The sequence below is a fragment of the Rhineura floridana genome, chromosome 11 (genome assembly GCF_030035675.1).
Source record: "Rhineura floridana isolate rRhiFlo1 chromosome 11, rRhiFlo1.hap2, whole genome shotgun sequence".
Lineage (NCBI taxonomy): Eukaryota > Metazoa > Chordata > Lepidosauria > Squamata > Rhineuridae > Rhineura > Rhineura floridana.
The window spans coordinates 39,884,058-39,937,299 of NC_084490.1; the positions used below are offsets into that span (position 1 = coordinate 39,884,058).

Genomic DNA, 53,242 nt, shown 5'->3' on the forward strand with positions numbered 1-53,242 from the left:
CCAACTTTGTTTTTAAGCTTTAGAAACAGCCACTGGAGGCTCCGATTACAATAGGAAGAGGGGAACAGGGATGAATGGGACAAAAACTCTTTCCCCCTGCATTTTTCCAGATCTAAAAATCCCCCCTCCCCAAAATCTGCAATGACTCCCATGGCAGGGAAAAAAACATACAGGCACATCTCCCGCCTCATACTACAAGTTTAATGGCACCTTGGGATGAGAAGCATGAAATACCCCCTTCCCAAGCACAGTTACTCCAATCAAAATGGGAGCCCCCAGCCTCCACACCCACTCCAGTTCAAAGTTTAAAAAGCCAGGAAGTCCAATTACAGGACTCTAGCATCACATAGCAAACTACTTTGTCCTTGTGGCTCCTTCAGTTTCAAACAGGTACAAACCAATGCATACAATGTGCATTTGTATAATATGCACCAGTGGTGGTGGTGAGCATAGTGTATGAACCCAGCCCTGTGGTTTGAAGTTATCAGATACATTTGCCAATTTAATAGAAAGAGATTCTGGGGATGTAGGAGAGACAGAAGGAAAAGGCAGGAGCGGATAGACAGAGATGGATATACAAGGAGACAGATATAGGCTAGGGAGGGGGAGGCTGTGGCCTTCTAGACATTGCTGGACTCCCAACTCCCTTCAGTCCCGGTCAGCATTGCGAATGGTCAGAGACGGTGGGAGTTGTAGTCCAGCAACATCTGAAGGGTCACAGGTTCCCCACCCCTACTATAGACAATCACATCCCTATTGATATCCCTTCCCCCCCCCCAAGTAAAGAGAACACAAGAACGTGAACAAGGCAAGTAAGGTGATAACTTTTAAGGGACCACTTTGGATGGCATTGGTGCCCACTGTGTTGATACATCTTGAAGGCTTACACATCCATAGGGTAATCCTGAAGGTGCCTGCTCAGAAGCCAGCCCCATTGAGTTCAATAAGACTTGTGCCAGGTAAGTGTATGTGGAGATATAAGATTGCAACCACATATTGTTATACTAAGGCTGCAATCCAATACACGCTCACTTGGGAGTAAGCCCCGTTGCACCCAATGAAGCTTACTTCTGAGTAGACATGTACTGGATTGCAGCCTAAGCTGCTCTAGTGAGAGATCTCGTGGCCTTCATTGCATGCAAGTAGATTGTAATTGTTTCTGAATTGTGTAGAAAAATAAGGCCTTCATTTTATTTATATCCCACCTTTCTTCCAAGGTAATGTACATGATTCTCCCCCTGTGAGGTAGGTTAGGCTGAGAGGCAGTGGCTGGCCCAAGATCACCCAGTGAGCTTTCATGGCTGAGTAGATATTCAAACCTAGTCTTCCAGGTCCTAGTCAAAAACTCTAACCATTATGCCACACTGGCTCTCTTCCCATGCCATTAAAAAAAAAATACACACCTGAATTTTATTCTTCCCACATCATTTGTGCTAGCCCCAGTCTTGCACCAGTTAGTCGCACTGGCCATTTTCCCACCACTGTCCCTAATCAAGGGAGCCATGCGCGAAGTATCGAAAGGGCCAAGCTCAAAAAGGAGGGAAAAGAGGAGGTGAGAAATGGCAGAGACTAGCCTGCGGCACAGGGCCAAAAGAGATGCAACATGGAAGAGCCAGGATGAGATCTCCCTTTAAAAAACAAAACAAAACTTTAACATAGTGGCTTCTTATTTGGACTGAAGCAGCCATGCTGGAGAATGGGATACTGAGTCCTTCCTCTTGACACCACCAGCTTACACACTATTTTCCTGAAGTAAGTTACCCTCCAGAACCTGGTATTACCCTCACTAAGGGGAATTTATATGTGATGGGTACCTGTATCACACCTATATGATTCCCCTTCATGAGAATAATAGATTTGGAGGGGCTCAGTTTAGACCAGGAAAATGGAATGAGGTCGGGGTGGGGAAGCAGCTGCTTTATTAAAGTAAAACCAAAAAAGATACTCAGGAAATTTAATCCTGGACTGCGCGGATCACATCTGTTTTGGCCCACAGGGACGTGCCTTCACATGCTGGTGAAAAAGCATGCTGTTATGGCCAAGAGACTCTCTTCAGTGCAGAAGTAAAAGAAATATCCCCACACCACTCCCAAGATTCATGTATAACTTGCTAGCTAATGGTGAACAGCCATTTCTTTAATGGTCACTAATAGCCTATCATGCTAAATGCCTAGTGTGGAGAGTGCCTTAACTCAGGGATGGGAACCCTGTGCTGTCCCAGATGTTGCTGGACTCCAGCTCCCATCAGCCTCAGACTCTGGGACCAATGGTCAGAGATAATGGGATCTGTAGCCTATCAGCCTTTAGAAGGCTGTAGGTTCCCATCCCTGCCTTAAACCATATCTACCTATATTGAGGATGGGGAAAGGAAAGACTTAGCAGCTTAATGGGGGGGGGAACAGCATGAGAATTTTTGAGATCAATGGCAATTTAGGCAGTGATGCTGCTTGAGGAGCAGCACAGCCTGCCTGCACGCTTCTCATTTGCTCCCCCACCTGTATACCACAAAAACCCTTCAAGCATTCAGTACTCCTTCCTTGCAAGGAAACTGAGTTTGAACTTCCTAGCCATTGAGGAAGTGGGGTGCTCAACACAATACTTGCTTGGGGTTGTGCGATACTTTACAGAAATTCACCATGTTGAAGAAAAAGGTTTCCAAAATAGTCATTTCTTTTAGTACAGAGCAAGCAGCATTAGAAATATCTGGCACGCCTAATCCAACCAGAAGAAATTTGGCCAATTTTTACTCCAACATGGTTTGTTTCTCCAACATCTACACAACACTTTTTTAAAAAAGTATCTATTTAGTAGCTCCAAATCTGTCTCTTAAAGGTATACATTTTAAAGCTTCCAATGTCTGCATAGTCTAGTAAATTCTTAGATCTCATACAGTAGGAAGAAAACTGGTGGGGGGAAGGAGAGGGGGACCCTACCAGACAAAATGTGTCTATTTGCCTGTACTATTATTATTTTTTAGCTGCTGCAATCTGTACTGCTGTTTTATTTAACTGACCTATGTTTTTAAACAATTTTGTACCACTGACATCTAAATTGTCTAGCTTCATTTTGAGTTTTATTCTGTTTTTACGATATGCAAGTCACCTTATATGTATGCCCATAAAGCCTAAAAATAAATCAGCCAATTACTCAAACATTACATTAATATTCCATCCATCCGCCAATGAGCTCAGGGTAGCATACATGGCTACCCCCCCATTTTACCCTCACAACAACCCTGTCAAGTAAGTTAGTTTAAGGGTTTGTGATTGGCCCAAAGTCACCCACTGAACTTCATGGCAGACAGGAGATTTGAATCTGAGTCTCCCTAGTCCTAGTCATAGTACACATAATGAAAATGCAATTGTATTAATTAAACATATATCGTTAGAGCACATTGAACTATCCCCACTTATCTATCTGGCGGGAGGAGGGAGAAGACAGGCTATCCTCTTAAGCAGGGATGGAGACCTGCAGCCCTCCGGATATGGTTGGGCTATAATTCCCATCATCCCTGACCTGTGGCCATGCTGGCTGGGGCTGATGGGAGTTGGAGGAGTCCAACAACATGTGGGGGGGGGATTTCTGCTTCTTCGGAGCTTTTCAGGATACTTTTGACCATTGAAGCTCTTCCAAGTGAAAATCTCTTTTTTTCTTTCCTCCCCCCCCCCCCGCGGCCTTGCTCTGGTGCCTTTAAATGTAGCCTGATACACAGTAATTTAGAAAGTGACACTTTCCCTAGTATATAGTGGAGGGAAAAACATCACCTGCTAAGTATCAGTATATCAGGCACAGGAACTGGGCCAGTGAAATAGGTGGCAACATTAGCCATCATCTGTCTCACGCCAAAGTAGACAAGATAATGGGCACCCATCATCATAACTCCTAACACAGGAGGAGGATCTAATAGAGCCTTTCACAGCCTCAACATCTGGGGGTTCAAGGGCTGGGAAAGGCTGATCTAGTAGGTTAAGAATGTAATCCTATGCACACTATTTCCTAGGTGTAAGCCCGAATGGACATTACTTCCGGGGAAAACGTGCATAGGATCGTCCTGCAAAACTGCAATCCTAAACCACATTTACTAGGGATTTAAAGTTCTCCTGAGCACAGTAGATCTGACTTCTGAGAAGACCCACAAAGCAGAAATGACTGAAACCAAGGATGACCCCCGTGAGATTACTCCTGTAGCGGGAACAAGAAGAAAACAACAAGCCCGCCCCCATCAGACCCCCAGACTCCCTGCCCCATTCTTTCCCCGCAACCCTCTTTCAGCTCTTACCCTTTCTGCCTCCAGCCTTTTGCTGAATCTCACCCGCATGAGAGCAGCCTTCGAGGCTCGTCCCTTTAAAGTCCAGCCCCCCTTCCTCCCCCCCGTTGGGCTTCTCTGCCCTCTACCCCACCCCACCCCAGCCGATGGGGTGGGGCGGGAAGCTGTGTCCTGCAAGGCTTCCTGTTGGGGGGGAAGTGAGCTCAGAAGCCCACTGATGAAAAGCTCCCGCTTCAGCTTGTAAACAGGAAACAGCAGCTGGGGAGGGGGAGGATTTGGGGCAGGGGGTCAAGGGCAGGGCAGGTTAAACAGTGTCCTCACAAGAATGTGAGGAGATACTACTGAGGCACGGGAACACAGGGGGTCCTCTTTCTCTTACATATCTCTGCCTGTCAATGCCCAAGCTCCACAAACCCATTGGGTGCTATTCAACTAAGTCCTACTCAGAGTAAACCCATTGAAACCAATGAACCTAAGTTAGTCATGTCCATTATCTTCAGTGGGTCTACTCTATGTAGGACTACCATGGGATACAAACCCACACAAGTGGACTGAAACCTTTTCCCCTTCCCCCCATTTGTGTGTGTGTGTGTGTTAAAAAAATACTTTCTGATACTAATTGGTAATTTGTGTGTATGCTAATTTATTCAAAGTGCACATACATAATACAAGTGACAGGCAGGCAGACATTAAGCTGTATTATGTTAAACAATTAAATTAAATGTAAGACAGCCAGAGTGGTTTCAACCCTGACACATTCAGACAAATGGTACAGAGTACTACAGATACATGTATACATATACATAAGGTATATGTATATGCAAAGGTATTCATAAAATTGTGTGGAAAGGCGGCATACAAATAAATGATGATGGTGGTGGTGGTGGTGCTGTTGCCCTGAGGCTGCAAGGGCTATATATCCAGGGGTATAGTAATCCAGGGTCCCAGGGAGTCTTAGACCCACTACGTTTTTGGGAGCAGGGTCCCAGCAGGGTCACTATTTCTTCCTTGTCCTTTCCTGCTAGTATGGCAACAAAGAAGGGAAACTCAGTAAAGGAAGTTCCTTAACTTACAGCATCTTAGTACATTTACCCACATATGTGCACAGAAAATATGTGTGAAAGGCAACACATGATTTGCACTGATTGTTGCAATGCATCACTAAGGGAAAGTATTCCAAACAAAGCAAGAGACTGAAAGCACATTTTATTTTATAATCTTAGACGACTGTATAATCTTAAAGGAAGAGTGGCTGTGATGGGATGTGTCATGACTACCATGAAGGGACCCTCACTTCTAAATTTGCCACTACACTACTGCATATAGTGGTGGAGCATGTGCTTTGCATGCAGAAGGTTGTGGGTTCAATCTCTGACATCTCCAGGTAGGGTTGGGAAATATTCCTGATTGAGGTATAAACAACACTGATCTAGGTGGACCAGTGGTTTGACTCTGAATGTGGTGGCTTCCCATGTTCCTGTCCATCCTTGCTAATAGTGATGGGAAGGGGTTCCTCAGTAGGAGGGCATCTCCTTCCATGCAGAGAGTCCCAGGTTCAATCCTTGGTACCTCCCAATAGGGCTGAGAGTGTCCCATCTGAAACCCTGGAGAGGCACTGCCAGTCAGTGCAGGTAATATTGGGCTGGATCAGGCATAGGGAGCTTTTGGTCCTCCTGATGTTGCTGAAGTACAACTCCCATCAGCCCCAGCAAGCTTGGCCAATGGGCAGGGGTGATGGGAGTTGTAGTTCAGCAACATCTAGAGGGCCAAAGGTTCCCCATGCCTGGAATAGATGGACCAGTGGCTAGACTTGGTATTTCCTATATTCCTATGACTTTCTCCTTTCCCACCAGAAATGCCTGGATATTGATGCAGATGGTTAGGACAGGGTTATGCAGTTAGCTTTCACATGTGCAAGAAGTCCCTCTTCGGTCATGCATCGGCCCACAATTATATGGAGTATGATGTCTTTGTGAAATGGACTGTACACAGATACAACTGGAAATAATCTCCATGGCCACGGGAGCACTTTTTCCTACAACTCTGATAATGGAAATTAGTATGACTACATCTGTATATGGCCAAATTTATAGGGCTGGTTCACACATGTATGTTCATCGCTTGATTGCTATACACTCAGCTAATGTATGCTCAGTGACTGGTAGCTGAATGGGTGAGCTGATTCCAATGAGAAGAGTTGAGGTGTGATGAAAGTTATCCTGCAGTATTATATTTATAATTGCCCATTCACACACACGTCATCATAGAATTATGGTCCTTTAAAGCTCATCTAGTCCAAGCCCCTGCTCAACACAGGATCTGCAATGCAGGATGCAAGTAGTGCAACTACAGAATCTCTGATGGACAGTTGTTCAGCCTCTGCTTTTGATGGATTGTTGTCCAGCCTCTGTAACTCCAGCAAAGAAGGGCCAACCATGGGCTATCAGTTCCCTGCAGAGCAGCAGTTACCATTAGGACATTTCTCCTAATGCTTATCTGAAATCTGCTTCCTTGTAATTTCCTCCAATTGGTTCAAGTCCTGCCCTATTGAACATGCATGTGTGAGCCACAGCACACAGCTTTCCATGCAGACATGAAGCGCAGGTGGTCAAAAAAAGGGCTGCAGCTGCTGACGTGTAAAGACCCAAGTTCAATTCTTCCATCCAGATTCTATTGCCTAAGCAATGTAACTGTGTATGTGACTCATACAAGCCCACTCATATATGTCTTTGTCTGTCTGACGGAACATAGAGGGGGAATGGAACCTGGGCCAAAATGAATTTACAAGTTTTCGATGGGCTCCCTCCGTTAGGTCCCGATGGGGTTGGCACATGTTCTCCCACAGTCCTTTGTCCCAGTTGCCAAGGAGGCTGCACACATTCCTTCTCTCTCTCTCTCTCTTTAACTTCATATCCTTAGGAACATTTTCTGCAGAGATCATTCCACTAGCTCTCAAGGAAAGAAACATATTCCTGAAAAATCTATTACTGAGCTTCTGAAGGGGCTGGCAGAGTTTTGCTCTCACAGTCACGAGATTTTAAGAGGCTGAATCAGACCAAAAGCTAATCTGATCCAGCATTTTGTTTCCCACTGTGGCCAACGAGATGCCTTTTGGAAAGCTCACAAGCAGCAACCTGCTTGGGTTACCCAACAACTGGTATTTGAAGGCAACTGGACATAGTACAGAGCCATTGTGGCTAGCAGCCATTAATAGCTTTATCCTCTATGAGTTTGTCTAATCCCCTTTTAAAGCCATCCAACTTGGCGGCCATCATCACCCCTTGTGGTGATGCATTGCATAGTTCAATATGCTGTGTGAAGAAGGACTTCCTTTTGTCTGTCCCGAATCACCCACCGTTCAGCTTCATTGGATGGCCCCAGATTCTAGTGCAACATGAGAGGGATAAAAACTTCTCTCTATCCATTTTCTCCATACTATGCACAATTTTATACACCTCTGTCATTCCCCCCCCCCAACCTTACTTGCCTTTTTTCCCTAGACTAGGGCACCCCAATCCTTTACTCCATTTCTCAAGAGTACACATGGGGGCATGTTTCTCCCACAATCCTTTGTGGCAACTCCCAAGTTGGTACCCTTCAGGAATTGGCGCCCAATCCCCACCTCACCCTGCATCTTGGCACATACTCAAAACACATACATAAAGTGGTCCCACACCCTTGGCCAACTGCCTCCAACCACTTCCTGCTTGCAGGTGCTCCAATCTCAGAAGGGTGTGGTGTTTTGTGGTTCTCACATCTTGCTGTTGGGAGGAGGGGGGGTCTGTGAATAAACAGGAACTAAGAATAGGCCCAACCATGAAAAGAAAGACTTAGCAAACAGAACCAAATCACCTTCCGAAGAATATTGGCGCCCAACATTATTCTGAGCACAGTGTGAGAGCCCAGTATTTGGAAGGGATATTGCCACTATCACCACCAATTTCCTCAGTGCCAATTTTTGAAGGAATGCCAACATTCCCTGACAGTGGTTGTGCCTTTTAGCAAACTTGTACCAAATTGAACTTCAGCTGGTACAGTTTTCCCTCAGCATGGATGAGCAGTAGTGGGAACAGCTTCACCTCTTGAATATCTGTTGTGGAACTGCTGGAGGATAATAGATTACAGTCTTACGGAACAAAAAAGAATAGAGACTGTATGGGAGGGATGCACTCCTCCTTTATATAACTGCCACCCTTACAAGCTCTTATTGTTTTGTATGGGGAGACACAATAAATATTTAAAGACTGTCTCCAGCTCTTAACCATTACACCCATCATGTGTGACTTATTGAGGCAATGAGTTTGCACAACTTTACAGTTGATCTCTCTCTTTGGTTATTCAAATGTATTTAAGTTCATGGCTATCACATATGTTTATATTAGGGTTGCCAGGTCCTTGGCCTGAGACTGATCCTGTATCGTTAGGAGAAGAGAAAGTCAGCCAAGTGCAGGTGTTCTTGCAACTCTGTAATGGGAAAAACCACAAGGTGGAATTCTCCCTTCGCCCTGCCCAACTTTTAAAGATGCTGTATCTTTAAAAGTTGGGCAGGGGGAAGGGAGAATTCCACCTTGTGGTTTTTCCCATTACAGAGTTGCAAGAACACCTGCACTTGGCTGACTTTCTCTTCTCCTAAAGATACAGGATCAGTCTCAGGCCGAGGACCTGGCAACCCTAGTTTATATGGATGTGTGTAACCTCCTATTAGGAATGTGCTAATATTTGTACAGTTAATGAGACTGAGGCCACATCCACACCAGGCTGACTGTTAAACCACTCTGACCACTGAAACTCTGTCAAGGGAATAGAAGTCTCCTAACAACTCTCAGCAGCCTGCACAAACTACACTTCCTAGGATTCTTTGGGGGAAGCCATGCCTGTTTAAAGTGGAATAATAGTGGAATAAATGACTAGGTGGATGTGGCCTGAGTAAAGAAGTTGTGCTGTATCTGAAGAACCTGCAGAACAGGACTTAACCGGAGTCCTGTCATCTCAACAATGGAATGTAGCATTCTGTTATTTTATCTCTATTTTTGTATACAGTGTGGATTTCATTGAAACAAACATTCAATTACAAGTTTAATTGAAATCAGTACTGCCTTATTGAATCAGTTACATTACATTTAGTATTGGTTTTTGTTATCCACCCTTCCTTTCTTTTGGTTTTCTCATTTCCTCATTTTTATTATGTATAGCATTTGTCTCACTGGGAAACTACAAATAAATAATTTTTGTTAAATTTGCTGAAATGAATTCACATAAACAAGCCTGGACAAATTAGGTGATAACTTTAGGGGTGACTTGTTAAGGCTGAAACATTTTGTTGGCTGATCAGTTAATCTATTAAGGAGATTTTGGGGCAACTAAAAGGGTGCCCCAATTAATTGGGCAGATTTCACATTTTTTTACTATCCTTTTTAATACAGCTAGCAAGTACCATTTTCAAAGAGGCATTTCTTACCAGGTGTGTGAGAGATGGTGAAATGCTCTTCTAACCTAATGGCTGTCGCAATACAAATATTGGTCATTAAAAAAGCTAAGAAAGTATGTTTTTATAAAGAGCATTTTTCTCACATGACTATTTAATCAATGAAGTTAACTAGTCATCAATTAAAACTCACACAATTAATTGACAAATATCTCTTTAATCAAGGAACAGCTCTAGTAATTATGTGACATCCCACCATGGACTCAGGGGATCTTAGACCCTTTACTTTTTTGGAAGCAGGGTCCCTATGTCTCCAGCATCCTACAAGCCATTCAGCATGAAAGGGGAGCATGTTAGCCACTGAGATGAGTCTTCTAATATGCTTCCTTGTCCTTTCCTGCTGATTGGAGCCAATCGGAGTGAAAGGAGGTGAATCAGCCACTGAGAAGTCTCTTCTCAATAACTAACACTCTCCCTTTTCATGCTAACTGGGTCCTAGGGATGTCTGTTGTTGTGGGAGAAGGTGTTAAGAATCTCATTCTCAATCCAGCAGCAAAAAAGGGGGTTCCTGTGTCTAACATTAAGGGATCCTGCACTTCTGAATTTGCCACTGACAATTTCCCCCCTTTTGCAATATGGTCAAGGTGAAGACTCTGAATGCCCAATACCTACAATCTTTGTATACCAGCTGTTGTTCCAAGCAATTTATGTCTTAACTCCTGACATCCTGTTTAGCATTAAAACTTCTAATGTAAAAAAATTGAAGCTTGTAGCAGCAATCAGGGCTTGCGCCAGGGCTAGGCACCTGCAAGGGGCCAACACCAATCACCAGAACCTCCTGTCCTGCTGTTCCTCCTCCTTGTTGTCATTGCCTTCCTTCCTGCCCTCTCCAAGCATGCAGTGACAAAAGAGTGAGATGGATCATCATCGTCCACTTTGCCTTGCGCTTTCCATCTGGGGGGTTGCATGGACTAGATCCATAGGGAGAGGGCAGTGGGGATGGAAGCAAGGAGGAGGTAGGGGCCCACTGCAGGCATCTTGCCCAAGCCCTCCCTCCCCCCGGCCAAACTTGGAGCTGGCACTGGCAATAATGGAGTGCTATGGATTTCTTGTCTTATCCTGACGTTCTTGTTTAGTAAATGTAGACTTTCCACACTGAACCAGCTGGGCAGTTGTGTTACTGTAGAGTAGGGATTGTCACCTTTGTGAAACTAAAAACAGCATCCCAGTAATATCTGTGTTCTGCCCCCTCCTGAAAGTCCACATTCTGCAGCCAGAATACAAAATAAAGTGCTTGTATTTGCCTTGCATAATTTAATTGTCTTTGTTTTGCCTAAATTATTCTAGCTTCTCTACGATGTTGCCAACATTAGTCATATTGAAATTACTGGACATGACTAATTTGAAGTCCCTTCATTTCAATAGGTATACTCTAAGTATAATTTAGTTGGCTACAATCCTATGTATTACAAATCTGGAGCAGATTCTACAATTGCACAGCCATCTGAGAGATGCACAGAATTGTCTTAAACCTATCAAAGTCTTCATGTGGTCTAGAGCCATTAGACACGCAGCCCTTGCTGCTATTTCACACCTCAAACCACAGGCCCGGTTGCTTTTTCTTCCCAAGGAAAAGCCACCACCACCCAAAAAAGTGGAAGGAGGATGCTTGCTGAGCAAAGCACATGGAACCAAGGGGAAAAAAAACCCTTGAAATGGCTGTACATAAAAACTCACTGATGCACAATGAGGCATCAGAAAGAGAGCAAGAGCGAGCTTTAATAATGGCATGTCATAGACAGGGTTGTAAAGGTTCACATACAATATCCAAAGCTATAATTAAATTGTATCAATCTTAGAAGCTCAAATATTGCATTTTGTTTTATTTCATCACAGCTCTGTTTCTTTCATATGCTTTGCTATCATACGTCTGTTTCTTTCAACGGCTCCATTGTACATCATGAACACCTTTATATCAGGGATGGGGAATTTTTAGCCCTCCAGATGTTGTTGGACTACCACCCCTGTTATCCCTGACCATTGGCTATGTTGGCTGGGGTGGATGGGAGTCGGAATCCTATATCTGCAGGGCCAAATGTTCCCCACCCCTGCTTCATATATTCAGGGTGCCTCTGGACTATCACTATTTCATGGGAAGGATTCAAGTAAATACTTGGAAATTTAGGTTTGCACAATTAAAGTGGATTAAAGCACTCTGTCTCCGTAGTGCAACAAATCCACTTAAAAAAACAGAACATACATGTTGCAATTAGCAAAATGAAGAGGAAATGTACTGGAAAGTGTGGGATGAACGAATGATTAATGGAAAGACGACACAAAAACACTCTGTAAGCAAATCAGGATGAATGCTCATTGTTGTATAACTGCTTTGGAAGCAAATCAGAACAAGTGCTCAATAAGGACTGGGCCTAGTCTAACCTCAGTGTAAACTCTGAGCAACCAAATCAGGACAAATGTTTAAGGAACTGGTTGTCTGGATGAACCCACAGTTGTTTCTATGGTTCTTTATTTTTGGCTTCTCCCAGCTCTATAGCCTTCTGTCTGGCCCCAGCAACCACAATTTCCCCATCCCTGTAGTCCTTGGGTAGACTACTGCTTCTTCTGGTCCTTTTATCTTTAGGCCTGCCACCTTCTTCTCCTGGGCTCTCTCTGTCACTGTGTCATGTTGGCCATGACTGGGATAGCAGAGCTGAATTGCACACTCATGCACAGTATTATTTACACAGGTCCTTTATTAACACACGTAAAAACAGCTTGAGCCTACAAGTGGTGTGTGTATGTATGTATGGTCAGAGGGCCATTTTGTGCAGGTCAGAGGTCCCTAGCCCTCTAGGATTCATGTGAAACCCAGCTAAATGAAATCCATGTGCAGGGAGGGAGAGGCAGTGGGTAACAGATAGGGTGAGGCAGAGTGAACAAAGAGATATGAGGAGTGGTTGAAAGGGCAATCTTGTAAGGGGATCAGCCACCAAACACTACACACCCAGGAAGTAACACTAGCAACGCTCCCCAAACTGTAGGAGGGCCCCAGGAGCCTTGTACAAACATCATCTATCCCACGATACTCTAGGAGGGAAAAAGACAAGGGCTAATCTTCTCCACAATCCTTTGCACCAATGTTCAAATAGTAGCGATGGCATTTCTCCCCCATAATCCTTTGCAACAGCTTGAAAGGGGACTGGAGCCCAGTTTTCCTCACTTAATCCTTTGTTGGTATTTTCTGTGATAATCACTTTCACGGGATTTCAATGAGGTTGCCACACCTGCCCCCCCACCTCCCAGTAATTGCTTTAGATTTCAAGCTTCCCCCCCTTTTTGCCTTTTCTTCAGCTCCCCAAGGGCCAGTGGTTCTTTGTTTTCTCCCATAATGCTTTGTGCTAAATCCCTAAGGAAGTTGGTTTGCTTCCTCTTCCCCCATACTTCCAACAGTTCTCTTGCCCTCCCCTCCTGTTCTTTGTGCTCTCTTTAGAACAAGATGGGTGGGGTGGGGGGAGGGGAGGGGGAAGAAAGGAAATGAGAAAGTCACAGGACAGAATGCAGATTGGGAAAGAGACAGATGAGCGAAGGACTGTCCCCACTCCCCCCAATGGCGGTGCATGCACACAGAGGGAAAGAAAAAGGTTGGCATCAAACACAGACATGGTTGCCTAATATAGATACACAAAGTTGAGGAAGGAAGGCAAGCTCTCCCTCTCTAATGTTCCCTCCCCCAGACATTCCCAGTGTGGAGGAAAAGCCTTTTCCTCTCCACTCCTTTCCCCTTTCCTTTCCACCTCTCCTCTTCTTTCCTCACTGTAACCTTGGCCAATACTGGGCAAGGTCAGGGTCCCCACCAGGGACTTGTACAGGAACCGACACTCCTGGAGAGATTAATCCTAGAAAGAGAGAAGAGAAAAACTGTTAGCAAGGAGAAGGAATTCCTCTGCCCCTAAATGCTATAGATCATTGGAGAAAAATAAAACTCTCCCACGTTAGAGAACTGAATTATAAAACTATAGAAGAACCTTCAGTTGGTAAAACTAGCACATACTATTAGGGTAAGGGGGGCAGGCAGTTGGATACATATGTTGTTCAAAGAGAGACTCCTTTTATCAGGTATTTATCATGAACTGGGGCAATAAGATATAGGAGAATGCTGAGCCACAAATATTGTTGGGAATATTATAAATATGTTTTGTATTCTTATTTATCTGTTTCTCAATCTCCCCTCCCTTTTCCTCTTGTGTATTTTATACTTATTTATTTCCTCTTGTGAATGTCCTCCTGAGAATGTATTTAAGTGTATTTATTTATTTATTGAAAATAAGTAAACAAATAATCAGCAAAAGGAGGGGGAGACATTGCATGATTCACATATCAAAAACAAAACAAAACCACAAAACCCAAAAATGTTATAGACTTCAAACTCTGCAAATATATATATATAAATTTAGTAAACAAATTGTGCCAAACAAATGATTCAAGTAAAATTGAACAACTCAGTTTCACTGGCGTATTCCAGCCTCTGAATGTTAAGGTCCTTGGATCTGAGAAGATCTCCTAGCTTGTCCCAGCACACTACCCTGATTGCAGAGAAGGCTATGCAACAGTTAATGCTCTGTCAGAGGTTAGGGAAGATGCAAGGCTCCACTGAGGAGGTTTTTTGGCCCTGAGAAAACATTGTGAACTAATCCAAAACTCTTCAGTTTCCACAACTGCCTTGTTAATGACAATGTGAGAGGAAGGGCAGGTCCATATGCTATCTGCTGCTATCTAAATCAAGGTCAGGAAGGAGCTGAAACGTCCCCTCCCAACATCTCATACTTCCACAGAAAAGCCTGCCCTTGCTTTGAGAATCTACCTAGGGTTGCCAGGTGTCTAGGTTTCGGGGGTCCTCTACAGGTCTTTGGGTAAGTCACCTTAATCTCTGGACTCTCAGCTTTAATTTTTTTAAAAAATTAAGTTTCTAGGAGGTCTGGTTCATGAGATATACATCAAAACGTCAGCTGCCACCCCCGACTTCTGTGACATCATCTCATAGCAGGCTGCTCTAACCCTGCCAACAATGAGTTAAAAACTGATTAAAAACACAATAGCTTCTACATGCCTGGATAGGCTTGCCTAAACAAAAATTATTTTAGCAGGTGCTGAAAAGAGTACAATGAAGAGTAATGTCAATAGGCAGGGAGTTCCAAAGCGTAGGTGGTGCCACACTAAAGGACTGATTTCTTACAAGAGCAGAACAAGTACTATGTGGAACCCATAACATGGAAAGCACACCTTGAACTTGGCCTGGTAGCAAATCGGCAACCAGTGCAGATTTCAGAGCACAGGTCATTCATTCATTCATTAGCGATCACTCGTGGCCGAATAAGATTGTCTTTCAAGATAAGGTCTTTAACAGTGGGTCCGTAAGTGTCTGTGGAGTCCAATTCTGGATCCACACAGCCTCCCACAGTGAGGACATAGGTTTCCAGATGGAAGATGGTCACGATGAGGATTTGTTTGACTTGCCTTCCGCTTAGCTTGTTCGTCCCGTTCGCCCTGTATTCGTGCTTCTTCAAAGTCCACAGCACCTTTGATAATAGCCGACCTCCATTTGGGACGTTCATGGGCCAAGACTTCCTAGTTGTCGATGTTCATGTTTCATTTTTTTAGATTTGCTTTAAGAACATCTTTAAACCTCTTTTGCTGTCCACCAATATTCCGTTTTCAATCCTTAAGTTGGGAGTAAAGTAGCTGCTCTGGAAGACGGTGATTAGGCATTCGAACAACATGGCTGGTCCAGCGAAGTTGATGTTGAAGGATAATTGTTTCAACACTGGTAGTCTTTGCTTCTTCCAAAACGCTAACATTAGTCCATCTGTCTTCCTAAGTAATTTGCAGAATTTTCCGGAGGCAGTGTTGGTGGAATCTTTCAAGAAGTTGGGGGTGGCATTTATAAATGGTCCATGTTTCACAGGCATACGGTAAGGTCGGTAGTACAATGGCTTTGTAAATAAGCATTTTGGTCTCCCTGCAAATATCCCGATCCTCGAACACTCTACGCTTCATTCGGGAGAATGTGGCACTCGCAGAGCTCAGACAATGTTGAATTTCAGCATCGATGTCAGCTTTTACAGAGAGATGGCTGCTGAGACAGGGGAAGTGATCAATGTTCTTCAACATCACACCATTAAGCTGAATTTATGGTGCTACAGAGGGACTAGTTCACACCTGTTGATGAAGCACTTTGGTTTTTTTAATATTAAGTGAGAGCCCAAGCTTTCCATATGCTTCTGCAAAGACATTTAGGATAGTTTGAAGATCTTTCTCTGAATGTGCAGAGACTACATTATCATCAGCATATTGAAGTTTTACGACAGAAGTTGACATTACCTTACTTTTTGCTTTCAGCCTACTGAGATTAAAAAGCTTTCCATGTGTTCGATATATGATTTCCACACCAGTGGGAAGTTTCCCCTCAATAAGGTGTAGAATCATAGCAATAAAGATAGCAAATAAGGTGGGAGCAATGACGCATCCCTGTTTTATGCCTGATCCAACTCTGAATGGATCACTCTGAAAGCCATTGTTGTGCAAAATTGTTGCTGTCATGTTGTCATGAAGGAGTCGCAAGATATTCACAAATTTATCAGGGCATCCAGTTTTCAGAAGGATGGTCCAGAAAGTGGTTCGATTCACAGTGTCAAAGGCTTTAGTCAGATCAATAAACACCATATATAAAGGTCTATTCTGCTCCTGGCATTTTTCTTGAAGATGTCGTGCAGTGAAGATCATGTCCACTGTCTCCCTGGAAGGGCGGAAACCATTTTGAGATTTGGGGAGGACATCCTCTGAGATCGGTAGGAGGTGATTTGCGAGGATCCTTGCAAGGATTTTACCAGCGGTAGCAAGAAGAAAGATATCTCGATAGTTCCTGCAATCTGTTCTATCACCCTTCTTAAAAAGGGTGATAATTATGGCGTCCCTAAAGTCTTCCAGGATCTCCTCCCTCATCCAGATTTTTTCGATGAGTTTATGAAGTTGTGTAAATTCAGGCCCACCTTCTTTAAAGACTTCAGCAGGAATCCCATCAGGTCTACTAGCTTTGTTATTCTTCATTTGATTGATGGTTTTACTGACTTCATCCAAATTAGGGAATACTGCAAGATCGTCTCTAATTTGTTGTTGTGGAATTTGCGAGAAGACTTCATCAGCCACGATAGAGTTACAATTAAGGAGGTTGTGGTAATGCTCTTTCCAGCGCAGTGCAATAGACTCTTTATCCTTAAGAAGTTTGCTACCATCCATTGAACATAAGGGATTTGTACCGTAATTTGTTGGTCCACAGATGGCCTTTGTGGCATTAAAAAAGACCCATGCATCATGAGCATCTGCAAAGTGTTGGATTTCTTGAGCTTTCTTTATCCACCAGGTGTTCTTAAGTTCTCTAGTTCTTCTTTGGACCTCAGCCTTTGCACTGGCATAGATTTTTTTCTTAGCAGCACAGTTAATGTCTTTCTGCCATATCTGGAAGGCTTTCCTTTTCTTGTCAATGATGTGTTCAATCTCACTATCATTCTCATCAAACCAGTCCTGATGTTTCTTAGTTTGGTATCCAATAGTTTGTTCACATGCTGCAATAATGGATGTCTTCAGTTTAATCCAGTGTTCCTCGACATTTTCAGGGAGTTCCGTTGGTAGATGTTTCTTGAGAGTTGTTTGAAAGCAGGCTCGCTTAATAGGATCTTGAAGGGCATGGATGTTCATTTTACGCCTTGGTTTTCTTCCTTGGAGCCTACGTTGAAGAACAATATTAATGGCCATAGTAGATCGAATTAATTGGTGATCTGTCCAGCAGTCATTAGCACTTGTCAGGGCCCTAGTGAGGAGTACATCATGACGAACTCTGGCATGGACAATTACGTAATCCAGGAGATGCCAGTGTTTTGACCGAGGGTGCTTCCATGATGTTTTAAATTTATTTTTCTGACGAAAGAGTGTGTTTGTAATAATAAGATTGCTCTGCACATTTAGTCAGAAGTAGAATGCCATTCAGGTTGCTACTGCCAACTCCTTCTTTCCCAATGGTTTCTGGCCATAAATCAAAATCACGCCCAACTCTTGCATTGAAATCGCCCAGGAGGATAATTTTATCCTTAGGTATCTCTGATAAGATTGTGTCCAGCTGGTTAAAAAAAATTTCCGTGATGTCTTCATCAGCATCTAATGTTGGTGCATAAGCACTTACAATAGTTGCCTGCTGGTTTTTGGCAAGTTTTAACCGGAGAGTTGAGAGTCGTTCATTAATGCCAGTAGGAACTTCTGACAAGAGCTTCATAAGATTATTGTTAATAGCAAAGCTTACTCCATGTATTCATTGTTCTTGTTTAGGCAGTCCTTTCCAGAAGAAGGTGTAACCTCCTTTTTCTTCCTTCAGTTGTCCTCCTGCTCTTCGAGTTTCTTGCTGCTATGTCAATATTAAAACGTCTCAGCTCCCTTGCGATGATGGCAGTCCTGCGTTCAGGGCGTTCACTATCTGTATTGTCCAGCAATGTCCGTATATTCCACATTCGCAAGTTCATTTGTCTTTTGCTACTGCTAAGTGGTGACCCCACTGGATGCAGTAATCAGTCAGGGAGAGAGATGAGGGCACCTTTTCTAGCCCCCTTCCCATACGGGGTGAGCAGAGTGGATCCTGAATAGGACTGCTCAATCGTGGATATTGGCTTTGGTCCAATGGCATGGATACCACGACGATTGGAAGACTTTTATCTGCTGCAGCCTTCATCCACCTTCACAGCCGTTGTAACATACACATTGTTATCCTCTGCCTGTTCTGCCATTGAGGACTTTCTTGGATCGTTCTTTGTCTGGTTCCTCTCCCTTGACCTTACCGCCATGGGTGACCCTGCTGGGAGTACATGACTCCCGACAGAATCTCTCACAGGGTTCATTGGAACACGCAAGCCCACTTACCACTCATGTCAGCAATCATGCTGCAGCATTCTGCACCTACTGCAGCCCCTAGGTCAGGTTGTGCTGCATGGGGATTTATGTGACCTTGGCTGACTGGCTGCCAGGATTTGTTTAGATTTGGTTTTTGGGTAGGAATCCTGACTGGTTGTGGGATGCTGAGTTTTCTGCCTTACTCATAGGAATTTTGTTGGGGTTGGTATGGTATTGCATTTAGGAAATCATCACTGTCTTTTGTTTTTCTTTTCTATTTGCATTCATTTATCTTTAACCTCACTCCCTTACATCCATAGAAGCAACAACAGTGGTTCCATGCACTCAGCTCAACCCCCTTAAACCCACTGATGATGCACTTTGTTGTTTGCATGATGGTTGTTTCTTGCTCAATAGTGGTAAAAGAGAATTCACACACTGAGAAGTGTGGCTTCAACTGCTGTTGTTCCCAAGCTACTGTCTGTGAAGGTAGACCAAACCATGTGTGTTTTCTCTCTGTCAGTTATTACTCACTGGAATTGGGTTGGCTGTCAAAGTGAGTTTATAGCAGCCCACAGGGTAGACGGAAAAGGGTAGAGAATCTTCTTACTCTTACTTATTTCTCAGGTCTCTTTCTGAAGTGAAGGGTCAAATCTGTAAAGACGTTTGGAGCAGCCATGTTAAAAGTTAGGGGCAGGGCATTCCAGGCAGGGGGTTGCCAACCCTACTTGGATATGGGCAGCAGGTTGCCAACTCTGCTTGGGTATGGATATCTTTACAGAGGATCCCTAGTCAAGCTTTACCAACAGCACAATCAAAACTACATCTACTCAGAAGTAAGTCCTGTTGAGTTCTGTGGGGCTTCGTCCCTTAGTAAGTGTTTAGAATTGCGGCCTTCAAGGGCATCCATCTCTACTCCTGAGTGCTCCCACCTAACATCTCCAAACACTAGGCTCCTTTCTTCCTACAATGGCCTTATGGTGACTGGCCTGGCCTGAGGGCACTTAAACCCTTCTTGCCAGAAGCAAGTAGGCTAGATTAAATGTTCCCTACCCAGGAACTACTCCATCTTTTAGCTAAGATTTCTATCGTAATTTCCAACCAGAGAAATGTTTTTGTTTGAGTGGTATGCTCCAAGCAACTGTGTTTGATGCTTAATGTATCATGCTTAATGATATCACTAGGGCCTGCCCCTGTGACATCATTAGTGCCCGCCCCTGAAATCTCAGGGTTTGGGATGCTTCTGACCTGGCAACCCTAATCTAGATACTATAGATCAGCCTTTCCCAACCAGTGTGCCTCCAGATGTTGTTGGACCACAATTCCCATCTTTCCTGACCATTGGCAATGCTGGCTGAGGCTGATGGGAGTTGTGGTCCAACAACATCTGGAGGCACACTGGTTGGTAAAGGCTGCTATATTTATTTTATTTATTTATTTTATTTCATTTATATACCGCCCTAAGCCTGATGGCTCTCTGGGCGGTGTACACAAGAGACAGACATGGCTTCCCCGGATGCTGCACAATCTGGTACTCCTATCTGATTCCTAAAATATCTCTTTCTTTTATCCCAAGCGTTTGAGTATACCTGATTTACACAGCGATCTTATGCATGCTTACTTGGAATTAAGTGCTATTGTTGTTCAATGGACCTTGATCCCAGGTAAATGTGCATAAGAATGCTGCTGTTAATTGTTTACCCACTGCTTGGTGCAAAAAAAGAAGAAAGATCTCAGGATGCATCAGCAGCTATTGGAAGAAAGAAGCAATGATTGTTTTCCCTTTGAAAACATAAAAGTCCAGAGTTTGCTTATTAACAATCCTAAGGAAGTGATCTGGTAAATGGGGAAGCTTGCTCATTACTTTGTAATGTTAGTTGGTTTTAATAAAGACATTACACTATGGTTGCTTTTAGGGTTTTTTTCTAATGGACTAGCATAACTGCGATTTTTGTCTTTTGGATGTTGTAGTTCTGGGGAAAGCATGTGGGTACATAAGTTAATGTTCCAAAATGCAGAAGGGGTCAGGATAAGGATCTCAGGTTTTCCTCTAGTCTCTGCCCTGATTGTCTCTGGCTTCTACCTCACATTTACTATGGCTGCGTACACACCATACATTTAAAACACATGGGTTCCCCCAAAGAATCCTGGGGTGCTATAGTTTACCCTGCACAGAGCTACAGTTCCCAGCACCCTTAACAAACTATAGTTCCCAGGATACTTCAGAGGAAGTGATATGCTTTAAATATATGGTGTGTATGCAGGCTATGTTACATTACTCCAAATATTATGTCTGCCCTCTCCATATCCTCAGGTCTTGTCAAGATTTTCCTGTCCTTATAAAATAATATATTTTGCAAGCAGACTACGGGCCAAGGAAAACAGGGAGGATGCAATCTGCATACTAAGCACATTTGACTAAATTGGGGGGATGGATGGAGAGACAACAGAGTCTTGTGGCATAAGCTTTCAAAACACTGGAGCCTGCTTCATTTGATGCATGAGAAGCTCCCAAGCTGCAATGCATGCACAGAGCTAAACTGATCACAAAAACTTCAGCATTCACTCCAGCAGAGGGAACCTGCGCAGGGACAAATATATGTCCCTGAAATGAAGGGAGAAACCCTCTCCCTGGCAAGCTTCTTAGCTCACTAGGAATGGCTAGATCAAGGTACATGCCCACAGAGCTCAAATGCAAAGGGAAACAAGCCTAGTCTATTCTGAGGCCATACCAATGTGGTAACTGCTTTGCATGCAAAAGGTCCGAGGTTCAGTCCCTGGGATCTCCAGGCAGGACTGAGAAAGACTCTTGCCTGAAATCCTGGAGAACCACTGCCAGTGAGTGTGTAGACAATACTGAGCTAGGTGGACCAATGGTCTGAATCAGCATAAGGCAGCTTCTTATGCTCCTATGTAGTAGGACAGGGCTGGATATTCTAAACCCCAAACCCAAACTGGAATGAAATGTGCAAATGTACAAATGCCACTTCCAACTTTTGCCCAGTTGCCTGATTCGGGGGAGACTTTTGCAGAATTTAAAATTTCACGTTCCGTATGTTTTCTTTCTGGTGCTGACAACTGGCTTGTGGTCTCTATAAAGGAAGAGTCTGAGTCACGTTGTGGTAGCTAAAATTATGTGAGGTGAATATGTATCACCCTTGACAAGTGAAAAACATACTGTGTTTGTTTTAGCAGATGCTGCCAACACATGTTTAACTAACGCTCCATGATTGTGAGGACTAGAAACTTGTATATATGCATGTACATGGATATATTTCCCAGAAATTGATGTTAGAGGCCACACTCTGCAATTTGCAGTAAAACCAGGCTGCTCAGTTCCCCACTCCTCATGCCCACCTGCCAATCCTAGTTGCTTCTGTGAACCTTCTCTGTTGCCAGACTCCCATACCCTTCTTCATCCCCATCTGCAGATCCTCCTACCCTTACCGGTAGAGGCCCCATTGCTGGAGTTCAGATTATGAGAAGGGAGCTGGGAGGATGTGTATGAATCATAGCGTGGCACTGAGGAGCCGCCGGGGAGCATGCAGGAGTAAGATGACATCTGGCTGGCAACGGAGGGCACTGCCTGCTGTTGGGAGGCCAACGAGATGCGACAGAGGGAAGGGAAGAGGAGGTTAATAGCAAAGGATCAGCATCCCCAAGTCTTGTCTGGCCTTGAGCATCTGCTTCTTTCTTTTGAGTCAGGGTTGGGGAACCTCAGGCCCGCTGTCCAGATGTGGCCCCCCATCCCTCTCTATCTGGCCCTCAGAATTCCCCCCAGGCCACACACCTCACTGGCCCTGCTTCACACCTGGAGTGTTTTGGCCTGGCAGGAACGTGTCCTTGAACTCTGATAATTTATTTATTTATTTATTTATTCGACTTATTAGTCGCTTATCTGGCTGAATTGTCAGCCACTCTAAGCGACGTACAAAGCAGAACATGTAAACATCAAAACATTAAGAGACTAACAATAAAAACTAACAATAACGTAAAAGCTAAAAAAACAGGAACAGCAAACCAAAAGCATTCATCTTCCTGGTAAAGGACAGTCCCCAGAAAAATGTCACTAAGAGCAAGGGTGGGGGGCAAGGCAGGTGGAAATGCTTGCCCCTTGATGGTCCCAGCACAGTCCCATCCCTGCAGCAGCACGACTCAGCCTGCAGCTCCTCCTGATAAGGCCCAGGCAGAGGGGTGGGGCAAGACAGGTGGAAATGCTTGCCCCTTGATGGTCCCAGCACAGTCTCATCCCTGCAGCAGCACGACTCAGCCTGCAGGTCCTCCTGATAAGGCCCAGGCAGAGGGGTGGGGCAAGACAGGTGGAAATGCTTGCCTCTTGATGGTCCCAGCACAGTCTCATCCCTGATAATGCCTCTTGCATGTCTGGATGAAGGACAGAGGGGTGTTTGAGCATGTGTCGAAACTAACCTATTGTCCAAAGATAGGATTTGCATCCATTGCTGCATTCACTTTTGCCTGGAGTCCCACCCACCAATAGCAGGTGGCCCTCAAAAGGTTGCCCAGAAGGAAATGTGGCCCTTGATCTGAAAAAGGTTCCCCACCCCTGTTTTAAACTCACCTGGAGAAGGAGGCTGTTGGCCATAGAGAAGGTGGGTAAGGGTGGAAGGGCACCAAAGTTGTTGCTGAGGGTGCTTTCCCTACGGCCCAACGTAGTGCCTGAAACAGACAGAAATGTCAGCGTGCAGTTGTATCAGCAGGGAAGAGCTCTCTTTGGGTGGCAGCAGCACCGGGGGGGGGGTATAGTGCTATGTACGGTATCAATGTGATCGGGTAAGGTGCCACTTGAATGGGACTTCTCCTAGGCCAACATGGGGGTAGCTGAGAAGGGATGGGGGAATCAGCACCTCACCTGAGCCTGTAGGCTGGGGGAGGGGCTGGTAGAGAGTACTGCCACCAGGGCCAAAACTGCTGTTTATGCTCAGGTGCCCCCCAGTGCCCCCTGCTTGGCACCTCAGTTTCTCCTCCCGACGCCACTTAGCTCTGCGGTTGGAGAACCAGACCTGGGGCAAGGTGGAGAACAATGAAATGAATTCAGTTGCCCAGGAGGGCATGAGGACGGTAAGGAAGTGAAGGTGTTAGATCTCCCTATTCCCCTTTCCTTAAACTGCTCCCTTGTATTACCTGGATCCGGGCCTCTGGGAGGTCAATTTTTGCTGCCAGGCATTCACGGGCAAAGATGTCAGGGTAGTGAGTGCGCTCAAACTCTAAAAAACATTTAAGGGTGACTTCCGGGAAGGGTGACTTAGCCTGTGCCTGCTTTTGAGACGGGCTCCTGCCTCAAAAGAAGCTTATTCAGATATATCAGTCAGTTTTTTTTTTTTTTTTTTGACTGATTAAACTTCTCCCGGGTAGGGAGAAACGAAGAGATTAACCTCAAAGCCTATTTTTGTTGGGACGACCAGATCTCATTAATTTATGGGACGAGGTCCAGCCGACGAAGGTGGGATGGATTTTCAACAACAAGCTCTATCTGATAAAGCGAACGTTCATCTTATCTTCTAAGAGAGAACGCACTAACAGGCAAGCACCCTTCTTTCTATATTTTTCTTTTACTTGACTTAAATTGTTGCTGTTTAAAAGAGATTTGCCAGATTGATCGGTTTTTGACATCTCACTGGGGAGCCATAACTTCTCTCTGCTACTCACTAATTAATAGCTTATCTCTGTTTTTGTTGCAAAAAGCTGTCCTGGATTTGCATTCTAAAGATATACACAGAAGAGGGATTTCTATTCCAGATTTTTATTTTGAAGAATATTATATTGTCTGAGACTACTCTCTTTTTGGTCTATTTTATTTTGACGAATCTGTTTCCTGACGACCGCCATTAATTGTTTCGATCCTGGGAACTGCATTTTGTTTACTTAAGCATGGAGAGATAAGGCTGTCTGCTCTGTTTATACTGTGATGTCACCAAGTTTGGAGTATTAACCCAATTGTTGCTGAAATAAGAAGTGGTTTTCCTATATTTTTCTTTTAAAATGGCAATTAAGAAAGTGGCTGAGAATCTGGAAATAACTATGTTTCAGAAAATAATGGATGAGATTGAGATAACGAAACAAAACCTGCGACAGGGTTGTAAGGAGCTGAAAATTGAATTGAGTAAAATGAAGCAGGAGATTAAAGATATAGGGGTCCCTGTGAGAGAGGTGACCCTGGAAGGGGTCCCTGTGAGAGAGGAGACCCCGGAGATTGGAACAAACGTGGAACAGGAAAAAGATTTGGAGTCTATGGACTTTAGAAACAAAATCTATTGTTTGGAGACACAGGAGATTAAAGACATAGGGGTCCTTGTGAGAGAGGAGACCCTGGAGACTGGAACAGGGGTCCCTGTGAGAGAGGAGACCCTGGAGACTGGAACAGGGGTCCCTGTGAGAGAGGAGATCCCGGAGATTGGAACAAACGTGGAACAGGAACAAGATTTGGAGTCTATGGACTTTAGAAATAAAATCTATTGTTTGGAACTCAATGTTATCTCTGAAGAAATTAATGAAGATTCTAGAGATAAAGTTATCAATGGCATGGATAATCTTCTGGACTGGAATGATGTGATGGAGCCCAATATAGAGAAAATCTATGGAATTAATTGCAGCCATGTGACAATGGAAAAACTTTCAAGAGATGACCCAGTGTATTTTGAAAAAAAGAACAGAGATATGATTTTACAGCAGTATTTCAGCAACCTATTCAGAATGGATGGCAAGAAAATATTTGGGATAGAGGTAATTCCCATCAGACTCTTACTATATGACTATGGCTTTGACAGCAAGATTATTATGGAATACTGATAATGGAAGATTGGATACTGAAATTACTGGACTTAACAAGACTACTGAAGATGGAAGATGGAAAATGGAACTAATAGGGATAATAGAACAATGGCTACTGAAATTACTGAACCTAACAGATTCTGATGTGATGGATTAATTGAAATGTTTATTTTGACTATGGTTATGACAATAAGATTATCATAATTAGTAATGAGATGGATTAATCGATATGCTTATCTGGAAAAAAAAATTGATAGATATATTTCTTAAAGAATTGAAACCTCTCTTTGACTTTTTGTGGAAAGAATAAAGTAATGTTTATGAGATTTGATGATTAAGTAAGATAACTACTGGAGGAAAGTGATTTTATAATATGACTTAAGAGACAGGATTGTTATATATTATAGACTTATAACTGATTTGATCTTTGACAAATGGGAAGTCAATATTTTACTCTTTATTTTTTATTTTTGTTTTTTTTTTTCTTTTTTTCTTTTTGTTTAACTATTTTTGATTTTGTTTTTTGTCTTTGAATGTTTTATGATTTCGTCTTGTATGTTTTATGAAAATCTGAATAAAAATTATTGAAAAAAAAAAAAACATTTAAGGGTGAGGGAATCAAAGTTTCGGAGACAAGTCCCACTCTTTCCCCACGATTCATAGCGCTGGGTGAAACAACACTTACACCCACTCTCTGACACCCTTAGAACAGAGATGGGGAAACATTCTGGCCCTTTGTCCCCCCCCCCAACTCTACAGGCCAAGTCTGACAGGTGGGTGGGGCCATCCACCTATCAATCATTTGATCTCATGATGAGAATAGGTGACTAATAGGTGGCCAATCTTGCCCACTGGTCAAAGATGACCACGGAATGGGGGAAGGGGTCTGCTTAGCCAGCATGTCCCCTGCAGGGAATGCCCTGGTGAAGCAGAACCCAGCAGGATTGAAATCTGCCCCCAGTGAAGTCAGCTGATTGACAGGTGGACATGGTTTGGGGGAAATGGCCTGTGGGCCAAACTGCACTCCCTGACAGGCCACAGTTAGATCCCCACCTCTGCCTTAGAAGTATAAGCTTTCTATATTACTTTGTCAATTCTCGTATTCTTTATCATGCCAACAAACTATATCTGAATCAAACTGCAAGACTGGATCACATGATCATGACTTTTCCTGCACATTCCTTTTCTGGATACAACCAGTAGGGTAGGTATTGGAAGGGCAGCTATGTAGAACCATCTTCACCATGCCCACTAATAGAGCGCAGAGGTACTGCAATCTCTGGAGAGCTCACACCTGCCGTGCACATCCTCAGATATGCTCTTAATCTTCTACTGGAATTTAACAATATTGCAGGCATTATGTCTAGAGTCACACCTCAGGGTCTGCCTTCCCCTCTTTGGGGGATGAGACCTTGGGCTTAGAGGAAAAATTGGAGGGTGAGAAGGAATTGCCCACTGTGCTGGCTATGATGGGCTCCTGGGCTTCTCCTGGGAGAAAGGGCGGGATATAAATCTAACTAATTTATTATGGTCCTTGCTGGATCAGAAGCTCCAGGACAGGAGGAGGCCATTCTGCCAACCAGTGGCGGCCGGTGCCTATTGGGACTGGCAGGGCAGAAGGCAGGGAAGCCAACAGGAGGCTGAGCCAGAGCCAATCACAGGCAGAGCCAAGCAATTCTAGTTTTGTCCCCATTCTCTTCCCTGCAAGAGCAATGCTGAGACTAAAGAGGCAGAAGCTGACAGCCGGAGCACTCCTCTGGACTGGATGTAAGTGAGAAGGCAGGCAGGTGGGGGCAGACTGAGGTTGGTGAGTATGGAAGCAGAGGATTCTGAATTCCTCCACAGTGAGGCAATGCCCCATTCGCCTGAATGGACCAGCCTCCGCTGCTGCCATTGCTCCTCTGACCTGAGGAGGTTGCACTGCCACCTTCTGAGGGCTCCAGTCTAGAAGCTCCAACAGAACTAGTTTCCTCTGTGCTGTAGGAGTCCACGACTGCTGAAACAGGACAGCCCCCTTTAAACCAAAGGGCTTCTCCCATTGGGAAGTGGAAGTAACCATTCAGACTGAGCTGCAGACTTACTGAAGGCTCAGTCTGGGGTTATCCACTGCTGAAGCAGCATTCTATACTTGCTCCAGGCTGAGCTCTGCCCAGAGCTGTCCGTCCTGAAAACCTCACCTCCTTGAGCTAGCACCTGGATCAGAGCATCCACTAAACTCTCCCCTGCCTCCTCCTCATGGCTTCTTGCTTCTTTCCTTCTCCTGGCTCCCTGGAGTCATGTCCCACGGAAATGCTAGCACCTTCTATTGGAGGCAGGTGGCGCATGCACCATAGGTGTGGGGCTTCCAATGCAGCAGGAGTGGGGAACCTCAGGCCCAGGGGCCAAATGTGGCTCTCCAGCCCTCTCTGTCGGGTCCTCAGGACTCTCCTCAGGCCACACTCCCTCCACAGCCTCAACCCTTTCTCCACAGGCCACACCCCTCTCTCCACAGGCCACACCCCTCCCTGGCCCTCCTTCACATGCTGCCTGAGTGTTTTTGCCTGGCTGCGATATGTCCTTAGCCTCTGGTCATGCCTCTCGCTTGCCTGGATGGGGGACAGAGAGGGGCGTCTGAGGGTGTGTAGAAACTGGCTGATGGTACAAAGGTTAACTTCACATCCAGTGCTCTACTCGCTTTTGCCACTAGCCCCACCCACTACTGGTGTGTCCCCCCAGCCCCAAGGGAATGCAGCCTTCAGGCTGAGAATGGGTCTCTGTCCCTGCAATACAGTTGAAATAACATGGCTTATAAGGCAAGGCAAGGAAGCAGCTGTCCCTCTAGGCTGCAGTACTGCTCTGGTCCACCAGAGGAGCACACACCCATTTGGCCTCCTCTCTCTCAGTTTTTTATAGGGCACCTTGCCATAAGATGACCACAGATGGTTTAAAAAAATTTCACACCATCAGCAGAGTGCCTCTGTTACTGTTCCTGAAAGGAGCCAGTTTCTGTTAACAAAACATAAATCTAAACCAGAGTTCAGCTGTCTGGAAGTAAGGCTATCCATCATGTGCAATTAAGTGCTCAGAAATGTTGCGATCCATATCCAGCATAACTGTCATTCCACACAAACTGCTGCAGCCATCATCCACAGCGCTAGGGTAGTTGTAAAAGCTGCACCTGGTGCGATCAGTCCCTTAGAATAGATGCAACTCCTGAACTGAGTAGGAAATCTGCACCTTTAAGATGCATCACAAAGCCTCTGCTTATTTTCTCCATCCTCTTCATCTGGTGGTCTGGCTAACAAGTCTGCGTAAGAGGCGGGAGAGGATATGTATGCACCATACATTTAAAGCACATTTCCCCTCCACCTGAAAGAATCCTTGGAACTGTGGTTTGTTAAGAGTGCTGGTAATTGTAGCTCTTTGGCGGTAAACTACAGTTGCCAGGATTCTTTAGGGAAAGCCAAGTACTTTAAACGTATAGTGTACATGCAGCTGAGGAGTCCCCAGGTATCCTGTTTGGCAACATAAATTACACAAACACATACACATTTGGAAGGCCGCTCTCCAGTTGCTGGCAGCTATCTGGAGGTTGGAGTGGAAAACACATACATGAAAAAGGAAAAAAACCACCACCCCTCCGTATCTTTATCTATTAGAATTAATCATCATAATTTTTGTTCCATTTTAAATGTGCAAGACATTTATGATCATATATTCGGAGCCATTATGGTGGGCTAAGGCTGAGAAGATCCAGGTTCAAATTCCTGTCAGCCATACTACTTACTGGATGACCTTAAGCCAGTCGCTTTCTCTTAGCTTAATCTACTTCACAGGGCTGTTGTAAGGATAAAATGGAAAATCAATAAGAAAGGCACAAGGATGCCGTGGAAGCCATGATCCCTGACATTTGAAACTCTGCCTCCCTAAAGGTAGACTGGGGTCATTGCTTGGAGGTAGAACACACACCCTTGCATGCAGAAACTCCCAGGTTCAGTTCCCAGCATATCTAGTTAAAAGGATATCTCAGTTACCAGGGTAAGGAATTCTGCCTCCTGTGTGAATCCTTGGAGAGCTACTCCCAGTCAGAAGAGATAACACTGAACTAAATGGACCAGTGTGACACAGTATGAGGCAATGCCAAATGTGCAAAAACTGGCTGGCTAAGCCCAGGGGAGAATGAAGGTCACTCAGCACATTCTCAGAGGTGCCCTCCTTTATCTAGCAAATACATAACTTGGGATACAAATAATATGGGGGGATTTAGGCCAGGGCACTGGGGGAGGGGGGATTATCCCTTCCCCATGCCATTTCCCCCCAGCATCAGGCAATTTGGATGAGAAAAACAGTGAGCTCCCCCTCCCATGGAACACCTTCAATCTGAATCCCCCCATAGCTGCATTTGCCATCTATAAAAAAACCCTAATGACATATAGAGTTGTATTAAACTAAGTCCTACTCACAGTAGATCCATTGAAATTAATGAACCTAAGACACTCATGTCCATTATCTTCAACGGGTCTACACTGAGTAAGACTAGAACTGAATAGCACCCACGATCATCAATCCCGTGCTGTCCCATCTATTGAGCCCTTGGTCCAAATAACATGGACTTATACAGAAAAAAGTTTGAGCAAAATCTATGGTGGAGGCTTCTGAATTTTATTAAAAGGGACAAAGCTAGAAACAGGATATTATTTGGCTGGGGATTAGTTGGGGTGGGGGTAGAAAGACCTTCACTAAGCTCTGCCTGTGGACTCCAGTTACTGCTCCGTGCATTTAAGATGTGCCTAACAACATAAGAAGAATTAGGCCAAAGGCCTATCTAGTCCAGCATCCTGTTGTCACAGTGGTCAACAGTGGTCCATAGATTGCCCTTAGATTGAGGTTATATGCCTATCTGTTTATAGGTATTGCACTGTTAACTCTTTTTATGATGCTTTTATAGTTTGCGCTGTACTGTGTTTTTTATTGGTCTTCGACCGCAATAAAATTCATTCATTCATTCATTCACAGTGGTCAACCAGATGCCTATGGGAAGCTCACAAGCAGGACCTGACTGCAACGGTCCTCTCTCCACCTGAGGTTTGCCACAACTGGTCTACAGAGGCATACTGCCTCCATCATGGCTAGCAGCCGTTCATCGCCTTATCCTCCCTGAATTTGTCTAATCCTCTTTTAAGCCATTCAAGTCAGTGGCCATCACTACATTTTGCAGGAACAAATTCCACAGTTAAACTATGCCCTGTGTCTCCACATCCCACATATACCTTCTTTTTCCATCTCCCTCCACCCTTCCTGATGAAAACAAAATTCTGGTTTCAGGTGGGGAATAGCCTTTTGAAATGAAATCCTGCTGTTATGCAAACTCATCAAAGTCAGACAAGTATCAGATCTGCATAATTTTATTCCAACCTCAGAAAGTGATATTTTAGTACAGAACTTTAGAGACTCATGCCTACTCTCAGGGACCTGTTGGTAACCTTTGGACTTTAAAATGTACATTGTTGGAAAATCCTAGGGCTGGTGTCAGCAACTGGCATGCTTGGACAATTTTAAAGGCCCCAGCTGATGTCTGCCCTGTTCCCCGTTAACCCCACCACCACCTTAATTTTTCTTTTCTGGCTTGGCATTCCAAGCAGCACCAGTTTAGTTTAGTTTACATTTTAATTTCCCATAATGCTCTAGTGCAAAGTTTCTCTGGGGCACTATGGAAAGTAAAATGGTGGCTAGACCCAGTGCTACTGAGGGCATTATTGCCCTCCACAATGCCAAAAGCCTGCCAGGGCCTACTAACAGAGGAAGTCCAACCCAGGGAACTTTGCCTAGGCCCCCCTCAAACCTGAAACAGGGCCTGGTAGCAGTTACATCCTCAACCCTGACTCCAGACACCCACCTGCTGTCTCAGCCCTAATCCCCACAGATCTTAATTGTTGTTGTTATGTGCCTTCAAGTCGATTATGACTTATGGCAACCCTATGAATCAGTGACCTCCAAGAGCATCTGTCATGAACCACCCTGTTCAGATCTTGTAAGTTCAGGTCTGTAGCTTCCTTTATGGAATCAATCCATCTCTTGTTTGGTCTTCCTCTTTTTCTACTCCATTCTGTTTTCCCCAGCATTATTGTCTTTTCTAGTGAATCGTGTCTTCTCATGATGTGTCAGTTTCATCATTTCAGCTTCTAGTGACAGTTCTGGTTTAATTTGTTCTAACACAGAATTATTTGTCTTTTTCGCAGTCCACGGTATGCGCAAAGCTCTCCTCCAACACCACATTTCATATGAGTTGATTTTTCTCTTATCCGCTTTTTTCACTGTCCAACTTTCACATCCATACATAGAGATTGAGAATATCATAGTATGAATGATCCTGACTTTAGTGTTCAGTCACATCAGCCCTTCCTTTCTCAGCCCGTCTCTTCTCCCTGGCTAACTGGATGGTGTTTGTTCAGAGTGACAACTGTTCATTAAGAGTTTATAAAGAGTTCATGAATGATTAATTAGCCAGTGTTAAGAAACTGTTAATCCATCGCTGCACAGTCAAGGTGTGGTATATTTATTCCACTGCACTCAGTTTGGTGGTAGTGGGGGTGAGAAACATCCAGAGTTTTCTCTCACTTTGACCGCAAGCAGGGGAGAGGAAAACATAGTGGAGACCAGACTCCTGGAAGGGGAGAGCACCTGAGCTGATTGGACTGAAGAATTCAGTATGACTGCATAAGCACCATGCATTTAAAGCACATCCCGCAGCCCAAGAATCCTGGGAACTGCAGTGATGTTTCCAGGATTCTTTGCAGGGTGTAGGGGGGGGCACTTTAAATGTATGGTACGTATGCAGCCAAATTCTCTGGGAACAAGAAGTTTTAAATTGTCTTGAGTTTCCTGAGAGGGGAGGGACTTCCTTGTGGTTGGCACAGTGTAGTGGCTGGAGGGGCACTGGTGACTGTGGGTTTGGGGGCTAAGGGTCTCCAGGAGGGGGACAACTGGTGAATGGATTTGGGGAGCCCACAAGGGTTAAACCTTTTATCCCAGGGGAGCTCTGGTCTGAACAGTGTCCTTTCTTTGCTTCTGTGAAGCCAGGCGCTCGGATCTCTGCAGGCAATGCAAAGCCACAACATCAGCCTCAGTGCCCTAATGTGAGGCGACACTGCTTGCTTCCTCCCCCCTCCTTCCCCAAGTCCTTTGCAGTCCCTGAAGCAATGAGATCCAAAAGGCCCCCTCGGAGAAGAGTGCCTCTGCTTGGCCCTGGCCCAGACACAGCGTTGTCAGGATCCCTTCCCCTACTTTCCGCCACAGCCAACCTGCCTGTGCTTGCCTCCCCCCAACCCTGGTCCAGCTCTGTCCCCACATCCCCATCAGCTCCACTTTTACTGAGAGATCTTTGCAGAATGCAAAAAGAGGAAACACACTTGTATAAGCCCAGAGGGGAAATGAAGCGGCTGTGGTGGGGGGAGAGGTTGAGGAGAGAAGGGAAGTGTGGGGAGGCCATGCACAGTATCTAAAAACAGCACAGATGGAGAGAGAAAGAGGCTGCTTGAAGCACTAGCCAGGCCCATCTCAGTGTGGATGGGTGTCACACAACCCAGAACATCAGGACGGAAGGGGGTGGGGGAGGAGAGAAATGTGTTCAATATGCATTTGAATATGAACTTACCCAATTTGCACTTGCTGAACCACACATGAACCAAAACCCAGCTATCTTTCAGAATTCGCACTTTTCCAAATTATATTTTATTTATTTGTTTATATCCTGCCCTTTCCCCAAAAAGGAGCCCAGGGCGGCAAACAACAGTGATAAAACACTAAAAGCATATATTTTTAAAAACCTTAAAAACGGAACATTTTTGCAAGCATTTTACAAACAATTACAATACAGATGCAGTCCGGGATAAGGTATCTCCCTAAAAGACTTGTTGAAAGAGGAAGATCTTCAGTAGGCACCAAAAAGACAATAGAGACAGTGCCTTCCAGTATTTAATGGGAGAGAATTCCAAAGGTTAGGTGCCACAACACTAAAGGTCTGCTGATAAGAATGGTGTCTGCAGGTGCAGGGGGCCCTCACCTGCAGAGCTCAGTGACTGACTGGGTATATGAGGGGTAAGATGATCTTTCAGGTATCCTGGTCCCAAGCTGTAAAGGTGTTTTACCAGCACCTTGAACTTAAGCAAGGAATTTTGCAATGCATTTCTCTAACCAAAAAGCATGTATTAGGGGACAGTGTGCATGACAATGCATGTATTAGTGGAAACAATGTACAAAAACACATTATGGTTGTGGAAACTGCTTGCAAATGTGGGTATATTTGGAGAAATGCACACAAAAATGTGTATGCATTTTCATGCAGGCTTTTTCTTTAAAAAATAAAGATTGTCTTTTTTTTAAGAGCCAAGGTAGGTGAGGGAGGGGGGATTTGATGGGAGGGGAAAGGTTTAGTTTTGAGGGAAATGTGATTTATGTTTTTTCTTTTTAATGACTGTATTACAGTGGAATATGTTTAACTTTAAAATTTAATAAAAATAAATACAAAAAAAAGATTGCAAACTGGTGAGGAAAAGGGGCAAGCTGAACTTATGATTGGAAAAATTAGAAAATGAGAGAAAAAGAGAAACCAACATTGGCAGATTTGTCTATCCCAGGGTGGGTGGGTGTCCAGTGGACTAAGGGCAGTAGAAGTAGCGTAATAAGGATGGATCCAAAGGGGCATAGACCCGAGGCACCACCTGGGCAAGGCCACAAAATAGGCCACAGAGATCATGCAATATATTTAGAGGTATTAAAATAATATTAAATCACAATGACCTTACAGAATGTTTGGCTATGCTTTTAAGGTAACAGATGAAAAGCCAGATGTTTGCTTCCTGGGAGGCTTAGTGGAGGCAGAAGGCCTGACATGATGCATCTGCTGATGTTCAGTTTTGCTGTTGAACATCACTGGTGGGGAAGGAAAGAATCGGTAACACATGTGAATCAACCACTAATTGGACAGCAGTAGTCACAGAGGGTTGTTGCTTTGCCCCATAGCTTATGAGTTGGCTATATACCAGCAAGCAACAGGAGCAATCTATCTGAATAGAAGGGATGTAGAATTGCAGCATCAATAGCCTTAAGGGAAAATACCTGCCATAAAGCAACCACAGATATTAACAATCACTCCCTATGGGTCTGGTTCCACTCACATATGGTACACAGGCTCTCCCAGAAAGCAGGATGGAACTTCTGAATTTCTGTGGGTATTGGGACCTATGAAAGAATAGTGAGGAAAAAGATGTATATTGTATCTGGTTGTAGAAACAACTAGATACTGCACTGGGTGGCAGAAAAGCTGGGATGGGCACAGGGATTTGGGGCTCTAGATAGGATTGTTCAGTGCTCAAATTACATGAGATGCAGCCCTGCCTGGGTGATGGCAAGCATGTGTGCACAGTGTGCAGGGCATGCACACTGATGCACTAATGCAACAGGTAGGTAACCTTATGTGATAGCCCCCTTAGCTACAGTTTTTGAAAGCTAGAGAACCACATGGTTTAGCTAAAAGTGGGAGAAGTCAGGGGGTTGGGGCTGGGATTTCATTACGGGCCCCTCTACCTTTCCTTCCAATAAGCATTGGGGCTGTTCATCCACCTTCAATATAACAATGCCTCAATACTTATCATTACTAAGCACATTTGCTTCAGCATTAGAAGAAAGGGACACCCTTTCATTGCTGCCAGACACAGATTGCTGGTGCCCAACAACACCAGGAGGCAAATGCTCTAGAGGGACAAGGAATGTGTCAGTGGGATGTGCAGTGTCAAACTCTTAAGGATGCCCCCGCCGCCATCTTGGGTGATGGCAGGCATGCATGCACAACATGCGGGGCATACACACTGATGCACTAATGCAGCAGGTAGGAGAGGCAGACTTATTTAAGCCTGTACCCCTATTAGGGGGTGCCTGGGAGCTCCCACCCTAAGGATCATGTCCTGTCTCTGCTTTCAGAAGTAGTATGCCTCGGAACGCCAGTTGCTGAGAACTGCAAGTGAGGAGAGTACTGTTGCACTCAGCTTCTGCTTTTGGGCTTTACATAGACTTGACCACTGTGGAACAGGATGCTAGACCAGATGGGCCTTTGGCCTATTATCTAGCAGAGCCGTTCTTATACAAATGCCACAGAACAATATCTTTTCCATCACAAAGAAGAGGGTTGTTTCATCTAGCCTGTGAAAGAAATCTCTTTCTATAGTCTATGATATAAAGCTAAGGACTTTGGAGGAGATCTCTATGCAACAGGAGCTGTTCAGAGGCTGACTCCTTAGATCATTCATGGGGCTGCCCAAACTACTTTCTTGGGTTTATGGAGAAAGGCTTATGCATCACTCTGCCCCTGTCTCAAGTGTGATCATTTACATGTTAGACATACTCACTCACCGCCACATGTTGGACATAATGTGTAAGTGATGCATAGGTGCATATATATCCAGAAGAGGTATGTCCATTCATCTGCTCTCCTTCCCTGACAAAATTGGGCAAAGGACCGCTGATTATTGGGCATGCCTTCATTGGAATCTATGCATACACATGCCACTTTGTGTGCAATGCATGCAGGCAAGTTGGGCCTGGATCCAGGAAGATCAGAAACTGTTTTACACCATTGGGCCTTCTAGCTCATTGTCTACACTGACTGGCAGTGAGTTTCTAGGGTTTCAGATCGGGGGCATTCCTAACCCTACCTGGAGATACTAGGGGCTGAACCTGGGACCTTCTGCATGCAAAGCAGATACTCTACCACTGAGTGACAGCCCTTCCTCATATAGACAGGGCAGGCAAAGGCAAATGAGGCCTGGGGGTTCAAGGCACTTGCAATTTTACTATCCCATCACACATTCCTTCTTCCACGGAATTTGCCCAACATGGGTGTAGGGCCCTTGCAAACCTCCCTAAGTCCCACAAGCAGCCAGTAGAGCCTTCAGAAGCAGAAATCTCTCCCCTTGTCTGCAGTTTGTGGAGGTCAAATTATAATAAAAAATGATGTTGGGTAAAAGGGCACTCCTCCCTTAAGCAGGGATTTTTGGGTAACCCAGAAGTTGGCGGCAGGGGCAGTGGTGGAATCAAGAGTGCCCTTAGCTCTAAGGATGGACAAATCTGTTAATTTCAGTTTCTCTCAGTTGCTCATTCGTTCATCCTTAAATTCAGTTCTCCACATTTCTGCATCAGTTTGTGATTTTTTTAAGTTGTTATAAAAGCTCAGCAGCATTTCAGTGCACATTGTCTCTAATACAGTGAAAGCTTGTTATGACACAGGGGACGGGGCACAAATGATGCACCCACATTATAGGGTTCCACATTATAATGAAAACTGCTGTACTATATATAGTATTTTACTCAGGGTACATTGTCATACCCACAGTATATCCAAATCCGTGGTACAGCAAGAAATGTTTTACCAAGCTTCCACTGTATACACACTTCTGCAAGCAACGTAATGCATTTTTGCACGTTATTTTCACTTATACGCATTTTATGCACACTTTCCCCCTAATATATGAACTTTTGCTCACAGGATTTGTTTGGAGAACTAGAACTACATCACAAAAGTGCAAATTTCTAGCTGTGTTTTGGTTTGCAAATCATTTTGGTAAAGTGCAAATTAGGTCATTTTGTATTAAAATGTGAACTGAGCCAAATTCCTTCCTCATCCCTACCCAGCACTGATATTTGACACAAGGTGGAGGCAGGGCAAAGTGCCCTCTGGTAGGCTCCATCCTCTGTTGATGGTACTGTTGGGCTTACCTGGCAGTGGGAGTGAGCAGCAGCAGCAATTATCTGAGCAGCACTGGGTGGTTGGCTTTAGCCACCTTTTACACTTCCCACAAAGTCCTGGAGTGACACTGCTTTGGGGGAAATTTAAATAGTGACTCAACCCAAGGCAGGTGTCAGTCAGTGGGCCATCCCAGGACACTGGGCTCTGGCAACAGCCCAAGGATGCCTGGCACTGATGCCAGCCCTGGATGTAGAGCAAACAGTCCTGATTGGTTGGAAGTGGCAGTGGGCTGGCCTTCTCAGCCAAGTCAAGGGATTTATGGTAAGGGACATGGAGGAACTCACACCTCCCTTGACTGCTGTCTCTACTTGTTACTTATAACAAAAACCAGAGCATGTGTGACCTGAAAAAGGGGAAAGCCACAACTGAGAAACAGTTTGGAGGATGAAAAGGGTTAAGAAAACAAGCACACATCCTGCCACTTCTCCACTCTGTATTGCTTTCTCTTAAAGCTGCTTTTTAAAAGATATATATATATCTCTCTCATTCACACACACTCACTCACTCACTCACTCACACACACACACACACACACACACACACGGGGGGGGAGAGAGAGAGAGGGGCTTTGTTAGACATATTTTCAGGTATTAAAGCTAAGCAGGCTCATGTCTGGTCAGTGCCTGGATGGGACACCGCCTAGAAACCATATGTAAGCCGCCTTGGGTTTCAATCATGAAAAGAAAGGCAGGGTATAAATGTAATAAATAAATAATAAATGCCCCCTTTAGAAATCACACCTTAACGTGGTGAGGGGGGTTAAGAGCGTTGAAGAAGCTGAGAGCAATGCCGTCAGGAGTCTAGACCAAGAGGCTAGACTCCTACCAGGGGCACCCAAGGCAGAATAGTCAAAGCTGAGACACCAGACTAAGATGCATCCAAACTCAGAGGAAGGCAATGGTAAACCACCTCTGAATACCTCTTACCACGAAAACCCTATGAACAGAGTGTCCAAAATGCAACACGAGATAGTGCTGGAAGATGAGACCCCCAGGTCAGAAGGCACTCAACAAGCTACTGGGGAAGAACAATGGACAAGCACGAGTAGCACTGCGACTAATGACGCATCTGGGTCAAAGCCAAAACGAAACCCAGAGGCTGATGCACACAGATGCAAAAGGAAAGTCCAGAGTTGTACAATGCACACAATAGGAACATGGAGTGTGAGAAGGATGAACCAGGGAAAGTTAGAAATTGTCAAGCAAGAAATGGAACGCATCAACATTACAATACTTGGCATAAGTGAATTAAAATGGACAGGAATGGGACATTTTCAATCGGGCAACTACAAAATATTTTATGCAGGAAATGAGAAATTAAGAAATGGGGTTGCTTTAATAGTGAGAAGTGATACGGCAAAAGCAATTAGGAGCTACAACACAAAGTCTGAGCAAGTTATATCAATGATATTAAATGGGAAACCTATTAACATAGCCATCATCCAAGTCTACGCTCCAACAGCAAACACAGAAGAAGAATTGGAGAGATTTTACACAGAAGTACAGGAGGAAATTGATTACACACCAAAACAAGATGTGATGATAATCATGGAGGACTGGAATGCAAAAGTAGGGAACAGAGAAGAACTGGGAATTGTGGGGAAATGGGGCTTAGGAAACAGAAATGAAACAGGAGACTTACTGAATTCTGTGAAGCCAATAATTTATTTCTGGTGAACACTTTTTTTGAGCAGCCGAAAAGACTACTGTACACGTGGATGTCACCAAATGGTCAATATAGGAATCAAATTGATTATATAATTGGTAGCAGAAGATGGAGAAGTTCCATACTTTCTGTGAAAACAAGACCAGGAGCAGACTGCAGTACAGATCATGAACTGGTCGTATCAAAAATCAGAGTAAAGCTAAAGAAGAACAACAAAGCAATCATAATGCCAAAATACAATAACATTCCAGAAGAATATAAAGATCAAATAAGGAACAGGTTTGAGGCTTTAAACTTAGTTGACAGAGAACCAGAAGAACTATGGAGTGAAGTCAGAGACATTATCAGGAAAGAATGCAAAAAGACAATACCTCTAGTTAAAAAGAGAGAAAGACCTGAATGGATGACTGAAGAAACTCTTAAAATGGTTAAAGAGAGAAGGAAAGCAAATGCAAGAAGAGATAGAAACATGGTTAGTACCCTAAATGCAACAATACAGCGACTAGTACATAGGGACAAGGAGAACTATTACAATAGTTACTGTATAGAAATAGAAGAGGACAACAAAAAGGGAAGAACAAAAGCCCTATTCCAAAAGATTAGAGAAATGAAAGGGAAATTTAAACAAAGAGTAGGGATGTTGAATAATTAACAGGGGAACACACTGACTGACCGAGATGAAATAAAAGGAAGATGGAAGCATTACACAGAAGAACTCTATAAAAGAGATGCCAGGATGACAGATTCATTCACGGAGGAACCATATGATGAAGAACCAGAAATTTTAGAATGTGAAGTGAAAGCTGCTCTTAAAATACTTGGAAGAAACAAATCACCAGGAATAGATGGCATACCAATACAGTTGCTACAAGCTACTGAGACTGAATCTGTCCAAATATTGATGCTTTAAAAGAAATGGGGGTGCCACAGCATCTGATTGTCCTGATGCGCAACCTATACTCTGGACAAGAGGCTACTGTAAGGACAGAATATGGAGAAACCGATTGGTTCCCAATCGCAAAGGGTGTGAGACAGGGGTGTATTTTATCACCCTATTTGTTTAATCTATATGTCGAACATATCGTACAGAAAGCGGGATTGGACCAAGATGAAGGAGGTGTGAAAATTGGAGGGAGAAATATCAATAATTGAAGATATGCAGATGATACCATACTACTAGCAGAAACCAGTAATGATTTGAAACGAATGCTGATGAAAGTTAAAGAGGAAAGCACAAAAGCAGGACTACAGCTGAACATCAAAAAGACTAAAGTAATAACAGAAAATTTATGTAACTTTAAAGTTGACAATGAGGACATTTAACTTGTCAAGGATTATCAGTACCTTGGCACAGTCATTAACCAAAATGGAGACAATAGTCAAGAAATCAGAAGAAGGCTAGGACTGGGGAGGGCAGCTGTGAGAGAACTAGAAAAGGTCTTCAAATGCAAAGATGTATCACTGAACACTAACATCAGGATCATTCAGACCATGGTATTCCCGGTGTCTATGTATGGATGTGAAAGTTGGACAGTGAAAAAAGCAGGTAAGAGAAAAATAAACTCATTTGAAATGTGGTGTTGGAGGAGAGCTTTGCGCATACCATGGACTGCGAAAGAGACAAATAATTAGATGTTAGAACAAATTAAACCAGAACTGTCACTAGAAGCTAGAATGATGAAACTGAGGTTATCATACTTTGGACACATCACGAGAAGACAGGATTCACTAGAAAAGACAATAATGCTGGAAAAAAACAGAAGGGAGTAGAAAAAGAGGAAGGCCAAACAAGAGATGGACAGATTCCACAAAGGACGCCACAGACCTGAACTTACAAGATCTGAACAGGGTGGTTCATGACAGATGCTGTTGGAGGTCACTGATTCATAGGGTCTCCATGTCAGGCTTAGGTGGGCAACACAGCCATTTCCAGACAGGACGGTAGGAGTTAAGGGAAGAGTGAAGCCGTTAATTAACAGCACTTGGCAGAAACGCCCAAGGTCAGGCTGCAGCTGTAACTGATAAGTGAAGCAGCAATAAAAAGGCTTCAATGAGCACACAGAGGTGTGGGGGTAATAGGAAAGCATTATAGAGTTGGTTGGTGAACAAGAGATCAAGCACGGTGTGAAAACAGTAAAGTTTTGTTTACTTAAAGACTTGGCTGATGGTCTATTATTTCGGTCGGCGACTGGCACTGATAAGCAAGCTAAAACGCTACTGGACTCTACTGGTTATACTGGTAAATTGGTGCTGCACTCTACAAGGGTTATGGGCCCAATTCCAAACCAGTAACACCCAGTTAAAACCAGTGAGCAAGCTTGTGCTACGCCGGACAACCAAAGGAAGCTGAGCCGGAGAGCTGGTGAGCTGTGGGAGAGCGGCAAAGCAGAGATAGAGAACCGTGTTGCCTGGAAACCAAAGTGATAAGAGGTCTGCAAGAATGACTGGAGTAACTTTGGCTGGCATTCCACTGGAACGTCTCTCTGAACGAAATTACTCATGCTGGCGGCAGCGGATGCAAGCCTATCTAAACAGAGAAGATTTATGGAAGGTAATTGACCAACAACCCCCCTCCGTTCCACCACCTGCTGAATGGCTACGCTTGGATGAAAGAGCGAAGTCATTAATTATCTTGGCTGTTGGAGACTCGCAACTACTGCTTCTAAGAGGTAAAGAAACTGCTAAAGAAATGTGGACTGCTTTAAGAGCATATTATGTTCAAGAAACAGCTAGCAGTAGAATAAGTCTTGCGAGAAAACTATACAGAATGCAGCTAACTGACGAAGTAACTATGTCAGAACACTTAATGAACATTACAAGCCTGTTTGTAGAATTACAAGAAAGGGGAGTGGAACACTCTGAAACGCAGCAGATCTATATCACTCTTTCAACACTTAATGACTCTTGGAATCCTGTTATCAGCGCACTTGAAGCGATGCCCGATTCTGGACTTTCGTTTCGATATGTTGCAGACAAACTAAAGCAAGAGTGGGAGAGAAGAAAACAAACAAAACAAAGGCAAGAGGGACGGAACGAAAGGAGTGAAAGAAAAGAAAAGACTGAGATAAAGGCTTTTGGGACTAAAGCTTGTTACAACTGCGGCTCCTTGCATCATTTAAGGCGGGACTGTGACTTACTGAGAAGGAGGAGGGATGGAAGAAAACCCTCACACGTGCAGTTGGTGAGTGCAAAGACAAAGAATGAAAAAGACTTTGTTAACAGAGACAATAGTTTGTGGGTCCTGGACTCAGGTTCCACCCATTCACTGATAAAAGATAAAAGTCTATTTAAAACAATGGTGCCAGCTAATGAAGACGTGAGTTTAGCTGATGGCACTAAACAACAGGTGATGGGTAAGGATACTGTACAGTTATGTGCTTTACAAACAATAATGACAAATGTTTTATTTGTGCCTAATTTAACTAACAACATTCTGTCAGTTTCAAAACTATTGCAAATGAATTATAGTGTGTTATTTAGTAACAAGAAATGTGAAATAATGAAAAAGGGAAAGGTGTGTTTACAAGGAAGTCTGGTGAAATCATTGTTTCACCTTAGACCAGGCGCCATGAGGCGTGGTGGTACTATACATAAAACAGAAATAAGAAACAGCATAACCACGTCCACACAGACACTCCCGTTAGCGGCCCCAAGGGCTTTTACTGCAAACATAACTGCAATGGATGAGCGTCTGAAGGAGCCCTCTTGCTTTAATGACATAAGAGATTTGCCAGAGCATGAACAGAGCAATTGGTTCTCTGCTATGCAAGAGGAGCTTGAGGCTATAAACAAGAATAACACGTTGACATTAGGTGATTTGCCTCCTGACAGGAAAGCCATCGGGTGCAAGTGGGTCTTTAAAAAGAAAAGAGCTAGCACAGGAAAGGTGCAGCGATACAGGGCACGCCTGGTAGCAAAGGGTTACACGCAGAGATATGGCACTGATTACGATGAGGTATTTGCGCCAGTAATTAAGCATGAATCAATGAGACTGATGTTGAAACTGGCTGCAGTGAGAAGTATGCAAGTGTTCCACTATGACATCAGTACTGCATTTTTACATGGCACGTTACACGAAGATATTTATATGGAACAACCCCCAGGATTTGTTATAGAGCCAGGCAAGGTGTGTAAGCTTCATAAGTCGTTGTATGGACTGTTAAGGATAATTTGTGATCCTCTATGTGATACTACAGTTCACTTCGGCTAACATCAGTTTGGGGCTTTCTGGGAAATAGAACCAAAGTGGCCTTTATTTGATTCTGATATAAAATGTCGGTTTATTTCCTGGTGACCTGACCCTTACCTACATTCCAGTGGCTCGCATAATAAAAGCCGGTTTAAGCTGGAAACTTCCCTGCTCTGCATTTCTTTTATCACAATCATGTAACCTTGCTTATTGTTGCTAATGTGCCTTTACACAAGAATGTCAAATGCTGTTCCTATGCCCCTCATATCCTTGACTTGTTCTATTCCTTTGATATGCAAGCGAAGCAATATCATGACTATTTCTAGTTTATAGGGGGCGCCCGGTTGCAGCTGGGCCTCCCCTGCATAACTGTCTTTGTCTACTGTTACTTGGTGCTTATCTCAAGGACATGCGAAATAGGCAGACACGAAGTCTGGAAGATAGTCTTGATGTTTCCAATTGTGCCCCCTTTCCTGTACCCCTTTACCTCCTTTCATATGCTCCTGTAACTGTAATTATTGGTAACTGTTCCCTTTGTTTTTATGACGTATACCCGATATTGTAAACTTCGGGGTAAGCCTATATATACTCTGGCATCCAAATAAACGGGGTTCCCATGCTCGCAGGCTTTGGCGTGTAAGTATTGGGTCCCCTTTGCAAAGGCTTTCTTTTGTGTGTTACTTGGTCTCTGACAGTGGGTTCATTTGCACCCAGCTCCGCACTCTTCCCGGGTGTAATAAGAGAGTTGGGGAGACAGGGCGGCTTGCGTGTTGGGTTTGGACCTAACAGGACTGAAACAAAGTGCCAGATGCTGGAACATTAAAATAGATGAAGTGTTACAATCCATGGGATTCAAAAAATGTATTGCAGATGCATGTGTATACGTTAAAAACCAGGAAAATAACCAAACGTTTTGTACTGTCTATGTTGATGACATCCTGTACCTGTTCAATAACAATAAGGATGAGGAATTATTTTATGACACCTTGACAAAACACGTGGACACTAAAAGATTGGGTGCAGTTCAGCATTATTTAGGCACTGACATTAAACGGCATGAGGACGGTAGTTTTACTCTAAGCCAAGGAAGTAAAATAGCGCAGCTGTTGGAAGCCTCTGATATGTTAGAATGTAAGCCAGTGAAAACACCAATGACTGTAGGTTTCCAACAGGAAGCAACTGACACACTATACGAGAAGCCTGAACTATATAGACAACTCATTGGAAAATTGCAATATTTAGTGAAGGTCACAAGACCTGACATATGTAATGCTGTTGGGATACTCAGCAGAAGGGTAGAAAGTCCCTCTGAACGTGATTGGCAAGGACTAAAACGGGTGATGAGATACCTGAAAGGCACCAATAACAGGGGTATAAGGCTGACCACACAGAAAACAGATGGCATAGAATGTTACGTTGATGCAGACCATGCAGGAGACCCGTCTAGCTGAAAATCCACATCTGGTATGGTTGTGCTCCTGCATGGATCTGTTATTGACTGGCATAGCAGAAGACAAGCAGTCATAGCTATTTCAAGCTCTGAAGCAGAATACGTGAGCTTATCCACTGCTTGTAACGAACTTACGTGGTTTGCGCATCTGTTACAGGAAATACACATGGAAATAAAGATCCCGATTAGAGTGTTTGAGGATAATCAGACATGCATCAGAATGGCTATGTCAGAATCACACACAAAGAGAACTAAACACATAAGCGTACACTATCACCATGTTCGTGAGTGCGTGCAACAGGGATTCATTGAGCTGCAATACTGCAATACAGACTAAATGCTAGCAGATATTATGACAAAGCCTGTGCCTGAAGAAAAGTATAAACGAATGTTGGAATTGCTTAACATGCCTGAAGACTGTACAAATGTAAAAATGTAAAGCAATGTAACTTTGAAAACTGTATACTTGTACACGCAATGGATTGTAACTCACGATGTCTGTCTGGAAGGTGGGGGCTGTCAGGCTTAGGTGGGCAACACAGCCATTTCCAGACAGGACGGTAGGAGTTAAGGGAAGAGTGAAGCCGTTAATTAACAGCACTTGGCAGAAACGCCCAAGGTCAGGCTGCAGCTGTAACTGATAAGTGAAGCAGCAATAAAAAGGCTTCAATGAGCACACAGAGGTGTGGGGGTAATAGGAAAGCATTATAGAGTTGGTTGGTGAGCAAGAGACCGAGCACGGTGAAAACAGTAAAGTTTTGTTTTCTTAAAGACTTGGCTGATGGTCTATTATTTCGGTCGGCAACTGGCACTGATAAGCAAGCTAAAATGCTACTGGACTCTACTGGTTATACTGGTAAATTGGTGCTGCACTCTACACTCCATAAGTCATAATTGACTTGAAGGCACATAACAACAACAAATAATAAATAATTTAGCTAACCTAGGGATGGGGAACCTGTGCCACTCCAGATGTTCTTGGACTCCAGCTCCCATCAGCCACAGCCAGCATGGCCAATAATCTGAGATAATTGGAGCTGGAGTTCAGCAACTTCTGGAGGGCCACAGGTTCCTCATGCTTGAACTAGCTCCTAGGGAAACCCGCCTCATGAGTAATGGTTAAGAAATAGCAGAATACAGGACATAGAATAATGGGCTCAAGTTAAAGGAAGCCAAACTTCAGAAAAACTTCCCAACTGTTACAGCGGTATGGCAATGGAACCAATGACCTAGGGAGGTGGTGGGCTCTCCAACACTGGAGGCATTCAAGAGGCAGCTGGACAGCCACCTGTCAGGTATGTTTTAACTTTCCTGCACTGAGCAGGGGGTTGGACTCGAGGGCCTTAGAGGCCCCTTCTAACTCTACTATTGTATGATTCTCTTAATATTTGTATGTATCTGTGTGTGCAGTGAAGCTCACTGCATGATCTTGGGCCACTCCCTATCTCTCACCCCAGCCTACCTGCCACAGTTGTTGTGAGGGCTGAATTAGGAGGGAAGAAACATTTTAAACTGCCTTGAGCTCCTTAGAAAAGAGCCCACATAGGAGCATAATACATAGATATTGATAGTAATATACAGATACATACCAAGGTTGGGTGGTCCTGTCAGCAAACTGTCTTGATACCACTCTTGGCGACCACCCCATGCACTGTTCTCTATGTTCAGCATTCTGCTCTTCTCAAACATGCCATCCACCCCCATGTAATGGAGCTGAAGGCCAGAGGGGCAGGGAGAAGAGAAGTGGGGCTAGTGGAGGGATGCCCCCCACCTGGAGGGATACGATCTACAGGGCACACGCCCAGCTCCTGATTAACCTGAAAGACACAGCAAGAGAGAAACAATCAACAGACACTGAATGCAAAAGAAGAGATGCACACAGCTTCCAGGTGGGAGGTCTAGAAGTCAAAGGTCAGCTCCTCTCCCCGGAGGCTTACCCACACATTCAGTGCCTTCAGCATACAAAGAGTTTTACCATCCTTATCAGTCTACACACACACCCCAAGAGACTGAGAGCCGGTGCTGGTGTAGTGGTTAGAGGGTTGGTTTAGGACCTGGGGAGATCCAAGTTCAAATGTTAGCTGTGGAGGTCACTCACAGGGTGACACTGGGCCAGTTACTAGCCCTCAGTTTAACCTGCCTCACAGACTTGATGTGAGGGGAAAATGAGGGGAAAAAGCCACAAGTCCTGTGTTGAACTCCTTGGAAGAAAGACAGGATGCAACAAGTAATAATAAAGTCTTTGTTATGTCCCTTTGCAGACCAGAGAGCAAGGCAGAAAGAGAGCAATTCTGCCACAGAGGAGGATCTGAACTCAAGATTACCAAATTCAAGCCCAACAATAAAACCCACTGGGCAGCACCAGCTGCGTTGAGCATCAGCACTTACTTTTGGTCCCCATACTGCAACACGCAGGCACATCATCCTGAATCTCTTGCCTGACCCTGTGGAGGCCAGTTAAGTTGATTATATAGTCATTAACTAAAATAAAAAAGGCTTTAAGCCTGTTTTGCATTGTTCATGCAATGTAACAGAGGTGGGAAGACTCAGACCAAGGAGCTGAATGTGGCCCTCTAGGCCTCTCTGTCTTGGAACTCTCCGCTGGTTACAGCCCCTCTCCAGCCACACCCCTCACTGACCCTGCTTTGCACCCTTGCTGGGTGCTTCTGCCTGGCTGGAATGTGTCCTTGAATTCTGATAATGCCTCTTGCTTCTTTGGATGGATGATACGGAGGGGTGTGTATAGAAACTAGCCTATTATACATAGGTAACATTTACATCCATTGTTTTGCCCACTTTTGTCTCTAGCAAAAGCCCTGCTCACCACTGACACATGGCCTCCAGAAGAGAATGTGGCCCTTGGGCTGAAAAAGACCCGAAAAGACCTGAAAAAATACATAGTTGTGCTAGAAACCAGAAGCTGAGCTTTTGGGGTTAGTTACTGAAATAACTGAGATGCTAGTTGTCTTTCTGTGCTCTGAGCTAGCTGGGCTACGGGGTTGGGGTGGGGAGGCTGAACTGCTGACGCTTTAAGATCTCTGCAACCATCTCAGAGAGCCAGTGTGGTGCAGTGGATAGAGTGTTAGGGTAGAAACCCACTCACTGTTCTGCTGGTTCCAGTGTGTCTCCACCTCTCCTGAAAACGGGGGCACATAATGCTAGGCTGCTTTCACACATGGGGCTGATTGTGTTAAACAGATTTGAAAGTTAGCGCTTGTGTCCTGATTTCTAAAATCCCTTTCATGCTGCAGTACCTGTTGCGTTAAGGAACAGCAGCTTTTTCAGCAGATATACTGGCATTTCATGCAACTGTCTTTCACGCAGCTTGTTTTCATCCCTCACGCATTATACACATGTGCACTGTTCCCCACTGTGTAGGAAGTCTAAGATCTCCTCCCGTCACCATGCAAGCCCTCTCCCTTTAGGATCTGACGTTTTAAATTGTTTTAGTTGTATCAACACAGGAGTGTGTCTAGGAAATGCTGCGGCTATTTGCACCGGTGCCGCAATACCGGTACAACATTCATCAGGCAAAAAAAACCCCTGTGCGACTAAAGGGCAGGAACGCACTGCATGCTGGGATGCCTGTCACGTGAGCGGCTTCAGCTAGCAAAAAACTCCTGCGATCTCCTGGGTTCCCAACCTTGCTAAGAGATTATTTCTGGTATCATTTATCATGGAAATTTGCACTAAACTTCTCCTACATTCCACTAGAATTCTGGAGCTAACTTGTGTGTCATGTGAAAGGTCAAATATAATGCACAAATTACCAGGTAAGAAATCGTCAGAATAACAAAATAAAGTGCAGTGTGAAAGCAGCCCTAGTCAAACTCTGTCCCTTTTTACTGTTAAACCTGGTGGGATCAGCTTGAGTGCAGTTTTTTTTTTTTAATTCAGCTTCAAAGAGATTTCGCAACTGATCGGCAGATCAACCTATTCCCAACCTATTGGAAATGCTATTCCCAACCTATTGGCGACTAGTGCATTTACAGCCTTATACTGGGACCTGGGAGACCAGAGTTCAAATTCCCCACTCAGCCATGAAGCTCGCTGGGTGACCTTGGGACGGTCACAGTGTTTAAGCCTAACCTACTTGGTGAGGATGAAATGGAGTGGGGGCAGAACCATGTATACCACTTTGAACTCCTTGGAGAAAAGTTGAGATGTAAATGTAATAATAATCAATATATTATTTATTATTATAATCAATGAATAAATTACACACACACATATAGTATACCTGCATGTTTATATAAAATGTCTCCAGGGCTGAAAGGGCCAGGTTACCTTTCCATCTCACCACTCAAGAAAGGGTGAAGAAACAACAGTGTACCTGATAATGGCAATAAAGAATTTGAACAGAGAAAAGACTGTAGATCATCTTGGATTTGAATTATAAACTGAGAATTGTGTCTTTTCCCCTCTAATTCCCTTCTCCACCCCCACTTATATGTGGCTACTGCATGTCAGGTTTGTTGGTGCTAGGGCGCTTGGAGGGGCCTTCCACCCCTCCCTCTCTGCTGTGTGTCTATCTGTGCACATTCCACAGCCAGAGATACACTCCACTGCAAGGGCCTGCTGTTCTCTCGACATGTCAAGGGCTGCTTGCTGTGTCCTTGAAAGCAGTGGCTGCAGCTGCAGACTGGGGGATACATAAGAAAGCTGCCTGAGTTTTTGTCCTGATTGCCCACCACCACCTGATCCCATACCATTGGCAAGATTCCTTTCAACGGGGCTGAAAAGCACCACATTCTTGCCTTTTCCAGTACTCAGCACCAATCAAAGCGGCCCAATATTCCTAGTACTGAAAGCCTCCTTCGCTCCCTTTTCTCTCCAGGTGGTCATCAGTTGCCATTCCCATTCCTGCTGTCCTGCCCTCCAGCTAAATATTTAGGAGAAGCAGAAAGGCAGAATAGTCAGAGTACATGGAAGGAGAGAAACAGAGAGAAAATCAAGGAAGCAGACACAAGCAGGTTAGCAATATGCATGGATGGATAAAATGTAGTAGGTGGATAAGTAAGAAAAAGCAGTCAGGCAGAAGCTGCATGTGGATGGATAAACAAGGCATTCACTGATTATGATGAACATAAGAGACGGGCATATGTTGCATGGACATGTTGTCATCAAGCCTCCTGCAGCAGGCCTTGCCTGCTGCAGTTACCTGTGTAGGTCTTCAACAGTCAATAACTGCACATCAAGCCCCTGAAACCTTGACTGTAGTAGCTTACCACCATGAATTTTTAAAATCTTGAGTGGGTGTATTTGTCTTATTGACTCTTTGGAAGTTTCTAAAGCATGCTGAGTTAGGATCTGTAGTTCAGAAGCATCGAAGTGCAGCTGGAGTTCTGAACAGAGGGCCGTCCTTCCCAGCTTGGCAAAGCTGGGAGCAAGGGCAGAAAATGAGGTAGTACCTGGGAGGAGGAACAGGGCAGGGGAGCGGCATCCCCCAGAGTGTGTGCACCTCTCACTGTCAGGAATACCCTAGGATCATGATCTAGATGCCTAGATTGTAAAATTGCAAAGTCAAAATGGCAAAAAAAGAAAAAGAAAAAAGAGGTAAAATCAGTTCACCCAGAGACTAGAGTGGGAACTAAAATCAAATAAAATGTGTGCACTATAGGAATAAAGGTGACAACTTGACAATGCTGTCTGTACAGTATATATTTATATATTTATAATTTTATTACATTACATTTGTATCCCACCCCTCCTCTCAGAAGAAGCCCAGGACAGCAAATACTGTATCTTCCAATATTACACAAAGGAAAACGGGGACACTCTTGGACACTTTGAAATAATGCCTTGATATTTACACCAAAGCATCACTGCCCAGGAGCCAAACTTGCCTTCATTAATTAGCAGTTGTGGAAGGGCCTAGCTTTCATTGGAACTGCAGCACATGGGGAGGCAAGGTTTAACTCCTTCCTCCTCTACCGAGGTCCCTGTGAAAACCACCCCTCTGGTTCATCTAGCTTAGTATTGTCTGCACTGACAGGTAACAGCTCTCAAGGGTTTCAGGCAATTGTCTGCCTTTCCCAGCTGTAACTAGTGATGCTATGAAGTAAACCTGGGGCTTTTGCATTCAAAGTATGTGCTCTTCACGCAGCTAAGCCCTTCTTTATGAACTGTAAACTGTCCTGATGGCAAACCACCCTTAAATTAAATTGATTTAGGGAGGTACATAAATGTTGAAAACAACATCAAACAGACAAAAAAGCAGACACTTCTATTTATTCTTGGGAGTATTCTCATGCTATACCAAATAATATATATCCTCAGGCTCCATAGAGAGCCAGTGTGGTGTAGTGGTTAAGGTGCTGGAATTCAACCTGGGAGACCAGGATTCGAATCCCCACACAGCCATGAAGCTCACTGGGTGACCTTGGGCCAGTCACGGCCTCTCAGCCTCAGAGGGAGGCAATGGTAAACCCCCTCTGAATACTGCTAACCATTAAAACCCTATTCATAGGGTCACCATAAGTCGGGATCGACTTGAAGGCAGTCCATTTCCATTTTCAAGCTCCATAAAGTTCATTCTGACTTCTCTAAAGTGTGAAGGTCATCCTCCATCTCTACTAAACCTCGGAATTTCCTGGTTCCGGACCAAACTGGGAACTTCATTATCTGAAAGAGGGGCTTAGCCTAGGGAGCTACTATACATTGTATGTGCTCAAGACCAAATTACACATGATGTTCATCTCATAATGTGAGTACAAGCCTTTTATTTCCCAAATAACTAGTGCAGGGGCCCTGAACCCTCATTGTGGCACCAAATCTGGGTAGGGCCCTCCATGCCTGCAGTTTGTATTGGGAAGATAAGCTCCCATTGGAGCAAAGGGGAGCTTTCCTCCCAATCCAGGTATGAGACCACAGTAGGAGTTAAAATGTTAAAGCCCCTCGTGCCAGGATCTCAATCCTCAACAGGCACCTCAAAATGGCTACTTGTAGCCTGAGCCTCAGGCTTCAGAGTTCGGTACAGGTGCGGAAAGGGATAAAGGTAGGTGGCAACAGCCCTTGTGATAGGTAGCCAGTATGAAGCCTCTGGATTGGTCAAACCTGCCTTTGCCTTTTCAGCAACTACAGACTCGCTCATAGTTTCGGTTTCCAAACTGTAGTCTGTGGAGCACCATCGGTCTGCGAGCTTCACTCAGGTAGTCCATGGCATATTATATTAAATATTCATTTGATTTTTAATGTATTTTTATTGCTTTTTTATTTCTTGTATTGTATTGAATTGTGATTTGAATTCTGTAGAATTTTATATAAAATGCAATTAAAAAAATAAAAGTCTCAATAGAAATACAAATTAAACATCATAAAACATCTAGCATAGTGAAGTGCTACAACAGGAAGGGGAAAAAATCACTCAGTTATCCAGCAAGACCCTCAACAATTTTCAAGTGGTCTGTGTGGAATAAAGTTTGGGAACCACTGCTTTAGGGACCTTGAGATGGAAAAGGTCATGATTTGGAGGTACAGATCCCCATCAGCCTTGCCCTAACAATATTGCACCAATGTTGAGAGCATTCTTTATGTACCCTTTTTTTAGGTGTTAAAGGTTGCTGCACCTAATTTGAAGATGATTTGGTCTTCATATAAAGGATTCCCTTCTAATCCAAGAGCAACCAAATCTAGTATTGAAGATGCATTTATTTATTATTATATCTCCTGTCCTGTCTCCACTAAATCAAAGCTGCAAAGATGGGTTTCTCAACTGGTCTTCCATCTAGGAACAGGCTGGGCCCAGAGTACTTAGCTTCAGAGAGATGTATCTACATCAGGGATCCCCAGACTGTTCTTGGAATTGCCCTTCCCCCCCTTCTCCTCTGTCCAAATTATGTGAAATCCTATATCACAGAAACAGAATCAATTATGTAGAGCCAAGATTGTGTGTGCACAATGCAGAACTTAATGTGAGTAAAGAAGGTCTCCCGGTACTGGAATTTTCCCTCTTTGTGGGGGAGAACTATACACAGAAATGCACAGCACACAGCCAGTCCTTCTACATACAGTATGTGAGCTTCTCACATGCGCACCAACCCCTTATTGATATACTGAATGGTCTGCGAGTATCCCAATGCTGAAACTTAAGTGGGAGTGGACCTCATCTACACTTGGATGGGAGACAAGTGGGAGCCCCATGTGTAAGCCACGTAATTGTCATGATAAAGAAATAACAGGCACACCTCATATGTTGCTGCATGCACACATTCAGAAACATAGCATCCTTCTTATATTTAAGGTCTCAACTCACGCATGTGTATGCTCAGCTTTATAGCAACCACCATACACAAATCTATTGTGGAGGTTATATAAACACTCACTCATATAGTCTCCAGTACATTCCTCCATACTCAAACATACACAAATTGCATCAATCTCACACTCTCTCATACACACACACACGCACACATATAGACGCCTACCATGTACAAACATACTGATCGCTATCATCCAGGCAACACACACGCACAACATACACTGAAGGATGCTACATATTTGGGAACACACCAGGACACATTGCATGATTGCATAAACATACATTAAAACACTCAATGCTTATTTCTTCCACGTACACTGTCAAGAATGCCTGGTTGGTTAAGGGTGTTAACTAAAATGGTTCTGTGGCAAAAAATTGTGGAGGGAACATCTTGCCTGAATTAGGGCATCTAGAAGGCCAAGAGACTGTCAATTTCCACAGCGAATCCAAGTAATTAGGCAGTGAGTAAGAACACCTGCTTATCAGT

At 44.1% G+C, this 53,242-nt stretch overlaps 1 protein-coding gene across 2 annotated transcripts; it reads right to left on the reverse strand.

The window, feature by feature from the left end:
* Positions 1-12,445: 12,445 nt before the first annotated feature.
* LOC133366165 (paired box protein Pax-6-like) lies at positions 12,446-47,071 on the reverse strand. 2 transcript variants are annotated; one of them, XM_061588954.1, is made up of 5 exons: positions 46,884-47,071; positions 46,085-46,312; positions 23,203-23,300; positions 22,071-22,209; positions 12,446-13,588 (listed from the first exon to the last, which is right to left on the reverse strand). In XM_061588954.1, the coding sequence occupies exons 2-5, from the start codon at positions 46,197-46,199 to the stop codon at positions 13,503-13,505; spliced, it is 438 nt and encodes a 145-aa protein (XP_061444938.1). In that variant the 5' UTR covers positions 46,200-46,312; positions 46,884-47,071; the 3' UTR covers positions 12,446-13,502. The 2 variants fall into 2 exon arrangements, with proteins under 2 accessions (XP_061444938.1, XP_061444937.1); XM_061588953.1 differs by having other exon boundaries at positions 22,071-22,212.
* Positions 47,072-53,242: the final 6,171 nt, after the last annotated feature.

Bases quoted from the DNA above. Each gene is read 5' to 3' on its own strand.
- LOC133366165 (XM_061588953.1), bottom strand. From the start codon at position 46,199: ATGGGGGTGGATGGCATGTTTGAGAAGAGCAGAATGCTGAACATAGAG. The intron at 23,301-46,084 runs GTATGTATCTGT...TGTCTGTTTCAG, and splicing joins GACAGGACCACCCAACCTTG to GCACTACGTTGGGCCGTAGG. The intron at 22,213-23,202 runs GTGAGTTTAAAA...GCCTCCCAACAG, and splicing joins CCAACAGCCTCCTTCTCCAG to CAGGCAGTGCCCTCCGTTGC.